A 70217-nucleotide genomic window follows, 5' to 3' on the forward strand; every position below is an offset into this window, starting at 1 on the left:
TGGAACTGCAAACAACAAGGAACCAGCCACACAGAGCTGGTGTGTGATGTGATGTACATTGTCAGATGCTCTATACTGCTGCACTCTACTTTCTGGCAGATTGTCCTCTCTTGCATACTGGATGAATTTTATTAATATATCCTCATTGTTTCTCTGGGTGAAACACCAAATTATTGTAACTGAGGAGTAAGTGCAAATGGTTGGGAGCTGTTCTGCATGTGCATAATTCATGTTGCAGTCCATTATGGGCATCCAGAGGAGGCGAATACATTTCTCGGGCTATACTGTGAACTCATAGACAAGAACACAGTTCTCCATTGGTTTCCCAAAAGACCTTGGATACCAGGACAACCTGGTCTGGATACCAAACCTAAGAGGGACTGGGTCCATAATAGTCTGTTCATTGCTCCCTGGCCTTCAGGATCATGAAGGACTCATAAATAATAATACTTAGTATTTATTGAGTGGTTTTCATCCATAGATCTCAAAGCACTGTACAAAGGTGGGTCACCATCATGATCCCCATTTTATAAATGAATCAGAGAAGTTAAGGGCCTGATGTTTAACTCTATTTAGGCACCTAATGAGGCAGCTAGGCATCTTATGGGATTTTCAAAGGCACCTACATGCCTGACTCCCACTGATATCGAGTTATCTTGAGTTATCAACACTCAAGTTACTTCTGTCGAATTAGCTGAACTTGAGTGAAAGCAGCCATGCTACAACAGGGGATGGATCACTTGATGATTATCTGTTCTGTTCATTCCCTCTGAAGTACCTGGCACTGACCACTGTAGGTAGACAGGATATAGGGCTAGATGGACCTTTGGTCTGACCCAGTAGGGCCATTCTTATGAAGTAACACTTGTTTTTTTGAATTAACACTATGCCCCTGCTGGCACTGCACTCACTCATGAGTCATTAAGACTTCTGGGGTCCTATCCCACAGTTCTTTGGCCTGCAGAAAGCGGAGCCACTCCGTGGTTTCTTTCTCCGTGAACTCTGGGAGAAGTCATCTGTCCTTTCTGCGTACAGGGTGGGGGTGGGAATTGTGGGAAGGCATTGGAGGACTAATGGCACTTTAATGGAGCTAGTCAGCAACCACACTAGCATGGTTGTGTTAGCAGCTGACACGTTGTGCTGGCTCCAGCTTTGGCCTATACCCGCGATGGGGCCAGACAACTTAGCTGAAATGCAGTGGTACCATTGCCTTAAGGACTTCGGTGTGTGAAAGTGATTCAAGTTAGGGGGCAACACTTGAGTTATAACAGGAATTAACTTTGGAGCGAAGAGAAGCTTGTGAGGGCTGTCCTATACCTCCAGTTGTGCTGGCCTAGTGCACTACTGCGCATGGGTGAGGGATTTGTGTGTGGCTGGGAGTTGAGTTACCAGGAACAATCAAGCTACACCATGGGGTGACGCTGTAGTAGCACCAAGGCTTACGGTGCTTTTGAAAATCCTCACCGCAGTTCTCTAAAGCTAGAATCTGCTGCTCCGCCAAGGAAGGAAACAGCAAAGGCAGAAGGGCTCACACAAGAGATCCATTAGAGTTAGCTACTCACAGGAAAAGTAAAGAAATTACATAGACAAGGGCTACTCTGTTCCCTTCAGTCAAAATGTACAGTGTGGGTGAACATAAACTGATAGGTTCCGAATATTCACTCTGAAAGGAAACATCCTATGACATTGCAGCCCCCAGGACAAATGTATCCCTGGTGTTTAGCTCCATTGAGTTAATGCTTGTTCCATCTGAGTCAGACTACACTGGAGTTACACAAAGGATGAAATTGACCTCCGTTGCTTATGGTGGATGATAAAACCACTTAGCCTTCTGCAGAAGGTTTCAGTCACTGGAATGCCACAGATCAAGAACAGGCTATTTTGAAGTGATCTGGCACAGACAGATCCTGATGATGTCAGAGTGACTAAGGAGGAGCAGGGGGAGTCTCCTACAGTCATTCTGACACATTGGCCTAACCTGATCAAGCTGGGTTGAAGGATCAATGGTGTTTTATGCAGCTTGTGCAGGAGTGGGGAAATTGGCTCCGCCCACATATGGGAAGGCAGCCATCTACACTGGGGGGTAGCAGATGGTGGTGGCTGCTCTTTTCGGCCACAACCACCAGCATAAGGGCACAGAGACACTAGCGACTTGGGGAAGGATAGAGGAAAAGGGAAAAATATCCTATTGGGGATAGTGTGGCCTTTTTTTCACCAGGAAAAAAAGTGTGTACTTACCTCGTGCTAGGTCACAAGAGGTAACTAACATGAGGTAAAATCTTAGGAAGACAAGGCATTTGTAGTGTTAACACATTACCAGGTGGTGATAAACCCATGGTCCCCCAAGGTTTACTTTGAGTTCTTAACGTGAAAACTACAGACTACCTTGTCTTCTCTAGGATTTCACCTGATGTTAGTTACCTCATGATAGCTAGCATGGGATTAGGACACACCTTTCCCCCACTCAGATGGAGAGAGGTGGTGGCTAGAGTAGACAATCTGGATTATTGCCAACTCTCATGATTTTTATCATCTCATGATATTTGGAATTTTTCTGAAAGCCCCAGCTCCTGGAATCACATGAATCTCAGCTTTCATTCTTAAAAAATGGACGTTTCTCTCTCTCATGGTTGCAGAGAAAAACTGGAAAATGTGACACCCCCCTTAAAGGTTCAAAGCCCAGAAGGTGAATAAAGAGCCCCCAGTTTTATTATTGTTTTCAGTCTCCTCATTTGGGGAGCTCTGACTCATGCTTTTTGAATGCCTGGTGTTGGCAATACTGGCAGGGACTTTGACTATGTGTGCAGTGGAGAATGATCACCAGTCCCTTATTTAATGCCTAATATCCCAGGAGCGGTATCCAGGGTAAGCTTTGCTGTACTGTGTATTCCAACAGTGATGACCAAAGAATGGCCATACTGGGCCAGACCAATGGTCCATCTAGTCCAATATCCTGTCCTCTGACAGTGGCTGGTGTCAGATGCTTCAGAGGGAATGAACAGAACAGGGCAATTTATCTAGTGATCCATCACCTGTCACCCAGTCCCAGCTTGTTGCAGTCAGAGGTTTAGGGACACCCAGAGCATGGGGTTGTATCACTTTGACTATCAGCCTATGATACACTTAACCTTTATGGACTTATCTAATTCTTTTTTTGAACCCAGATATACTTTTGTCTTCACAACATCCCCTGGCAAGGAGTTCCACAGGTTGACTTCGTGTTGCATGAAGTACTTCCTTTTGTTTGTTTTAAACCTGGTCCCTATTAATTTCACTGAGAGGCCAGTTTTACAGACAGGGGTGTTGGCATGTAGTCCTGTAACAGGGGATCTGGCCCTTCCTGGGAGCAAAGGCTTGGGCCCTAGCCCAGCCTGAACAGAGGACTGCAGAGAGGGGCTCAAACCCCAAAGCCTTGCAGGGTCCCCCAGGATTCAGGCCTGGAGCTGCCTCGGCTCAGGACTCAGACCCAGAGCCAGCAATCGCCTCCCATCCTGGGGATTCAGAACCAGGGTCACCCCCAGGGCCTGAGCCAGGTCACCCCTGTCCTGGGGACTCAGCCCCAGTCACCCCCCAAGTCTGAGCCAGGTCTCCCCTGTCCTGGGAACTCAGCCCAGGCCAATCCCCGGAGTGCGGGCAGGCGGAAGGCCTTAGCCGCGGCCGGGCTCCTCCTCCCCGGCGCAGCGCGCCTGTCCCTCCCCGCGGGCCCGGGGCTGTCCGGCCGCTTCTCGTTCTGGGCAGCCGCTGCCGCCCCCTGCCGGCCTCCCCGCAGCCCGAGCCCGGGAGTAGGTCGCTGGCGGCGGCCATGATCTCCGCCCCCCTCCTCCGCCGCTGCTGCTGCCTCCTGTCCCGCCGGGCCGGAGCGAACCGAGCCGCCTGGACTCGCAGGTACCGGGGCAGAGCCCAGGGAACGGCCCGAACGGAGCCGGGCCAGGGATCGGGCCCGGTCCGGGAACCCGGAGACACGCTGACATGGTCACAGCGCCACAGGATCCCCGAGGGGAGCAGCCCTCCCGGCACTGATCCAAAGGGGGGGGGGTCGGTCAGACCCAGGGGGATCCCCCTAGTCCCCCCACAGGATTGGGGGAGGGAGGCTGTTCTGTCTGACCCAATGGGACCCGCCCCCCTCCGCCCCCCGGTCTGGCGCTGTCCCAAAGGGGCGTGTGGTTCTCTGACCCAGTGAGAGTCCCTGGCTTGTCTTTGAGCCAGCCCCGAAAGGCGGGGGAGAATGTGTGGTTCTGTGTTTTGGTGGGAGCGTCCTGTGTTGTTCCTGCTACTGACACTTGGGTGGTTCTGTCTGACCCACTCTCTGCCTAGGATACGGATCCAAGGGCGATGTTCTCTGCCCCAGTAGGATCCCCTTTTCTGGCATTGGCACTGATCCATTGCGGGGCAGTGTTCTGTCCAGCCCAGCGCGCCCCTCTGTCTGTGCTTTGCTCCCCCTAGTCTGGCCCCGAGAGCATTTCTGCCACACCCAAGAGTGTTGTCCTGCCTGCTGCTCTTATTATGAGGCATGATTTGTGTTCTGAAACTGGCAGCCCCTAGGAGGCCCATTGTGCTAAACACTGTACACGTTACGTGCGTGACAAGAGATAACTGGGGGATTCAACAAACAGAATGGGTGGAGGTTATATAAGGTTACAATAAGGTTCCCTATCTATCCTACTGCCAGTCAAATCACCAACCCCAGTATAGCCCTATTCCCCTTTGCCACCCCTAGGACTGAGGCATTCCCTTCATCGCAGTATGAGAGTAAGTGTTCTCTACAGCTAGATCTGACCCAATATTGCTCCTGGGAGTTATGTGTTTGTTCAGCCTGCCACGGATCCCGTTCAGATTGGTAATGACCAAAGAGAGATCAGCTGCCGCATCTGCCTGTCCCTGAATCTGAGCCCCATTCCTCCCTGTTAGGATGTTCGATGTCGTGCCAATGCCTGTACATTTGCCTGGTGCAGCATGGATTTTTTGTGGGTTGCAGTCTTTGGAGCTGATCCCAGAAGCTGTGTAATGTCAGGATCACTCCATACTAATCCCCCTTATAAGTGTCTACTCTACCTGTCTGTCTTCTCTTGGCCCAAGCTTTGCAGTTAACCTTCCCTTTCATTCTCGTCTCTCGCTCTTGTCTTTGCTCTGTCTCCCACATTTTCCCCCTCCCCCACATCTGGAACCCCCTTCCAGACCTTCTCCACCCTGTCTCCATCCTCTCCTCCTCCTTCATGTCCCATTTCAGGAGTTACTTCATTCACAAGGCCCACCAGGTCCTTGGTCTTCTCCAAAATGATGGCAAGAGAGTGAGAAAAGATGAGCCCCACAAAAAGTGTGGGACCCAAGAGACCCGGCTCACTGAATTACTTGTGTATGTTACTTCCTATCCTTTGTTGGCTTCAAGCCTCTTTAGGCTGGGAACTCTGAGGAAAGACCTTGTCTCTGGATCAGTGTGAGGAGCATCTGGCTTGTTTTGGCGCTGTGTAAATGTAAAGTCCCTGTTGCTGGTTTCCTTGTGGAGTGAGTCAAGGCTGTGGCTGTGAGGCCTTTTAAGGTCTGTGGGTACAGTTAGGAGGTAAAAGGAGAGATGTTTGGGGGGGGGGAGTGGTTCAGCGGTTCAGCACAGAGGATCCTGGGGGCTGAGTTTCCTTGGGGTGCTAGGGGGTTGTGTGTGGTCCAGGTTGGGACACTGGCTGGAGACTTTGGAGACCTGGGTTCAGTTGCCTACCCCACCATGTGTAATTTGGGGTGAGTCACTTTGCCTTTCTGTGCCTCGGTTCCCCAGCTGGAAGCGTGGGGAAGATAACTGTCCCCTACCTTGCAGGGGTGTTGTGAGGCACTCACATACTGTGGGAATGAGTACAGGTATCTGCGGCAGAATGAGGTGGCAATTCTGAGCTTTAGATAGGTGGATGGTCTGTGTTGGACAGAAAGGGAAGGGTTTTGGAGTGTGCTCAAAGGAGCCACATACCTATCGGGCTGGGGGCTGTAGGGAGAAGAGCCATGTGTATGCTGAGCAGGTAGTCTTCTGGGATATGGCTAAGAAGATGGTATTTGGCTGGAGGGAGAGGACACAGCCCTCCCTTGCTGCAGCTGTGCACCTGGGCTGTGGGAGCCGCTCTCAGCTGGGCTATGACACAGCTCCCGCATCACAATGGCAGCATTAACACTCCTTCCCCTGTCCACTGAGGGCGTGCTTGAGCTAGCTGTGTGCTGGCGGGGCCTAAGTCACCTCCACTCAGACCCCTGCAGTAACCCAAGAGGTTAGTGTCACAGCTCATGACTCCAGCCTTGGGTTTGCAGTGAGGAACCGGCAGCATTCACAGATACAGACTGACCACGCTGCCGCAACCAGCCCACCGGGGATCACTCCGGGCGTGTACAGGGACCTCAAGAAGCCTGGGCCATATGCTGATCCAGTCCTTAGCAGTTCTTGGGACTTTGGTGTCTTACTCGACTTCGGGGATGAGTGATGCTAACAAACCTCTGTGTTCCTTGTCACAGGACTGTGTTTCTGAGAGGGGGCCCAGCCATGGCCACAGGAGGGAAAAGCAGCCGATCTAGCATCCATCGCTACACCAACCGTCTGATTAACGAGAAGTCTCCCTACCTCCTCCAGCATGCCCACAATCCGGTGGACTGGTGAGAGAGAGCCTTCCCCTCTCCCCTTTCATTGTACCAACAGTGAAGCTGGGTAGGGTCCGTGGGATCTGGGATGGATGGCAGCACAGCTTAAATCAGTGGTGGGCACCCTATGGCCAGCGCCTGTGTATAGCCTGAGTTTTCTATTCAGGACATTTATGTGTGTGTGTGGGGGGTGGGGGGGTGGGCATCACCCTGATGCTATGGAGTTGTGTGTGTGTCACCCTGAGGCTATGGAGTTCTTCCCTTCATGTCGTGTATGCTCAGATTTGTGATAACCTTGCGGGGCAGGAGGTGACCATGTGCTACAGGCCAGAGCCCGGAATAGGACTTGATTATCCACAACGAGCACACTGATTGCCTCCCATCTTATAACAGGTCTTCAGCCAGTGTAAAATATATCATTATAAAACCCAGCAGCCCTTTTCTTTCTTTTCTCCCAGGTACCCGTGGGGCCAGGAAGCCTTTGATAAAGCAAAGAAAGAAAACAAGCTGATATTTCTGTCAGGTAACCCAAGAGCAAATGCATTGAGCTTCCCCATGCATGGTTATGTAAATTACACCATAGGCCAAGCGTCTTTGTCTCAGGCTGGTATGTGAATGGCACTGGAGATCCTTTGAGAAGGTTGCCTGATAACCTTGTACTATGTGTCAGCATGAGAGGATCAGATAGTTTTAGGGTTTGTCTACACAGAGGTTATTCCAGAATAAGATAGGATATGAATTTAAATAACTATAGCTATTCCTGAATACCTTTTTGTGTGGATACACTTAATCCCGAATAAGAGTGCTGTTTTCAGGTTTTGCTCAATCCACTTCCAAAATGGATTAAGCATGATCAATTCTGGTTAATTCCGACATATAGACTAGTTCTTAAATGGACACTAGTTTAAGTTGGGCAAAACCATGCTCTGAAGTGTCCCTAGCCACTGTTTGCCAGAAGCTGGGAATGGGCGACAGGGGACAGATCTCTTGATGATTACCTGTTCTGTTCATTCCCTCTGAAGCACTAGGCATTGGCCACTGTCGGAAGACCGGATACTGGGCAAAATGGACCTCTGATGTGATCCAGTATGACCGTTCTTATGTTATTATCCAATGGGCTCCTTCTTGTTTACAAGAGTCTATGGGGCAAAATCATAGGGGTTAGAGATGGAAATGACGGAGTGACCTAACCTGCATTCCCCAATGCAGACTCATTCCCTGCAGTTTACTCTCCAATCCGATTTGTAACTGTCCTATTCAATGGGGATCCCCTTGGGAGAGTATTCCACAGTGAATAGATTTCATTAGTAGGACATTTGTCCCAGTATTCAGCTTGGAACCTTTCTTTAATTGACAGTGTTTGTTTTCAGTCGGCTATTCCACCTGCCACTGGTGCCACGTGATGGAGCAGGAATCCTTCAAGAACAAAGAGATCGGCAAGATTCTGAATGACAACTTCGTGTGCATAAAAGTGGATCGTGAGGAGAGGCCAGATGTGGATAAAGTTTACATGACCTTTGTGCAGGTGAGGAGGTGGGTCTGATGTGGGACAATGACAAGAAAGGGGAAATGCATGTGACAAGAGGTGTGGGGAGAACCTCTCCATCATCCCTGGGTTAGATACACACATTATGATACCAAGGGATGGCCGAGAGATGATCACTTACCCATGTTTTTTCTTGCAGGCTACCAGCAGTGGAGGGGGCTGGCCAATGAGTGTGTGGCTGACTCCTGACCTCAAACCCTTCATAGGTGGGACGTATTTCCCTCCCGAAGATGGAATTTACCAAGTCGGCTTTCGAACGGTGCTTCTCCGAATTGCCGATCAGGTATACGTTTTTGCTGCATGAGATTTTGTGGTAGGTTTTTGGGTCCTTGTCAGAAAAATACAGCACAGAAACCTGGGACAGGGAAGTGGACTAGCCTTTGCTATTAGCACTGATTGTTTGATTTGGAGGGTTGATGGGGAAAATTGGATTTGGGGTTGGGATAGTGGGGACATGTGTGTTTGGGGGAGAAGCGAAGTGGATGTGGGGAAAAGAGGGGGGCCAGTTAGTGAGAAAAAACACTGTCTGATGGACTCTGCATAGGGAAGAGGTACAGAGCTCTGGATGGGTTAGCGATTGATTAGAATTTATCGGGGGAGGGGAATCATTGGGTGCTGGACCAAAGAACTGGACTGGGGTCTGAAGACAGAATCTGGATTTGAATAACACAGGGAACCTCATCAAGAGGGGACAAAGGCCATGAGCAGCTGATGGGGCAAGACTGACCTTCCGGCTCTTTCATGGTCTCCTTCCTAGTGGAAGCGGAACAAAAATGCCCTTGTGGAGAATAGCGAGAGGATTATGTCAGCGCTGCTGGCCAGGGCTGAGATCAGCATCAAAGGGGAAGATTCGCCCCCACCTTTTCCAGAGGTGATGGCCAGGTGTTTCCAGCAGCTATCTGAATCATATGATGAGGAATATGGCGGCTTTTCAGAGTTTCCAAAGTTCCCCACGCCAGGTCAGTCCATTGTCTCCTAGCTGAGCCATCGCAGCAGAAGGGAGCAGCGCAGGGCATGGAACTGACCTCAGGTGCGCGGCTTTGTTATTGTATTGCAGTCAATTTAAATTTCCTGTTCACATACTGGGCCCTACACCGGGCATCCCCTGATGGTGCACGGGCCCTGCAGATGGCGCTGCACACTCTCAAGATGATGGCCTATGGTGGGATTCATGATCACATTGCTCAGGTAAGCGGGGCTGGGTGTTAGATGGCCCGGAGCAATGGCTCTTGGAGGCATCTTGCTTGGGTAGCATGAAAGAAAACCCTGGAGGTCTAATCGCATGGCTGACCAGGGATGTGCTGTGCCCTGGTCCACGTGTACTGTTTCTGTCTCTGCAGGGATTCCACCGCTACTCCACCGACCAGAGATGGCATGTTCCTCACTTTGAGAAGATGCTGTATGATCAGGGGCAGCTAGCAGTGGCCTATGCCAGGGCGTTTCAGGTAGGCCCACTGTAACTCTTAGCTCTAGTGATAACTTAAGGTTCTGAATCAAAACTCAGAAGAATTGGCCCCTGAGCAGAGGTCTGATCTCAGCAAGAAGCAGCTCATTTCGGACAGTCTAGACTGGAGAGTGTGCTTGGTGTGGGGAGGACTGGGAAACTTGCCAGCTGTCCTCTGGTGCCGAGAGAGAGACAGATACCCTGCTCAGCCCGGTTCCAGGTCCTATCCCAAGACTCCTGCTCAGGTGAGGGGAGGCTGGGATGGAAAGGGGCTGTTGACAGGCTTGTCCCTGACAAAATGTCGGTGGTGATGGGGAGCAGCAGCAGTGCAGCCGGGACTCCCTGGTGAGAGGCTCTCCTGGCATTAGCCGGCTGTTTGGTTCCACAGGAGCGTGATGAGAGCGGATAGGAGCGCCTAGGGCGGCAATGAGAGAACATTGCTGAGCAGTTGGATTTACATGGCATTATCCAGGGCTGGGGATTTCCGCAGGGGAAGGAGAACAAGAGCTGGCTTGCCAGAGCAAAGCCTGGTGACACGGGCTTCCTGAGGCAGAGGGAATTCCAAACGAGCCAGCAGGCAGCTTCTTCCCGGCATCTTGGGACACGCCCACCACCTTCCCCCTCCTGGCAGGCTCTGCCAACATCCTCTTCCCTGGCCCCATTCACTGCCTCCCCCCTGAGATCTCAGGCTTAGTCCCTTAGAGTAACGCTGTGACTTTGTGAATGCAGCACCCAGGGGCCTCTGAGAGCTTTACAAAGCAGGGGGCGGGAGGGGGTGAGGAAGTAGCACTGCCCCCGTTTTACAGCTGGTGTAGCTAAGGCACAACAAGATGAAGTGACTTGGCCAAGGTCACACGTCAAGTCAGTGACAGAACCGGGACTAGCCTCTACTTTCCTGGCTCCAGTCAAAAACTCCATCCGACCCTCTGGCGGGCCCTGTCCGTAGCACTGAGGGGAAGTTTGTCCGAGCTTTGTGCCGGCCAGGTGCAGAAGCTGCTGCACAAGCACTGGCAGGACGAGAGGCGAGAGGGAGCTCTGGGCCAGGCCGTCGACAGGCGCCGAAGGCAGTTAGGTGCCAGATCGTTTCAATGACATTTGGGATCCCCGCTCCTTGTGGCTCTGGAGAATCCCAGCATGTTGCAGAGCAAGTGCGGCACTTGTGTCAAATTGGCAGGTAGTCGGCGTCCCGTCCCCAGCACTGGTACAGCACCAGCAATGGCAGCGCACCCCTCCCCCGTGCAGCCCTGCCAATGTGCCCCAGCCCTCACCGGACACTGTCAGCGATGGGCATTGTTGTGATGGCAACATTGATCCACTAGCGTCTCACCCAGGAACCGCGGACTCGTTCCCCACAGACCGCTGAGCAGAGAGCAGATGGGAAGAACTGAGCCCTCCCAGTGAAGACAGGCTGAGGGAATCTGGCAGCAGCTTCAGATACAGAAGCTGCTCACTCTGAGACCTGACAGGGGGTTTCTTAGGGTGCCTCCCTACTCCACCCCTGTATGTCAGGGTCCCTCCATCCTCCCCATATGTCTCGACAGTGTTTGAGAGTCAATCGGTCCCCTCTGAACTCCCGTTAGCGAACGCCTTTGGAAACGCTCACTTAGACGCTCCACCAGTGTGTTTCCCAGGGCACAAGCACTGGTTGTTGACCCGTGGCTGAGCGCTGGGATGCATGCTGGGGGAGTGTGTAGATCAGGATGGACACAGGTGTTAGCCACCTTGGGTTAACCGACGATCAGTGAACTGGAGTTGCAGCAGGGCCACAATGTCTAGTCTAGACATACCTGGGTGTCTCAGCATATCAGCTCCCGTGTGTCAAGGTCCCTGCGCCAGCCCCCCAGTGGCTCCCTGTCCCATCTCCACACTCTTTCCTTGGTCTTAACCCTTTCTCTGCCAGGCTTAGTAACACCACCCTCTTTCTTCTCTCTGCTGACAGGTTGGGGAGGGGAGCGTGTGTGAGAGGTGTGAACCCCTGGTCTCAGAGAGCCGGAGAACTGTACATGGGGCAGAGAGCTGCAGATGGGATGGGGAACTTCATGTTTGGGATGTGTCCTAGGAAGGACCCGCTTGTGCTCCAACTCCTCTGCCAGGAGCACGGGGCAGGAATGTCTCAGGAGCATCGGAGTCATGCATTTGGGCGGCGGGCATGAAGGATGCCCCTGCATTCCTCATGCCCCCAACCTGCCTGGAGTGAAGAGCCCAGAGGAAGTTGCTGGCAAGGCTGGCGTTAGCTTGGCTTCACGAGCTGCCTGCAGGTTGAGGCTCCTCTCCCCGTTACGCAGAGGGGGGAGAGGAAAGCTATCGAACCTGCGAGCCATCAGCCAGAAGCACGGCACAAGTGGGAAGATCCCTCAGCTGAGCACCCGTGGAGACGCCTTCCCGGGGCAGAGCGTGGACACGGACCCCACTGGGAGCTCGGCACCCCCGGCACGGGGAGCAGCGGGTATAAATCAGCAGGAGAGAGGCTGTGCGTGGCCACACCAGAGCAAGACAAGGTCTAAGTGTAGGGCCCAAGTATGCTGGATCTGAGGATCCTGGTTACCTGTCACCTGCAATGGAGGCAGATGAAATTACTGGCCCATCTATTGTCTTGAGATCATCCCAGGAAACTTGGCTTGTCTGAAGCTGGGGACTCTGGCCACGCTCTGTCAGTCTCTGGCAGACGGGGATTCCTGCCTCACCCTGCTAGCCTCCAAAGGGTTTTGCTGCCGAGGTTTCAAACACAAGCAAGAGTGGAGCTTTGGGTGGGACATTCTGCGCTTGACTTTGTGTAAGCATCCAAAGGACGTCTGCTCTCAGCAACCCTGGGGTAGATCTGCGGTAACTCACAGACACCAGCAGATTTCCCTGGTGTGACGGCGACCCTCCAGTCCAGTCCTGGGTGTGCAATCCTTGAACCAGTAGATTTGCTGTTTCCCTGCGTGAGCTCTTTAAATCAGGAGCCCCTGCTCGATCTTGTTAGCGTCGCTTTTCCTTCCTTTGTTAGCACTGGAATGGAATCCTCATTGTGTCTTTAACAGATTTCTGGCGATGAATTCTTTGCAGATGTTGCTGCGGACATTCTGCTCTATGTCTCCCGAGATCTGAGCGACAGGGTAAGTCAGCAGCTTCGCATGGGTGCGGGAATCACTTGCCTCGTTGCTGCCGTCACGTCCGGCGGCTCCCGTGCTTCGCCAGCGATCAAAGTCACTGGCACGAGGGCAACCCAGTCTTCCGCTCCCCGTGCCCAGGCTCCTTTGTGCCTGTGTATCCCCACCTCTGCTGGCCGCAACAGACTGGTCTATGCCAGTTCTGTCTCCTTCGGTCTTGTCCCCTGCAGCACTTCCTGCTGGCTGGGACAGAGACGGGTCTATGCCTGACCTATGTAGGTATTTCCATAGTCCTCACGACGGTTCTGTCTGAGCGCTCACAATCAGTAATGGATTTTAGCCTCACAACACCCTGGGGGGAGGGAAGTGCCATCTCCATTTTATGGAGGGGGAACAGAGGCACGGGGAGATTTAGGGATTTGTCCAAGGTCAGACAAGAAACTGAGCCACTAACTGAACCCAGATCTCTTGCATCCCCAGACCAGTGCCCTATTAACTATACTGATATATCAGTACACTATACCTGGAGTATCCCCCTCTGCCCTGTTCCCTGCAGCGCCTCCTGCTGGCTGGGGTGGAGATTTCTCTATGTCCGTAGTATCCCCCTCTGCCCTGTTCCCTGCAGCGCCTCCTGCTGGCTGGGGTGGAGATTTCTCTATGTCCGGAGTATCCTCCTCTGCCCTGTTCCCTGCAGCGCCTCCTGCTGGCTGGGATGGAGATTTCTCTATGTCCGGAGTATCCCCCTTTGCCCTGTTCCCTGCAGCGCCGCCCGTTGGCCGGGGTGATCAGTTACAGAGGCTTGAACATACATGGCTAACGCATGTGTGGTGAGGGGGTGGCAGCTCTGACCGGCCAGCGTGTCTGTATTAATGGTGCTGCTGCGTGTTTCAGGCTGGAGGATTCTACAGTGCAGAGGACGCAGACTCCTACCCAACAGCCAAGTCCAAAGAGAAGCGGGAGGGGGCGTTCTGCGTGTGGACGGCAGAGGAAATACGGCGCCTCCTTCCAGAGCCTGTGGAGGGGGCCTCGGAGAGGAAGACTCTGGCAGATGTGTTCATGCATCACTATGGGGTGAAGGAAGGTGGGAACGTGAGCCCAGCAAAGGTGAGCTGGGAGAGGGGGCCTCAGGCTATGGGGAGGGAAATGGAGGATGGGAGGGAGGGACACTGGAGACACTGGCCTCTGAACTGTGCGGACAGGTGTAGTGAAGGGAGAAGGATTCCAAAGTAGCTATATGGGCAAGGCGATTCTGGGAAGGCGTATGGAGATATCGACAGTTAGCCGGACTGGGAGGGGATGATACGTGGCAACTGGAGGTACTGGGAGGAAGTGACTCTAGCAGCTGGGGATACTGGGAAGACACCATGTGGAAATACTGGCTGTTAGTCACACTGGTAGCTGTGGTTATTGGGAGGAAGCCGCACTGGCGGCTGGGGATACTGGGGGGGAGTGGTGCTGGCTGCTGGGGAGGGAGGTACTGCTAGCTAGGGGTCCCTGGAGAGAGCCACCCTGGGGGTACGATGCAGTCACCCACTTGAGTTTGTGATGGGAGGCTGTCCTGGCTGTTCCTGTGTGAGAGAGAGGTTCCTGGAGGGCACGAGTGTAGGCCCCGCCGGGGGTGCAGCCTCATCTGGTCCCTGAGGTGGGAGCTGTGATGCTGCTGGCACCTCGTTTCAGGACCCGCACAAGGAGCTGAGGGGGCAGAACGTGCTGATTGTGCAGTATTCCCTGGAGCTGACGGCAGCCAGGTTCGGGCTGGGCCTGGAACAGCTCAAGACGATGCTGGCGAAGAGCAGAGAGCGGCTCTGCAAAGCCCGGGGTCACCGACCGCGCCCGCATCTGGACATCAAGATGCTGGCGTCCTGGAATGGTGAGAAGGGTCCCTCGGGCTTAGGGGAGTCGCTGGGTGTGAAAGGTGCACACGACTCGCTGGGAGTCACGTTCAGCTACTAAAGCAGCCAAGAGGCCTTGTCTAAACCATAGTCCAGAATCTGGGGTCCTAGGCCCACCCCAGGACATGGGACCTCCCTTGCCCCCCACTGCACTGGGGCACTGCCCCCACGACATGGCTCCACGCTTCATTTGGAGAGCTTGGGCCAGCTCACACCTCTCCGAGCTGTTGTTTCAGGTTGTGTGCAGACTCAGGCAAGCGTCAGCCATGCTTGTGTCACATGATCAAGCTTTTCTCCACAACCCCGAGGGCTAGAAGCTTACTTTTTTTTTTTTTTTTTTTTTTAATGAAAGCTGAGATTTGGCTGTTATCACATGACTCCAGGAACAGGGGCCTTGTGCCCGGACCTGTGGGACCAAGCTCTAACCCAGTGCTGCCATAGTCTCATCTGCCCAGGAGTGGGCAGCCCATCCAGACACTGAGATCAGCTGAGAGAGTGATTTGAGGGAGGGCTCTTTAAATTAATTGTCCCAGACACCAGGAGGTGCTACAAGAAATGAGATGGGGAGATACCCAGGGCGTAGAGCAGTCTCGGGCCCAGCCAGCGGGAGGCAGTGCAGAGCCTAGAGTCCCTTTTGGACCCCTGAGTTCAGTGCCTTTAGCCCACGGTCATGGCTGAATTCCCTCCCTTGCTCCCTGTTTGGACTTGTCCTTTGGCTCTGCCTCCTGGCCTGCCAGTCCCTGGAGAGAATGGTCTGGGGGCCTGCAGAGTCTCCCAGTGTGAGGGTAGGGGGTGGGAGGTATGTCAGGCTTCTGGGGCATCCTGGGCACACAGAGGTGAGGGGCGATTGCTCGAGGGGTCCCTGCATTTGTTACTTCACAGCTGAGAGCCGGCCCTGCCAAGAGGTCTTGGGCTGGGAGCTCAGCAGCAGGGTGGCTCCATTCCAGGCAGGGCTAAGTCCGGCCAGCCCTATGCCCTTTGTTCCCTTTCCTTCCCTCTAACCCCCAGTCTGCCTTCCCTTTCCCCAGCCCCATCACAGACTTTCCTTGCATCCCCTCCCTGACTGTCCATGGCTTCCCCTCCAGCCACCCCTCCGACTCCTTCTCCTGCTGATGGTCCCTGCTGGGCTCTGCTGTCCGTCTGTTGGACTGTGACCTTTCTTCACCTCTGGGGCATCTGCAGCGCCCTGGGTCAAGCTGAGAGGCCCCCTGGGAGCATGGGCAAGGTGCATCCTCCCTCCTGGGAAGGCATCTGGCAGGACAGTGCCCCTGCCTCTCCTGCAGGCCTGGCGCAGGCATCACCTTTGTTCCCAGGTGCTGCTGAGCTACATCCTCTCTGAGGCTTTCCGCCTCCCGGCCCTGGCTGTTTCTCTGCGAGTGGCAGGGTTATAAGGGAGCAAACCCAGGGAGGGGGCACTCAGGACTGCTTGCCGAGACGGTACTCCCATGTGCCAGCAGGGGGCAGCAGAACCTTTCTCTGGTTTTCAGGGCAGCCTTTATAGAGGCTCCTTAACGCATGTAAACTGTCAAAAGTGTCCGTGTGGCGCAGTGGGGCTGAGATGTCATGGGTTCAAGTCCCAGGCTAGGATCAGAGCCCATGGCCAGCACTGACACTGCTGGCTGGCCTGGGTGTGAAGGGGCCAGGTGTCTTTTTATCGCTGATACAAGCCCAGGCGTCCCATGGTAGGTAGTAACCTCTGTCCTGACCGGCGTGCCCTCCCAATGAATCAGGCTGCGTGCGAGCTCTCCCGGAGTCGAGTGGCTGCTGCGCTTGTCTGTCGTGACCGCACGGCGTGGCTGGGGTACTGCAGATGAGAGGGACTCCGTATTCCACCAAAGGGGCATTTCGGAGCTTTTTTCCTGGCAGCTGCCACTCTGATGAGACGTGACGTTCTCAGGGGCTTACGCTGGTTATTGGGCTGCTTTCAGCCCGGCTTCGACCTCAGCAAAGCGAAGCTCCAGGCGGACTGTTTAAACAAAGGACTGGAGATGGCTGGTCAGTGAGCGAGGCTCTGTTCTCTCTCTGACCCGTGCAGGCCTGATGATCTCGGGCTTCGCTCAGAGCGGGGCGATCCTCGGCAAGGAGGAGTACGTCAGCCGGGCCGGGCGGGCTGCTGACTTCCTGCGAAGCCACCTGTTCGATGCCAGCAGCGGCAGGCTGTTGCGGAGCTGCTACCGGGGCAAAGGCAGCTCGGTGGAGCAGAGGTGAGTGCGGGAGGAGTCGCTCAGCGCGGCGTGGGGGGGGGGCATCAGCATAGAACTAAGAAGGCCGATTGTCTGTCAGATCAGTCGGTCTGTCTCTTTAATCTGCCTCATCTGTTCTGCTGCATTTCAAAGGTGTGGTGTGGTGTCTGGGCTCCGGTTTCCGTGAGGAGCGGGTTTTCTGCGTCCCTTTGAGTGTCCTCCACCCCATTCACAGCCTCCCACTTCGCAGGCCCCAGCCTTCCCCTTGGGAGCCCTCACGCTGCCCAGCCTGCAGGCAGCCAAAGGACTGCACTCACTGCCCTTCTGGCGCTCCGCCCCCACTGCCAGGCTGGGGAGGGAGAAGCTGACGTTGGCTCGTGCTGCAGGACGTTGCCACTGGTCTAGCAGACTGGCCGGTTGGCTGCAGCCTTGGAACGAGAGAGCAGGGGAGAGACTGAGAAGCAGGATCCCAGCCAGGCCACGCTGGCGTGGCAAGTCCAGAGAACTCTGTGTACAGCTGGAGGGACCCTCTATCCAGGGGGCCTGTCTAGACCATTGTCTGTATGGCCGTGCAAGCCTCTCTTCTCACAGATCTGTCTCCATGCAGCCCTCTGCCCGTGGGTCCGTTCAGCTCTGTCTGCCTGCCCCCTCGGGGCTGGGGTTCTGCCCAGAGGGGCGGATGCTGCTACAGCCTGGGGCAGGTCTGTTTCCCGTGTCTGTGTGTTTGAGATTAGCTTAATTCAGCTCAGGGTGGATGGGCTCCCAAGAGAGCTCAGAGGAATTAAGGTCAAATCCTCTCCCAGCTCTTTCTTATCTTTACCATTTGAAGACACCTTCTTCCCCTGCTGCCTGCAGAATGACAGCTCCGCCAGGGGGCTGAGTACGGTCAACGCCAGTCTACGCACAGATCAAGATTGGACAGGATCGGTAACAAAGCTCCATTTATCAAGGGCCAGCACTAGTCGCTGCCCAGAGGGAAACACTCAAAGGGCCCGCTCCAAACAGCTTCTGCTAACCGCCCACTATCCCCGCTAGCCTCCCACGCCTGTGTGCCGTGCCTTTGACTACCTCTCCCTCTAGTGGCTGGCCCCTCTCAGCCTCCCACTGGTGGCGAAAGGTTCCAGTTTAGCTTATGCCGGAGGGGCTTTAGTGACAGATCATCCCGTTGGCGACCCCTGCTGGCGTCTGGGAGGCCTTGGTGTGTTTGTTACACGCACCTCCAGAGTGACGCACACCCCGATGCATGGTGTAGACATACAGAGAGTGTAGGGCAGGGGCAGACTTGAACACACACACGTGTGCCCGTGCCTATGAGCACACCCGCACACGTCAGTGCATACGGTGCACATGAGCGCAAGGAGCATGCGCACCAGCAGGTGAGTGCAGATACAGGTGCGGCAGTGGTACCTGCACAGACCCTCACGACGCACACGCAGGCCCCCTTGGAGTCCAGGCGCGAGGGAGCCGGCTGCACGCTCGGAGCTGCACAGCACCCCAGCGATGGGCACTTTCTTAATATTTGCCAGCAGCACCGATGAAACAATGGGACGACTGTGACAACAGACGCCAGTAGCTCCACAATCCGGATGAACCCCCTCACCCTCCACTTCACTTCTTCCTTCCTTGCCACTGCGCTCTCCTGGGCAAACACAAATTAGGCGTGTGTCAACCGGGATGAAGACAATTTGAATGGAAGGTTATTTGCCTGGCTAACGACTGACTGCAACGTGGGACGGGCTGCACACGTGTTTGTGGACCCTGTTATTTGCCTGGCAGGGCTCCGGGCTTGGGGGCGAATGTGAGGCCAGGGAGATGGGTCCCTAACCATATTCCATTCACCCTTCCCAGCACTGGGGCATCTGTTTTGGGAGACAGGGCCTGATCCTCAGCGGTGCTGAGCCCCTTCCTTTCTCACTGATTTCAGTGGGAGTTGAGGGGCTCTGACCTTGTGAAGTCAGAGGATCCGGCCCTTGGTATCTAGTTCAGTATCTGGGTTGGTACTTTACTAGTCATGTGGGAGATGGCTGGGGACCATGTGCCGGCAAGAGGGTGTCAGGTTACAAATAACGGGCCAGATCTCAGCTGGTGTAACCTGGCTTAGCTCCAGTAAAGTCAGTCTGCACTAGCTGAGGGTCTGGCCCAATATCCTTCAGGTCATAAGCTGACCACAAGCTGGGCTCAGGAAGACCTCCACTGCATGGGGCAGTGTTCCCCAGCGAAGTGCCCTGCGGGATGGGGGGTCATCTGCCTTCCAGTGTTAACAGGAACCGCAGATCCATTCCGGTGTGGTGGATCTCACGGTCTTCTGTCCCTCCCTTCCCTGACTGTCTTTGCAGCGCTGTTCCCATTCAGGGCTTCCTGGAGGATTATGTCTTTGTGATCCAGGCGCTCTTCGACCTTTACGAGGCCTCGCTGAACCAGAGCTGGCTGGAGTGGGCCCTGCAGCTCCAGCGCAAACAAGACGAGCTCTTCTGGGACTCCAAAGGCTTTGCGTATTTCTCCAGCGAGGCCGGGGACTCCTCTCTGCTCCTCCGCTTGAAGGATGGTAAGTGCCCCGTGGAGCCGGGCTGGGCCCCCAGACTCAAGTGGAGAACGAGGAAGTCTTGAGAACTCATCGTAATGTCATGCTGGGCACAGTGGGGTTTATGTGTAGGACCTACAAGAAGCTGGGCTGTCGTTTTCGTTAGTTGTAGTCGTAGTTTCATCAAGAAGCAGAGAGTGGGATACCCCCAAAGCAGCAGAGTCCTCAGCAGTGCTTTGTGTGGTGGTGCCAGGCATTGGCTAACAAGGGGGCGCTGATATGCAGGGCGTTGCCCATCCATGCTAGTCCTTGCTTGGTTGCAGAGGTCCTTGCAGGCTAGCATGGGAATTCTCTGTAGCTTTCCCAGCCTAGACAGTGAGCATCCCAGTCAGGCTTGGAGCCTGGGTCTCCAGCATGGCCGTGCAGGCCACTACCCTGCTGCCGTGAGTTGCTGGGGGCCTTGGTAATGGCTTTTAACAAGCAGCCTGGGTTTGACCTCCCCACGATGAAGCTGAAACAGGCCCCAGGGAAAGATTTCCCAGCCCCTGGATCTTTTCATGCTTTGTCCGTGGCCCAAGTCTCAAGGCCGCAGCCTTCGCAGACATCTGCCCTGAGTGCGTCTCGGAGCAGCAGCCCTGGAGAGGCTGAGCGGTGCCCAGCCCTGACACCCTGACACGCTCCTTCGGCGCCGTCCTGCTGGCATGCCAGGCAGCCATGTCCCCATGGCGAGTGCTGTGCCTGGGGGGCACTGGGCTGACAGGCTCTTGTCTCCCTGTAGATCAAGATGGCGTGGAGCCCAGCGCCAACTCCGTGGCCGTCGCTAACCTGCTCAGGGCAGCCTGTTACTCCGGCAACATGGAGTGGGTGGAGAAAGCCGGGCAGATCCTGGCTGCCTTCTCAGAGAGGCTGTTGAAGATCCCCGTGGCCCTGCCAGAGATGGCCCGAGCCACCGTGGCCTTTCACCGCACTCTCAAACAGGTAGGGAGTTTGGCCAGCGGATCTGTGTGGTCAAAGACTCACCTGTTGCTCCCCCGGCACGTCCTGCTCCGCCCTAGTGTAGAGGCCCCTCCCTCGTATGTTGGGGGCACCTCTGAGGGGGATCTGAGAGAGAGGATGGCGGTGTCTGTGTGAGTTTGCTCTTGCCCATAGGCACATGTCCTTGTGTCTGGGTGTGCATCTGGATTTGTGTGTGTGTGTGTACACGGTTGTGTGTATTTGTGCATATGTGTGTATCTATGGGCATGTGTGTTTGGGCACGAACGCATGCACCTGTGTGCCTCTGTATCTTGTGGTTTTGCTGTGTGCATTTGTGCATGTGCATGCCCGAGTGTTGCTGTGCATGTGTGTGTATTTGGGAGGGGAGACGCCAGAACGGAGATAGCCCTCTTTGGAGCACTGTCCCAGCCCTGGTGAATGGCAGAATCAGACAGAAGCGCTCCGGGTGGGTGGTAAGAACATGCCTGTCATCCTTGTCCTTAACCGGCTTTAGGATCGAATGCAGGTCATGGGCAGAGCAGGGGCAGAGTCCCTCCCTCCCGCTTTCCCTTGCTTTAATTGTGCAGCTCTTCGCGCTGCTGAGTTGCTTCGTTCCAAGCCAGCTCTTACAAGGGAGAATCCCACAGTGCTGGGAGGTGACAGCACAAGGCAGAGGGGCTGAGGTCTGCCTGGACTTGGCTTCTGAAGGGCTGGCTGGCTGGCTGTGTGTCTGGGCTCATTGTTCCTGCCCCCTTCCAGGTGATTTCTGGGCACCACTGTCCCGTGGAGTGGTTAGGATTTGGGAGGATGGCTGGGTTTGAAGTCCCACTAGGGAGTATTACCCATGCACTGTGCCGTCTGTCTGTGATTCCAGAGCACCGTACAAGCACTCGTGAAATCCCACAGCTCCCACGCAAGGGACCACCATCCCCAGTCCACAGCAGGGGGACACTGAGTCCCAGAGTGGGGAAGACATGACAAACCAGGAATTCTACCCTCTAAACACGAGCCAGGCATCCTCTCAGCCTAAACCCCGAGCCCCTCTGTGCAGACAGGGGTCCTCAGGCATCTCTCTCCACTGTTAGATCACCAGAGGTGAGGGAGGGCAGAGTCTGAATTGCTGGGGGCTTGTGCGGGAAGCTGTGCAGGCTTAGTCCCAATTGCTGGTGCCCTTGTTGCCCTGGACCAGCTGGGTGGCGAGGCTGCCGCTCCCCGGCGGAGGCACATTGGTTTGTGGCTGGTGGCATGTGCCCTGGGGAAGGGATGGGGTTCTCTGCCTGGCAGCTCCTGTGGGGATATTAGGGTGTATAGGGCTGTAGGACATACCCTTCCATCCCGCAGAGAGCCCCCGGGGGGGGAGGGGAGAGAGCTGTGCCCTTCGGAGCCCCCAGCTGGCTGGAGTGTGTGTGCAGCCACTGGCCACGGCTTCCCCATTCGGGAACAGCTGGTGGCAATTCTGCTGGGTGTATCCCCAGGGGTCGGATTAGGCTGGTACCGTAAGCGACTGACTAGGAGTGACTCTGAAATCGCCCCGTGACCATTCCATGAACTCCTTTGCTTCTCCATCTGTTTCTGGTTGGTTTGGTCCTTTGCAGGCTTTCTACTCTCTGCCTTCAGGCAGACTAGATGGGTGAGAGGGGAGGGGCGAGGCGGAGATGAATGAATCACAAGGATGAGCGAGCCCATAGCACGGGGGATCCCAAAATGCTGCTTACCGCAGGGGAAGGAAAAGATCATTTCCCCATCACTGACATGCAGCCACCTCTGGGGTGCCACATGAAAGCAGGGAGAAAGCACTCAGCAGCACTACAAAGCGGTTTGGGACAGGAAGTGAACAATTGAAACAGCATGAATCCAGTCAGCTGGGTTAGATGCCTTCCTCTCTCCGCAGTTCCTTGTGTCCCTCTGCTTTCTGATACATAGGCGCTACCTAGACCTGCCCCTTGCCATGGTCCGTCTGATACCCCCTGGTCTCTGATACCCCCTGGCCTCTGATACCCCCTTCCTGCCCCTCCCCTCCCCTGGTCTGCCTCTCCCCCGGTTTCTGTCATACCCCCTGCCCACCACTCCCCTCCCCTGGTCTCTCGGATACCCTGCCCGCCCCTCATCCGTTCTCTCCCGGAGATCTCTGACAAGGGGCAGGGCAGACAGGTGAGCTAGCTAGGCTGGGTGAGGGCTGAGTATTGCTATCCACGACGTTCCTTCCGAAGGGCAGAACAGGCTGCTGAGCCCTGATGTGGTCGTGTCATGCCCCAGGTTAGTGTGCAGGAGACGCCTCCTTGCTGAGCAGGCTGAGAGCAGAGGGCGCATGCGTGTGTACACGGGCATCAAGTCAGTCTTGGCTGACCCCACCCCCAGTCTGTCTTGCCACCCCCGCTTGGCTCGCTTGTAATGCTTAGAAGAAGAACCTGGGGCTGCTAATTCACTGTAGGTCAAGAGAGCCTTCTCCCGCAGGGAGCAGGGGGAGCCGTCGCTCGTGGGGTCACACTGACCCGGCAGCAAGCACACAGGAGAGGCGAGCAAAAGGCAGTGCCCCTCGCTCCAGGGTATCCTGCCTTTCTTAATGACAGTGGCTTGGATCCCCGCCTCCTGCCTGCTCTGTGTTGATGCAGTTCAACACCCAGCCTTGGCGCACAGGCCCCCCACCCCCCACTCAGGGGTTTTGGTCGCTCTAGGTCGCACCCCAGAGCCCACATCCCTACTGCAGTCAGTCATGGGGAGTGAGCCCCCTTCTCCCCCAGCGTTATCCCCTCCCTCTCTCTGCCTGTCTCCACTCCCGCTGGAATTCAATGCAGCCTTCGAATGGGCTAGCAAATCCCGCCCAGACCCACTGCTCCCAAGCTGGGGACACTGCTGCAGGGACCAGCGCAGCGGGCGGCTCTTAGGGCAACTCCTGCTACGGTGCCATGACCCTAATGGGGATTTACACAGGGCTCTGCCTCTGGTCCCCAAGCATTTCATCCCTGCCAGTCACACACCTAGCACCTAGAGGCTGCAGTGATGGGCACGCTTGAAAATCAGCGACAGAGAAAGATTCCTATAGAGCAGATGCTCTCACAAAACTGGGTGACTAGGCAACAAAATGGCAGATGATATTCAATGTTGATAAATGCAGAGTAATGCACATTGGAAAACATAATCCCAACTATACATAGAAAATGATGGGATCTAAATTAACTGTTACCACTCACAAAAGAGATTGTGGAGTCATTGTGGATAGTTCTCCGAAAACATCCACTCAGTGGGCAACGGCAGTCAGAAAATCCAACAGAACGTTGGGAATCATTAGGACAGGGATAAATAATAAGACAGAAAATATCATGTTGCCTCTATATAAATCCATGGTATGCCCCACATCTTGAATACTGTGTGCAGATGTGGTGGCCCCATCTCAAAAAAGATATATTGGAATTAGAAAAGGTTCAGAAAAGGGCAACAAAAATGATTACGGGTATGGAACAGCTTCCGTGTGAGGAGAGATTAATAAGTGGGATTTTTCAGCTTGGAATAAGAGACGACTAAAAGGGGATATGATAAAGGTCTTTAAAATCATGACTGGTGTGGAGAAAGTAAATAAGGAAGTGTTATTTACTCCTTCTCATAACACAAGAACTAGGGGCCATCAAATGAAGTTAATAGGCAGCAGGTTTAAAACAAACGAAAGGAAGTATTTCTTCACACAACGCACAGTCAACCTGTGGAACTCCTTGCCAGAGGATGTTGTGAAGGCCAAGACACTAACAGGGCTCAAAAAAGAACTAGATAAATTCATGGAAGATGGGTCCATCACTGGCTATTAGCCAGGATGGGCAGGGATGGTGTCCCTAGCCTCTATTTGCCAGAAGCTGGGAATGGGCGACAGGATGGATCACTTGATGATTACCTGTTCTGTTCATTCCCTCTGGGGCATGTGGCATTGGCCACTGTCAGAAGACAGGACACTGGGCTCGATGGACCTTTGGTCTGACCCTGTATGGCCATTCTTATGTTATTTTCTCCCATCTCCATCTGGCCTGCACACCCTACCCCACCTTACGGTGTGATCCTGCCCGGCTAAGCCAAGCCAACGCTAGCATGTGGGAACCCAAGGTTCAGTGCAGTCATGTTGATGATTCAGTAGGGGACGCCCTCCCCTTGAGTCAGCACTGAACCAGTGTCCCCGCAGCCCCATGCTAAGAGACCCTTTGCCACTGACGGTGCTGTCTGTCGGGTGAGACATACAATTGGAGCCCTGTTCTCTTGTGCTCAGTGATGCCCCCGGGCTCTTTGTGCGTGGTGACCCCAGTTTCCTGGCCAGATTCTATCTTGGAATTATATTCTGTGACTCAGAGTCCTCCTGCAGGTTCAGTTGAATGAGACGTTTCTCGTGGCTGGCCCAAAATGTTTGCGGTAGTGTTGCTGAGCGCTGTTAAACAGCTGCTTCGTTCCGCCCCAAAAGTGGCTGCATTTCAATGGTGGGGGAAGCGATCCCTGAATAGTTTGTCGGTTGGTTCCTAGGCAAAGCGCTTTGGGATCCTGTGAGTGAGAGGGAAGAGCCAGTGGAGCAGATCTGCAGCTGGTGTAAACAGACTTGGGGAGCCGGCCTGACGTGGGTGGGCTTTACAGCCTGTTTCCATTCACCTTTGCATTCCTTTCTCTGCGGACAGGTCGTTATCTGCGGCGCCCCAGAAGGAGAAGATACTAAAGATCTGCTCCGCTGTGTCCACTCCGTCTTCGCTCCAAACAAGGTACCCTCTCCACAACCTGCCAGAGGGGCACACAGGCTGGTTCTGCTTCCCTGCCTCTCTTCACACCTGGCGGTGGCTCTCTGCAGCCTGCTGGATTCCTGATGCTCTTTCCCCCCCACCCACTCTTCCCCCTTTCCATCCCCACCTCTCTTTTAAAGGGGTGCCCTACTTTCCCCACACGCCCTCCAGATGCTGTGCCTTGTTTATCAGCTTGGGAGGCAGGGACCATGAATGCCACTCCCCGGGCACCTCTCCTGACACAGAGAAATGGCCGCAGAGGCTCTTTCTGTCAGCCCGTTCCCGGGAAATGAATTGTTACAACGCAGCGTGTGTGTTTACACGGGGCTCCCAGAGAGAGACACTTGTTCCAGGGCGGACGTAGCCGGCTTGGCTGTCAGCACTGAATTGCACATGTATCTAGGTTACTGAACTCAGCAACACAACTTCTGCCTGGAAATGCAACATCTTCTTCGCTCCCCGCCCCACGGCCTCAACTGGAACCCTGCAAACTCCCCCAGAAGCTCCTCTGATCCCTTAGTTCCTGTGCCAGGAAACCAACCCCCCCCCCCCCCCCGAGCCTAATGTCCTCTTCCAGCCATTCGAATCCCCAAACCTCCCTTAGATCCTCCATCAGCCCCAGCCTCCGAGACCAAGATCCAGGCATCCACTCTCAGGTCCAGGAGTTCCCATGAGCTCAGTGCCGCCCCCATTTTCCTCGCCCCCAAGTGCCTTGTGCTGTCCGTGCTATGGGCTGAGGGCAGTCAGCTCTGCGCGGCGCAGTTGCCTTGGGCATGGGGGTTTGTCATTCACCCGCATGTTGTATGCAATCCCTTTAGATGTTAAACAAGCCCCTGGCGCGCGGCTGTTCCTTGCAGTTAGTGGTGACTGTATTTTAAGGCATTCCCCTATGGAGGATGAGCAGAGGTATAACATCTTCCCATCGCTCACCTCGTGTTCTGCTCTCCCAGTGGAACGGAATTGATTCGTCACTCCTGATTAGGTCTGTGCGGCTCTGCCGGCCCCGGCGTGGCTGGGAAGGAGCACAGAGCACCCCGGCTGGGGGCCGGAGGAGCTGCAGCGTTGCTGTCTAGGGATGGGAGTGGAGCTGTCGGATTGCCGTGGAAGAGGCAGAAATCCCTCCGAACAGCGTGACAGCTGGACCCCATGGCAGCTGTCACATTCAGCCGGCAATGTCTCTGCCCCTTTGATTGACAGCTTGCTTACTTGGTAACATGTCGAGCTGAACGAAACAGGGCAGAAGAGAAGGGATGGGGTCAGTGCCAAAGGAGAAGAAAGTTCGTAGCTGTGAACAGCTGGACCGGGTTCATCTCTGACAGCAGCAGTTCAGAACCTTAATGCCAGGAGTCACGCCCAGCCGCACGCTGGAGCGCTAGTGCCAGGAGTTGCATGCCCAGCCACACGCAGGAGCATTAGTGCCAGGAGTCACACGCCCAGCCGCACGCTGGAGCGCTAGTGCCAGGAGTTGCATGCCCAGCCACACGCCGGAGCACTAGTGCCAGGAGTCACACGCCCCGACAGATGCCGGAGCGCTAATGCCAGGAGTTGCATGCTCAGCTTCACACCGAAGCGCTAGTGCCAGTAGTTGCATGCCCAGCCACACGCCAGAGCACTAGTGCCAGGAGTTGCATGCTCAGCTACACACTGGAGCACTAGTGCCAGGAGTCACACGCCCAGCCACACACCAGTGCACTAGTGCCAGGTGTCGCACGCCCAGTTGCACACCTGAGCACTAGTGCCAGGAGTCACACGCCCAGTTGCACGCTAGAGCACTAGTGCCAGGAGTCACACGCCCAGCCGCACACCAGAGCACTAGTGCCAGGAGACGCATGCCCAGCCGCACACCGGAGCGCTAGTGCCAGGAGTTGCATGCCCAGCTGCACACTGGCACACTAGTGCTAGGAGTCGCACGCCCAGCCGGATGCCGGAATGGTAGTGCCAGGAGTCGCACACCAGAGCGCTTGTGCCAGGTGTCGCATGCCCAGCCACACGCCTGAGCACTAGTGCCAGGAGTCACACATCCAGCCGCACACCGGAGCGCTAGTGCCAGGAGTCACACGCCCAGCTGAATGCCAGAGCGCTAGTGCCAGGTGTCGCATGCCCAGCCGCACGCCTGCGCACTAGTGCCAGGAGTCACACTCCCAGCCGCAAGCCGGAGCGCTAGTGCCAGGAGTCACACGCCTGTCCTAGGAGCTCTCCGTGCACCTCTGCTACAACACACTTGCTCTCTGCATTGTTCCTCGTAAGAGCCCTAATGTGTTAACAGGCTGGTTCGACTCAGTAAGATCAGTCACTGAGCACATCATAGCCCTGCAATGATCCCAGTGAAGTGAATAGACCCTCAGCAGTGCCCGCAGGATCTCAGTCCGGCCTGGTGTATGTGTCTGGCAGGACCCCGCAGCTGTGATGCTCTCTGCAATGGCTTTGGTGCAGCCCATCACTGCCCCGCAATCTCTCCCTGGCTCCCTGGACCCCAGCCAGTCACTGGCTCCTGTAAGTGACTCTGGTCTGTGTCTGTAGCAGCCCCGTCATCTCCTGGCCTTTCTTCCCTGCGCGGGATGGTCGCCGTCCATTCTACACAACAGCCCTGTGCCCCTCCCTGGGATCTGCCTCAAGAGCTAATGTAGGCAGCACGGATACGTGCCAGGGAAGAGTCAGCCTGGATTTACTCAGGGCTGCAGCGGCTTGAGGGCCTCCGGGGTGGGAGGTTGCAGCAGTGGAAAGTGGGGTTCTTGCGGGGAGCCAGTGGGTGGTGCTGGCTGAGCGTCGGGTGTGACGCAAGGTGGCTGGGCATGCACAGGTTCCGCTGCAGGCTGGGCTGCCTCACAGGGGTGGGTGGAGGCAACCCCAGAGTGTGCCCTCCCTTGGGATGAATCCCCTGTGGGCAAAGGAGGTGGGGAGGTGTAATGAAGGGAACGTGGCTCCTGGTTGCCCAGAGCCTGTTCTTCTCCTGCTGGCTCCAGCATCTCTCTGGTGCTGGCTTCATGACAGGCTGGCCTGTCCCATGGCTCCAGTGTGCCCTGGGCCAGTCCTTGTTCTGCTCGCGGGGTCTCTTTCCTCCCTCTCTCCCTTGGAAGGATTAAAGCCAGTGACCCACTTTGCCGGAATTGAACGTACTGTGTTGGCAGCGGGAGGCTGAGTCCTCTGGTGCCACTGTTAATAAATTACTCCCTGTTCAACAGCTGTGCCAGCCTTTGTTCTCTGCAACCTGAGCAGGTTCTGCGAGCGGGACTCGGACGACAAACCGACCGGGGAGCGCGAGCAAATCAAATGGCAAGGAAATTCACTTCCTTTCTAGCTGTTTAATTCAATTGCCTCCAACTGCAGCACGGAGCTTTGGAAGCCAAAGCCCAGCTGTTCGAGACATTCACTCCAGCACTGCAGAGATAGGTGAGGGAATATCTCTTGCTCCTCTTGGTACGGGCAATGGAAACGCCCTAAAAGTGGGAGGGCCACCTGTGCCCAAACCGTGGCCCCACCTGCACCGCCCCCTTTCATCTATGGCCCCACCCCTTACCCGAGGCCCCGCCCCATGCCACCCCTTCCCTCTGAGGCCCCACACCCATGCTGCCCCTTATCCCCAAGGTTCTGCTCCCGTGCCGCTTCTTCCCCCCAAGACCCTGGCCTCCGCTCGCTCCTCCTCTTCTCCCCCTCCCCCCATTCCAGTGCCCCTGCCTCTTGGGTTTGCCTTCCCTGCAGTACCAGGCAGGAAAGAGCAGGAGGAAGATTGGTCCCTTGAATGGGTTTCACGTCAGAGCCTGGACTTGTGGAGATAGTTAAAATACCAAAGTGTGGGTTCCTTGGCAACCGCCCGAGCATTCCATGTTTGGCCTAGTCTCTGGGGTTGTCAAAGGATTGTGGGCTGTGACCTCAAAGGATTGTGGGACTGGGAGCAGGGTAAGAAACCACAGCTGGTTTTTGGCTGATGAGCAGAGGAAGGTTGAGAATTTTTTGCCCAATTGTTTGTCGGCCACAACTACCGTAGTAGTGCATGAAGAACCCAGCAGCCATCTCTGTTTTTAGCAGATCGTTTAGCAGAACCCAGAGCAGGTGCCCTCCCCCGCTCCTTTAACAACAGCTGTTGCTCTTGTGTTCCTGTTGATCTCCTATAAGCCTTCCCTTTTCCTGCCTTATAGAAAGGAGCCTGGGCAGGGTTGCACCTGGTGATGGATTTGGGTTATCCTCTTTGTGGTTCCTCTGACTCCGGTCCTGCCAATGGATATTGAATTAAATGACATGCTAGTGTTCTGTTGCATGGTTCCCATTTGGTTCCTAGTGAAAATTGTGGCACTAAAAGGCTCCTTCCCTATCCCTCTAAATAAACGTTGCCTCTGACATGACGTGTTATTTCCCCGTTGTTGCATCACACCCCAGTCTCTAGAATCACTTTGCAGAATGCAGGAAGAAATAACTTACTTTGGAGTCTTTCCATGTGTCTATAAAAGATTCCAGTAGAAAGAGCAGAGAAGCCCTGGAGACTGACTGACTGATAAACCAGAGACAAGGACAGCCTCAGCAGAGAGACGGCTGTGCTTTGAAATGAACTTTCAGTGCTTTTTAGAACAGCCAGGTATGAGTTGCTAGTTCCTGAGCACAGCCAGTGAAGAGAACAACGGCATTGTTGAGATGCAAGCAGAGGAATGGGCAGCCGCCTTGTGTCACTCAGGATATAAACAATGACATGTAGGAGAACACACAGGAAATGACGACAGCCTGTTGAACAGGAAGTGAAATGTGACATCATCAGGATGGGGAGCTGACTTGTCGATCGTGTCATTTGTAGCACTATGGAGAGGACAGAAACTCTGTTTCAGGAGGATTACGAGATTTTGAAATTTGGTTTAAGTTCTACTCTGAACAAAATGCAAAAATTTCAGAGTTCTCCATGAAGAAAAGCTTCATTTCAGATCAGTTGAAACGTTTTGTTTCTATTTCTATTTGAATTTCATAATCTCTAATAAAATTCAAAATTTAAAGATGTTGAAGCAAAAAGTTGTTCCCGGGTAAATAATCAAAACTTTTTGTTTTGAGAACGTCGAAACGGGATTCTTTGATGTTGGCGGAACTTTTTCCCAGATTTTTCTCCACAATGAAATTTCTATGAAATCAACGTGATTTTGTGAAGCGTTTTGATTTTGATGGAACTTCATTTCCCAGTGGAAAATGGTTCCGTCCAAAGTCTTCTGACTGCCAAGACTGTAACAGAGTTCAAAAAAGAACTAGATAAGTTCATGGAGAATAAGTCCATCAATGGCTATTAGTCAGGATGGGCAGGGATGGTGTCCCTAGCCTCTGTTTGCCAGAAGCTGGGAATGGGCGACAGGGGATGGATCACTTGATGATTACCTGTTCTGTTCATTCCTCCTGAAGCACCTGGCATTGGCCACAGTGGGAAGACAGGATACTGGGCTAGACGGACCTTGGGTCTGACCCAGTCTGGACATTCTTATTAGTTGGGGATGTGAGACGAGCTCTTGTCAGTTTTCCAACTGGATTCCAACCCGCCTGAAGCTTGGGAAAATTTGGATCAGAACATCTCAAGTTACACAGACCAGGGTCCATGAAGGACTCTCCCGGTGCTGGTGTCTTCAGCGAGCGAGGTACCGTGCCCTGCTCAGCCTATCTATAATGGACAGGATGTCAGAGGCCTGCACCCGTCCTGGTGATAGCTGCCTCTCTCTCTCTGTTGTCTCCGGGGCCTGGGGTGAGAGATCCTGTCTCTTCCACGTGTAATTGAGTCTGACAAGGAGACAGAGCTGCTGAACACAAGCACCTCCTGGATTGTCGTACTAGGGCTTTACCTGCCCCCTTGCATTTTGGTTAACCGGGGCTGAAAGCGGAAGAATCGGAGCTGAAGTGTCCTGAGTCTCCTGTGAGTCGCTACCTCGGGGCTGCGGCCAGAGCAGCAGCCAGGCGCAGCGTCTCTGCTGCCACTGGAGGGAGGGGGCAGCTCTGTCCTTGCTGCATCTGAGAGGTTAAGTGCGCAGGGAACTCCAGGCAGGAGCCCGAAGAAAGATGCCTCCATGCTGCTGGGTCCCATGGATGTGACAGGGTTTGCAGCTGCTGGGGCTTTTGACACACTGTGCTGCTGAGAGGTGCCAGACTGTCAGCCCTAGGGCTGGCGTCCTCTCTGTGCCCAGAATCGGCAATGCAGGCAGCAGCAGTCCAAGCCCCCCCACGCCATCCTGCCCGTGTGCCTCTGGTGTGACCTGCAGAAACCCACCTCTGAGGACGAGAGAAGTGCTGCTAACTCAGTCTCCACGGCTCCCAGGTCACCACAGGAACTGGACTGAGACCATCAATTCATTTCCCAGCCACTTCCAGTCATGACCGGCCGGGGCTGGGTTCAGCAGAATGACCTGGCAGTGAAAGGCTCTGAGAGATTTAATGATGGGATGTTATGCTGGCCGCAGGTTGCAGACTCAAGGGGCCTGTCTCTCCCCTGCCCACTAGAGGGGGACAGAGCGCTAGGTTACACTTGCACCTCAGGCCGTCTCTGGCCCCCATGCAAACGCTACCAAGGGGTGCAGTCCGTGCCCACTTGCACCAGTCTCCGTGCCTGTCCCAAGAACAGGGCAAGGAGAACCAGCCCCAGGAGAGTTCCCGCAGGGAGGATGAAGCTAGGCCAGGGTACAGGCTTGCCTTGAAGTGGGAGCAGAGTCCCAGGGTCATACAGGGAGTGGGCTGGAGGGCTCCATTCTCCCCAGGGCAAGCAGGGAGCGTGAGCTCCGTGGAACCCACCGGGGAGCATGGTCGAGTGTGGGGCGGGCGAATCCAGAAGGGCTGGAGCTGGGGCACCGCTGGCTGGGGGATTTCAGCACGGCTTCCCCCGGGGATCCCTGGATGTGCCTGGCAGCGCTGCCGCCTCTTCGGCCTGCTTCCCGTCCTCTTTGTGTGGAGCCCGTTACGCGCCTTGGCAGTTAACTGGCTCTTTTTCCCCGGCTGCCCACCTCAGCTAAAGGAGAGGAGGGGCAAAGCCTTCAGCCACACTGCTCAGTATTTGGACAGGCTCAGACCCCGGGACCCCAGAGCAACTTCCCTGTCCAGCGAGACGCGTGGCAGCCTGGGCCCAAACTGCCTTTTCCCCCCACCAGAGGCCGCTCGCCCGAAGCTCATCACAGGCGTCTCCACCCATTCCGGGTCCCTGCCCACCACACTCCATTTCTCCACCCCTCTCTCGCTCTGGAGACGGCAGGGCTCTGGGGAGCAGCCGTGTCTGGAGTTTAAGAGACGTCAACGCGACGCCCCCGCCCGCCCACCCATTGCTGGCAGGCTGCTGGGGGCTAGCCTCGGCTGCATTGATGTAATTAACTAGGTCGTTCCAGTAATTAATTCCTCGCAAACATCACAGCGAAATCCTTGCCGTAGTGAAAAAACAGCATTGAGATTGGAGAGCTGGTGAATTTACATTGGCTACCAGTGTTGGGGGTTGGGGGGACACCCGAGGCAAGAAAGCAGCCATTGGTCTGTGAGGAGGGAGGAATCAGTGAGTGCCGCAGAAGGACGTGTTCATTTAACCCTTTGCTGTGCTGAGCTGGGGTAACAGGGACCCACGCCTGGAATCTCAGGCCTGTCATTTTATATGGTAACATTTCAGGGAAAGGTGCATGATAACCAGGGGTTAATAGCGATAGCATCCTTCGTTTATCTAGCATCTTTCATCCTTTAGACACTTCACCAACTGATGGAAGATGTGGGGCCTGAAGGCCCACTTCTCCTCCCCTCCAAAGTGCAGCCTACTCTGGGGCAGAGCACGGCATCTCTTTAGCAGCCATCAGCAATGCTACCCGGCAGCTTGGGAACAAGAAGTGAAGCAGAAAACTATACAACTTAGGCTATGGTTACACTAGAGTTTACAGCTTACAACCCTTGGTTGTAGTGAGCCGGGAGTCATGCACCCTGTTCCTGACCTGCCGCTGATTTGCATTGTGACCCTGGGCAGGTCATTTCCCTGCTTTGTGGCTCAGTTTCCCCCACCCCAGAGAATGTGGGTCCTTTACCCGCTGTGACGCTTGCTCTTAGAGTCACCCCCACTCTTGTAACACGCGTTGAGCTCAAAGGAAGCTGCATCTGTGCAGTTCTTGCTGTTACTCTTTCAAGGGTCCCTGCATTCAGTAGGCCAGGGGGTCTCGGGCTGCCCCATGTGGTTGTGTGGCTATTATTGTGCTCTCTGAAAGAGGTGGATGAGCCCTTCATTGACGTCTCCTCTGACTCTGAAGGTGGACTAGGCTTGTGGGGCTCTTGCTGATTGGCTAGAAGGGGGGAGTCCAGATTTTACCTGTGAGCTGCAGCCCTCCTTGCACTGCCCCTCTGAGAACATGCCCTGGATTCCCCACTCTCCGGGCCAGCAGGGGCTGGTGGACTGGGGAGGAAAGAGACATTGGTGTCTTTTCCTCCTAATCTTGCCCAGTGCTAGGAGCCGAGGGCAGTGTCCTGACGGTGGCAGGCAGATTTCAGTCACTGCCAGAGGCCTGGCACGGGCCGGGGCCTAAGCCTGCTCCTGGGTTAATTCCCTGGCCTGCTAATGGCCTGCGGGGTAATTATGAAGGATTTCATTATCTCCTCTTCCACGGAGCGCGAGCGCGCCGGCCCTGCTTTGTCCTGGCCCAGCCAGAGGACCTCAGGGAGGCTGCGAGAAAATGAATAATGAATATCAGATTGGATATGAATTGGTAATTAATCACTCCTGGAATTAATTCCAGACAAAGCCAGTGGGGCACTGGGGGGAGGCGGTAGGGGGGTGGGAGAGAAAGGATGCCCATTCTGAGCTGGAGCCAGGGACAGGGGAGGGGGCCATGCTAGCTGGGGAGTGGGCCCTGCCAGCCAGGGAGGGGGCAGCTAGCTCCAGGCCCCTGTGGAAGAGATGGGAGCAGGCTGAATGGGAAGCGCCCTGGGAGAGAGAGATGGTCCGTAAGAGGGCAGCAGTGGCTGCTGTGTGACGAGGGGGCCTGCCGCCCAGATGGAGGGGACTGGGGCAGGACAGCTGTTGGGGTGAGGGCGGGAGTTTGGGGCATGTCAGAGAGGACAGTGGGGGGGAGACTAGCCGGGTCTGTGCGGAGCAGGCTGAGGCCTGGTTGGGAGGAGTCCGGGGCAAGCCTGGGGCTTTAGCAAAGGAGCTAGGAGAGGTGTGTGGGTCGCAGGGTTTGAAGCAGGCTCAGTTGGATGTGGGTGGGGCTGTGCTGGTGGGGTGCAGTGTGTGTCAGTGGGTGGGATTTTGGGGGAGTTGGTAGGCGGTGGTTGGGGTGGGGAGCTGACGTGTGTTGTGTGGAAGCGCAAGTTGGGGTGATGTGTGCAGTGGTTGCTGCTCTAGGGTGTTGTATGTCAGTGCCGGGGAGCATAGGTATGATCTGTGCTGTGCTTGCTGCATTAGGGTGTGAGGGTTGTGTCAGTGGTTATGTGTGTGTGTGCTTAAGAACAGATGTGATCCGTGAGGGGGTTGGGGTATGCTATTGCTGGGGAGTGTGTGTGTGTTTAGGGGTTAGTGGTGTGATCGGTGTGATGTGTACGGTTGTATTGGTGTGTCTGTGCTGAGGGGTGTGGGCGTGATCTGTGCTGTGCTTGCTGCATTAGGGTGTGAGGGTTGTGTCAGTGGTTGTGTGTGTGTGTGTGTGTGTGTGTGTGTGTGTGTGCTTAAGAACAGATGTGATCCATGAGGGGGTTGGGGTATGCTATTGCTGGGGAGTGTGTGTGTGTTTAGGGGTTAGTGGTGTGATCGGTGTGATGGTTGCTGTGTGATGTGTACGGTTGTATTGGTGTGTCTGTGCTGAGGGGTGTGGGTGTGATCTGTGTGGGGGTTGCTGGGTTAGGGGCGGGAGGTGTGTGTTGGTGTCAGGAGTGTGTCTGTGCTCAGGGGTGTGGGTGTGATCTGTGCGGTGGTTCCTGGGTTAGGGCGATAGGCATGTGTTGGTATCAGAAGTGTGTCTGCACTGAGGGGTGTGGGTGTGATCTGTGCAGTGGTTGCTGGGTTAGGGCGATAGGCATGTGTTGGTGTCAGGAGCGTGTCTGCACTGAGGGGTGTGGGTGTAATCTGCAGTGGTTGCTGGGTTAGGGCGATAGGTGTGTGTTGGTGTCAGGAGTGTGTCTGCACTGAGGGGTGTGGGTGTGATCTGTGCGGTGGTTGGTGGGTTAGGGTGGGAGGCTGGGAACTGTGCGGTACCCCTGCTGCCTAGGGCAATGGGGCCCCTGGAGCCGCTGTGGGCTGTGGGGGTACCCTGCAGCTCCCAGCAGCCACGGGCAGCAAGGCAATGGGAGGACGCCGCTGCTCTGAGCCATAGGTGGCGGGGACCCTGGAGCTCTGGGCCCCCTTGGAGCTCTTGGCCCCCATGGGCGTTGGGGGCCCCCGGACTTCCCCCTGCAACTGCCCAGCCGTGGGGACCCTGCATCTCCCCATTTTGTCACGCATATTTTTACTGAAAGTCAGGTACAGGTCATGGGCCTCCTTGAATTTTTCTTTATTGCCTGTGACTCGTCCATGACTTACTTAAAATATCCGTGACAAAGCCTTAGCTTTAGCCATGAGCCACTAGTGGCAGGGTTGTTGGACAGCCTCCCGGTGTCATTGCATCCTGCACCAGCACTGCTCTGCCCCATGCCCCCTGCCTTTGTCCCCCCTCTGTCTGGCATGCTGGAAGGTTTGTCCCCCTCTCTGGGCTCTGTAGGTGGTGTCGGGGGAAAGGGAGTCAGTGCTGAATATGCAGCCACTGGCCTGAGAGGGGAACTCGGTTATTTAGCGTCTGCCCCAGTTTGGAAATCGTCTCCTTGTCGAATGTCGCAGGGCTCTGAGGGGAGCGTTAACTCTCAGGCCGGCTTGGGTCTGTCTGGGCTGCGGCTCTGACTCCTGCCCGCAGGAAGCTGGCATGGCTTAAAAGAGATTAACGCCGTTTGAGCTCAATTAGAGAAGTGAGTTTGAAGCCTGCTGGGCGGCGGGGGTGTTGCCAGCAGCGCTGTTGATCACAGTTTGTTCGTCGGGTAAACAGGACTTGGGTGGGTTTGCGGCAGAGTTAGTCACTGCCCTAGCACACGGCCCAGCACCATGATGGGCCCCACGCGGCTGCTCCCAACCAGGAGCCGACAGGGAGGGGTTGTGCAGCTACACGTACGAATAAGCATCGAGCACCCGGCCGGGCACCCCCACTGCACATTGTGCCCCCTGGCGGTACCCCTCATTGCATGCCAGTGCACCCTTGCACAACACACCTCCCTGCACACACAGCCCTGGGCACTACTGCCCCCTGCAGGCCAACCCTGCCCAGGCACCCACACACAGAACACACTGAGCCCCCAGGCAGTACCCCTCACTGCACCCTGAGCCCCCAGGCAGTACCCCTCCCTGCACACCGAGCCCCCGGGCAGTACCTCTCCCTGCACCCTGAGCCCTCAGACACTACCCCTCCCTGCACACCGAGCCCCCGGGCAGTACCCCTCCCTGCCTGCCAGCCCTTCCCTGCACAGCTCCCATCACTGCACACTCAACCTCTCGTGATACTCAGCAGTGCATGCCCAGCCCTCCTCAGGCCCCACCGTCACCACACCAAGCCCAGTGTGACACCCTTCACCGAACGCTGAGCCCTTTCAATATACCAGCAGGGTGGCTTGAGTGGGGGTTGGCAGGGATCAGCACCTTCCAGGGTGGAGCCCTAAATTATCACAGATACAGTGAGAGGAGAGTGACATAAGAACATAAGAAAGGCCGTACCGGGTCAGACCAAAGGTCCATCTAGCCCAGCATCCTGTCTACCGACAGTGATCAATGCCAGGTGCCCCAGAGGGAGTGAATCTAACAGGCAATGATCAAGTGATCTCTCTCCTGCCATCCATCTTCATCCTCTGACAGACAGAGGCTAGGGACACCATTCCAATGCAATGACCTGCATTGAGGAGCTCTGGCCATATGCTCCGATGCTCACTCTGGTCAGGAGGGTGCCGTACATTTCTGTTGCTAAGAGGGGAAAACGGGCATTTAGGCCTCAGGGGAGACACGCACAAGGGGTGGAGGGGTAGCAGGCTGAGTCAGGCAGGATACGCCATGTAGGGGGGGTGCAGGAAAGGGGACAGGGCTAGAAATGGGGGCAGTTAGTGGTCCCACATTCTTCTGGCAGCATGGGTTGGTCTGTCGGGCCCAGATCTCTTTGAAATAGAAGCATAGGACTGGAAGGGACCGCAAGAGTCATGTAGTCTAACCCCCTGCCAAGATGCAGGCTTTGTTGTGTCCAAACCACCTGAGACAGGTGGCTCTCCAGCCTCCTTTTGAAAACCTCCAGTGAAGGCGTTTCCGTGACCTCCCTAGGCAGTCTGTGCCCTTGGCCTCCTGTTCTTCCAGTTAGGAAGTTTTTCCTGAGATTTAATCTCAATCTGCTGTGCTGGAATTTGAACCCATCGCCTCTTGTCCTGCCCCCTGTGGCAAGAGAGAACAACTTTTCTCCATCTTTTTGATGGCAGCCTTTCAAGTAGCTGGCATGTTCCTCCCCGCATCTCCTCTCTTCCAAACTAAACATACCCAGTCCCTTCAGCCTTCGAAGAGGTTAGTAAATAGCAGCAGTGAAGTGTGGGGGGATGTGATCGAAGGGGCTGTGCTCAGTGAGACATACCCTAAGATCTGTATCTGGTTCTCTTCGCCTTCCATCCTCTCCTCTCCTAGCATGTCTAGGTGTGATGCAATCAGCACTGGCACTTCCCGCGGGGGGGCCAGGGGAGCTGACTGGGTCTGGACTGTGTTCTCACTCCATCCCTGACCCTCTCCGTCTCTGTGTATCCCAGGTGCTGATGCTGGCGGACGGGGACAGCACTGGATTCCTGTACCACCACTTGCCCTTCCTCTCCTCCCTGGAGAGGAAAGAGGGAAAAGCCACTGCTTATCTCTGTGAAAACTTTGCCTGCTCCCTGCCCGTCACCTCCTCCCAGGAGCTGCGCAAGCTGCTGCTGCTGTGAGCTGTCAGCCCGTGGCCTCGCCGTGCACCCTGCCGTCTCGGTGAAGGTGAAAGAAAATAGACTAACGAGAAAGCCGCGGTGACTGTGCACGGACGCAGCGCAGAACTCTGCAATAAAGTCACCTTTTGCCCAAGCCGCCCGCCGGATTGTTCTTAGTGAAACTGACAAGCAGTCACAGCCCTCCATCCCTGCTGGCTCCCCCCGCCCCCATCCGTGAGCAGCTCTGTCTTCTGAGATGGTTTTAGCCCTTGTGTTTCTGTTGTAACAGTGTCTTTCCTCCTCCTCATCAGGAAGACTCACACTCCACAGTTCTCAAGAGCACTGCCCATTGGGGGCAGATTATGATCCCGGCATTCAAATCCCCAGGGACAGGTGCAGTCAGTTCTAATCTGAACCATGCAGTTGAGTCAAATGTGAAGAGTCCACATGCAGTGGAATCTAATCATAGCAATGTCCAATCAGGTTGCTCCTTTTCTTATGTAGGTTTGCACCACCCCGGGAGGTGGCATTGTCCCTGTTTATGGGAACTGAGGCACTGCGAGATTCATCTGCCCAGGTTAGACAGGAAGAGCCAGGAATAGAACCCAGGAGCCCTGACCTCCCCTTCCCCTACTCCAATGTTTCTCAGCTGGTGGGTTGCGATCCCTGGGAGTGGGGTGGGTGTTGTGTAAGGCAATCCAGGGCGCGGGGCGGAGGCGTGGGCAAGGGGAGGCACTGGAAATTTTATTACAAATGAAAACAAAGAAAGTCTCACTCCCTGCACGGCCTCCCCTTTCAATGTCAAGGATTCTCCGTCGGCCGCTCCAAACACACACGCACAAATCAAACAAACAGGTTTATTAGCACTGTTAGCATGAATACAGTTTTACTCATACTTTGATCGTAAATGCAAGGACGGTCACAATATTTTTTTACCTTAAAGAAGGATCTGCCCTCTGAAAAGGCTGCGAAGCACTGCCCTCGTCTAGCCAGTGTCAAGGGGGATGCAGAGGAGTGTCTAGTTGTGAGCAGTCACGTGCAGCAGTGGCTAATTCCAGGGGGCCACAGGCAGTGTGGTCTAATTCAGGAGTCCCTAAACGTTTTTCCCTGTGGCCCACCTATGCAGCTTCAATAGGCACTGCAGGCCCACTATTAACACCACTATTAACAACTAGGATCATTAGTAATTGTAATTATTACATACAGCTAAACTATAACACTGTAAATAAAGAATTCCCATGTTTCCTTTTCATTTTAATGTAAACAGTTGTAAGGATAGAAATCCCTAGCAATATGCACTCAAAGACAGGCTTTAAGCTCTTCGAAACCAAACAGTTTTAGTAAAGCTACACTTTAAAAAAACACCTTGAGAGCAAAATGTGGTGTTCAAACAGGGCAAACAATGTAGAACTGTACCATGTAAAAACTGAACAATAAGCAACACAACAATGTTAACAAAATTGTTAAAAAACAATTATTTGTTGATTTTAAACTTTGAACCCTCTATTGTGATTTCAATATTTTTTTAGTGTAAAATCTGATTTTAGTGTTGTGTAAGTAAAGACTGAACCGTGCTCTGTACTAATTAGGAAAAACAATCAAATATTGTACATAAAAATATAAAATAACAGTTCTGTTGTAACACACTGAGGCAACAGGTACTCAACCCGTCTGGTAAAAGAGAATCCAAACCTCAAGCATGCCTCATCGTATTTTCTTACCACTTTATTTTTTTGGCTGGCTCATTTTGTGTCACTGTAGATGGTCCAGGACTTTCATCAACTTCTCCACCCGTGCATTCTTCTTCCTTCTGAAAAAGAAATCCAGCCAGGTCAGAGAGAGATACTGCTTGCCATTTTTTTTATAGTTGTAAGTGGCGTCCTGTGTGGACATTGCTAGGTTACCTTGCAGTGAAATGCATCATTGTACTCGCGAGAATTCAACTGGACATATTGCAGCTTGGGTTTTTATAAATAAATAAAGTTGTTTTCTATACTCTGTCCAGCATATATAGCTCAAAACGTTTCATTGCTATAGCTTTTACTCACGAGTCGCATGGGAGTTAAAGATTTACTAAGAGCTTGACTGGAGAACACAGTTACACTGGCGGACCATGCCGCAGCCCTCAGTTTGGGAACCCCGGGTCTAATTCCCTGTGTCATGGGGCGTTTACTCATGTGCAGGGGGGTCTTTAAGAGTCAGTGGTGCAGCCTGCAGCGGCTGCTGGTTTTGGTCCAAGTGGGAGCAAATAGCTCCATTTCCCTCTTGCCACCACTGGGAACCAGCGTACGTGCCTGGTTGGGGCTAATAGCATCCCTCGGTTAAAGCCTGACTCCCCTGGGCTCAGAGAGTTCCGCGTGGGTCACTTTAAACACATGCTCAACCGGATCAGGTAGAAAATAGAAGCGTGGCTAATTGGGTACGTGGTGCCTGGGGCAGGAGCGGGCTGGGACACTGGCTCCCATTAAAAGCAAAGTCATTGTCAGGCCAGAGGATGGGAGATGTTTCCTTCAGTGCGGTGGAGTCTTCCTTGCGCTCACACCCCCTCACTGGTGGTGCAGGCAGGCAGTTCATTCCCACACCAAAGGCAGCTAGCAGAGCATGAAGCCAGGGAGGGTTCTTGGGGCAAGCCCCTCCCCTCTTGGGCACTGCAGCTGTGTCGGGAAAGCAGGGGGTGAATTAGTCAGTACTCAGTCTTCCAGCTGTGGCACTGCTTGATCTCCCCTTTGTTTTTCCCTTCTTTGTAGCTCTCTCATTTGCTTTGCCTCTCCTACTCCTGTGCCGGCTCTCTGCCTAATTAAAGGAGCCAGAAGAGATTTAGGGGCCTGTAACCATCACCATGGAACAGGCTGTGGTGGAGGGATGCTACTCGAATAACTAACCCTATTGGGCCTGACCTGCTACCTTTGTGCTGGCTGGTACCATAGGTACAGACACAGCCCAGTGATAAGGTTACCCATGGGAGCAAGGGACCGGAGTAAGTGTAGCAGAATCGGGTCCACCGTCAGAGAATGAGGACCCGATACATTGGCTTGACCATCATCCTGTCAGCCCTGTTGTCGCCTGGGTGATACCAGTCTCAGCTGCTTGCCCCTTGGACTCCCAGCTCAGCTCCTCAGGAGCGTGTTCACCTAGGACTGATGACTGCACAGGAGGCAGAAAGGGGAGGGGACAGTGTGACACTGGAAAGAAGAGGCAATGACTCTGCTGGGCATGTGATGGATGGAGAGAGATGCGGGGTCTCCGAACCCCGCTGCTGTTCCTAGAAGGGAACTAGCGAATGACATTTCTGGACCCCATGGCAACAGCCTCACTCTCCTCCTAGCAGCTCTATTTGCATTACCTACAGCAAACCTGGAGCTCGACTGCCCCTGGTGACTGAGCAATTTGCTTTGAGAAGTGCCAGTCAAAAGGAGATTAGAGCAGCCTGATGTGCCCCCACAAACTAACAGCCAGCAAGAGAGCCTGCAGCAGCTGGGGGAGCAGTGGGCAGTGCATCCAATGTAGCTACTGACTGGCCATTGCTACTGAAACTTGATTGCAATGAAACCAACATTTAGCACTTACAAATAGCTGAATAACCCTTTATCTTTCCAAGGTGGGGATGGTGTCGGAGAAAAACTCTGTTATTCTCTGACAATGGGGCTGACACAGACAGAGAAGTCAAGGCACAAAGAGGCCCAATGGCTTGTCCCTGATCACACAGCAAAGCAGAATTGCTGACTACCCATCCTGGGGTCAGTCTTAGTCCAAAGGTTTCACTCTGCAGACCTGTGTGTAGGAGACTGTTTTATTGACCTAGCTCCTCGCCACAGATCCCCTATGGGGCAGTTCTTGAAATGTTCCATTCTGTGAACCACCAAGAGGGGCTGCTTGGACTATAATGTCCATCCACTTGACTTGCAGTGCATTAGGCTGCCCCTCAGAGCCTTGAATTGCCTAACTTCTAGGCAGACTCCAACTTCCTAGAGAGACCTGGGAGGATTCATTATATGTGCCTATTTATTCCCCATTCTGATTGGTTGAAGCCGTCCTATAACCACCAGGCTGCAGGTGATAAAAGCAGGCAACAGCTCACTGCTCCCTTTGCTCAGAGGCAGCATTTTTGGAAGACAAGATGGTTGCCAGCCCTCAGAAGAACAATTTACACACTAGGGTGTTGTGCAGTGTAAAGTGGGTCTCTTGTTGCCCCTCTACTGGCTTTGGGAAATAGGAACAGCAATCCTTTGGGATAGAAACATTACCTTGCTCTTGAATCACAGTGAATGCTGGGCTAAGGTTGAAATTCCAATAAGCCAACTTGCTTTCCCTGTCTTTTATTTACTGATTTATCTTTTTAAACAGGTACAGAGAATACACAGAGTTATACAGGTAAATGACATAAACAGGAGGCAACTGATGGATATTAACAGCCCTGTGTTACATGGGCAGTAGAGTAAGAAGCGAAGCTGGGGTTTGGTGTAATAAGTCAGTGTGTATACAAGTAGCAGGCAGACATGCAGGTGAGCCAGTCCATATGCTATAGCAGAGGTAATTGGGTGCTGTAGTCTGCAGAATGCTGTCGTAGAGCAGAATTAATGCAGTTGTGTGTCATTGTTTTAGTTTCCTGCATGTTGTGCTATTGGGGAGGTAATGAGGAGGTCAGAGCTTGGTGTTTTAGTCTGCCAGAAACTATGCTATAGCTCAGTAATGCAGTTGTATTGGAGTATTTGATTCTCCTGGATGCTTTGCTCAGGGAGGGACAGTGGAGCCAGGTCTCAGTGTTAGACTGGTTGGAAAATGTTTTGGGTTTTTTCCCTATGGAAAATTTCAATGAAAATTTTGATTCAGAAATGCCACAGTTGTGTCTTATTGAAGTTGTAGTTCATGTTCCCCCTTCCCTGCTTCTCCTCTATGTACTATGTTCCCCAGTTGGACTACATCTTCCATGATGCAACACTGCCAGAACTCCCATGATGCACTGCAAGAAGGGAGGCCATGGTGCACCATGGGCAGTGTAGTCCAGCTAGGAGAGAGGACTGGAGCCATGAGGCACCCAAACTGCAATTCTCATAAAGCAGCATGGTGGTATTTCTGAATCAAAACTCTTCAACTTTTGACATGGGAATCATTTCATTGGTTTTTTTTATTCAGAAATCTCTTCATAAAATTTACTTTTAAAAAACCCCCAAAAAATAATCAAAACCCAAAAACTTTTGGCTGAAAATGTTTGGTTTTCAGCCAAAAGTTTTGGGTTTTGATTATTTTTTTGTGGGTATGTCAAAAGTTAAAGTTTTGATTCAGAAATGCCACCATGCTGCTTTATGAGAATTGCAGCTTGGTTGCCTCATGGCTCCAGTCCTCTCTCCTAGCTGGACTACACTGCCCATGGTGCACCATGGCCTCCCTTCTTGCTAAGCTGCTGCAGTGCATCATGGGAGTCCTGGTGGTGTTGCATCATGGAAGATGTAGTCCAACTGGGGAGCATAGTACATAGAGGAGAAGCAGGGAAGGGGGAACATGAACTACAACTTCAATAAGACAAAACTGTGGCATTTCTGAATCAAAATTTTTCAGATTTTGGTTTTTGGGTGTTTGTTTTTGTTTTTTTTGATGAAAAGTTGGAAGTTCCATGGAAAACTGACACTTTTAGAGAACATTTTTGTTTAGTCAAAAAACCCAATTTTCCCATCACTAAACGGTTTGACCAGCCCTAAGGGGACTGGTCTTGCTCCTATTGAATGGGAAAACTCCCATAAACTCCAATGCTGCAGGATCAATCCCTAGCAGAGGAAATGCAGTCGTGTCCCAGTGCTTGAGTCTTCCAGATGCTGGAGGTACCATAATGCAGTTCATGTGTCCGAGCAGAAGGTTCCATGACATGGGGGAAGGAAGATACATGTTTCATCATCATGGCAGCCCTGGTTTGTGTTCATTTAAAGGCGTTCATGTTATTTACTGCATGGAGATCAGAGAGAGATTTTTTTAACAATCTCTTTCTTCTAGGCAGAATGGGGCATCTTTAATGACAGTAGATCCCTTTGGTGGAATGTAAACTTTGGTGCTCTCCCCTACCCCATTTCTGTTTGCAAACAGGGAAGCACAGTACTTTCAAAGTCTCTCTGATATTGTCAGGCTCCCTTTGAAACGCAGGCTGCTTCCTGCTTTCCTTTTCACCTCGACAAAAAGATGCTGTAATCTGGAAGCGTGAGTCGCAGGGGAAGCAATAGCTTTGTACTGTACGTTGCCAGCTGGTTGCGTGAAGAGCTTTCCAACGGAGTATGCCAGGAATCAGGAGTAACTGGCCAGGAGAAATGTCTTTGAAGTCAAGAAGGAATTTTGCACCTCATCTCTTGAGCACTTTTTACTGTCCTGGAAAAGGGAAAGAGAATAATAATAAAAAAAAGGCCAAACTGTTTTTGGGAATCTTTCATAAGAATATAAAAACGGCCGTTCTGGGTCAGACCAATGTTCCATCTAGCCCAGTATCCTGTCTTCCGACTGTGGTCAGTGCCAGATGGTTCAGAGGGAGTGAACAGGACAGAGCAATTGTCAAGTGATCCACGCCGTGTCATCCAATCCCTATTTCTGGCAGTTAGAGGTTTAGGGACACCCAGGACGTGGGTTGTGTCCTTGACCATCTTGGCTAATAGCCATTGATGGACCTATTCTCCATGAATTTATCTAATTCGTTTTTGAACCCAGTTATATTTTTAGCTTTCACAACATCCCCTGGCAATGAGTTCCACAGGTTGACTGTGTAGGAGTATACACAGGTTGTGTGAAGTACTTCCTTTTGTTTGGTTTCAACCTGCTGCCTATTAATTTCATTGTGTGACCCGCTGGTTCTTGTGTTATATGAAGGGGCTAAATAACACTTCCTTCTTCACTTTCTCCATACATTCATGACTTTATAAACCTCTATTATATCCTCCCCTTAATTGTCTCTTTTCTAAGCTGAACAGTTCCAGTCTTTTTAATCTCTCCTTGTCTGGAAGCGGTTCCATACCCCTAATCATTTTTGTTGCCCTTCTCTGTACCTTTTCCAATTCTAATGTATCTTTTTGGAGATGAGGTGACCAGAAATGCATGCAGTATTCCAGGTATGTCATTATGCCATTTTCTGTTTTGTTATCTGTCTCTTTCCTAATGGCTCCTAACATTGTTCGCTTTTTTGACTGCTGCTGCACATTGAGCAGATGTTATCAGAGAACTATCCACAATGACTCCAAGATCTTTCTTTCTTGAGTGGTAACAGCTTATTTAGACCCCCTCCTTTTGTATTTATAGCTGGAAGTGTTTCCCAATGTGCATTACTTTGCATTTATCGACATTGAATTTCATCTGCCATTTGGTTGCCCAGTTTTGTGAAATTCCTTTGTAACTCTTTGCACTTGGTTTTCACATGTTGAGGCCAGAGGCTTTATGGTTCACTTGCTCCAGGAGATTAATGGTCGACCCTTTGGATTTGTGTGTGTGTGTGTTTCTCTAACATTTAAATGTTTCCAGTGATTTGCTCTAGCCTGCACTGTCTTCTTGTTTCGATTCATTAGTATGTGGGGCCATGCAAAATGATTGCTCCCAGGAACTTCTGTTCCCATTGGACAGAGGGTCAAACCCTCCAACTTGGGGAAAGACCTGACTTTCACATCTGGCCCGAAGCTCTATCATGGGGCGACCCAGACTTTCGAATCGGAAAGCCCCCAAACTTCACAGCTGGCTCCTATGCGCCAAGATGACCCCCCTGATCTCACCGGAGTCTCCCCAAGCTTGGGCAGAGTTCAGGGCAAACACTGGATGTAAAGTTTGCCACTTGGGCTCCTCTCTAGTTTGCCTGACTTTCAGAAGCTATTATGGGAAAAGTCTTGAATCCCAAGCGTCTCCTTCTAAAGGGAAGTTCATCAGGATGGCAGCATGGCCAACTCTCATGATTATCACACATCTTGAGACATTTGGTATTTTTCTCAAAGATCCTGGAGTCTGGTGATTAGATGAGAATCTCGGCTTTCATTTAAAAAAGAATTTAGCCCTCATTGTTGTGGAAAAAAGGTGACCTGAGTGCCCCCTAGATGCCAAAGCCAGCAGGCCAGGAAAAAAAGCCCCCATTTGATTATATTTTTAAGCCAATCTGATTTTTGAATGCCTGGGATTAGCAACAGTGGGATTCGGTGTACACTTCTGGTTTCTCAGATCACGGAAGTTAGCACTGGAAAAGACCTGTCAGGCAGGGATGCTGGAACAATTTGTATAGTGGGGGTGCTGAGAGCCATTGAACTAAACTGTAAACCCTGTATATAATGGAAACCACTTCAAGCCAAGGGGTGTTGCAGCACCCCCTGCATCCATAGTTGCAGTTCCTATGCTGTCAGGCTTGCTAATCCAGCCACTCTAGCTCCGGGCAAGAGCGTTCCCTTCGGTATATTTACAACCACAAGGAAATGTCAGTGCAGAAACTGAACTGACCTCAACGTGAATTGGAAGGGTTGCAATACAAGGGTCCAGACATTCACATGTTAATGTTTCTGGGGCAATGTTAACTTGGCCCCATTGTGTTCAGACAGATCCCAGAAACATTGGTCGGTACACGCTGCCCTCTCTACGCACAAATTAATGCCCCAATGCCCAGCTCCAGCTCAGCGCCCCCTAGCTGCCAACCCGGTGCAAACCAGAGTTAGTCAGGTGCCCTTCCACAACTGATCTGCCCCAGCACACATCCACTGTAGACAACTCACTTGTGACAATGGGGGCGTGTGCTGGGCATTCAGGATGCCGTTCTGCCAATTGGTTGTTGAGAACTCTCTGATATGACCTACTGGCCAAACCAACTGAGTGTTTGGGGGTAGGGAGCAGAATCCTGGGGCTGGCTTTTCTCTCTGTAGGCTCTCAGCATGGTATAGTCCTTCCAACTCTGAGCAGCATCAGCACCTGACCCTGCCATCCCAAGGGTGTTTTGTGACGATGCCGGCCTGGAGCTGTTAGCTGGGAATGGAATAAATTCTCACCTCCAAGGCGGTGGCACCGCTGGAGCCTGGCTGAGAGGGTGCTCCCTTCTCCATCGCCCCCCCCACCCACCAGTCCCTGCTGCAGTGCAGAGCCTCTTATTTAAATTTTAATTGCTCATGCTGAGTTGAAAAGGAAGGAATGTAGGTTAAGACAGGAGACAATCCTCACTGCACCATGGCGAAACGTCTATTTAAAGGGCCAGGAGCTGAGTTGGGGAGGGTCTGTCATGAAAAAAGAGAATGGCGGGAAGACCAGAGCCTTCCCAGCACAGGCAGTGGATGGGAAAATCACAGAGACACCTGCGCAGCGAAACTGAACATAAGTAAAACACCCTCCCCAAAAAATCACATATATCAATCTGCTTCAGCCCATTCCTTTGGCCTCTGGGGATGCAGCCTCTTGCTTTAACTCAATTGAAACTTTAAAAAGGCTTGGTTTCTTCCTGATAGATGAAGACATCAGTGTCAGCACCCGTAAGATTAATCCTTGAGCCAGACGCAGGCACAGTTGTTAAATTCACAGTGCTGAAATCCAGGGAGATCCCATAGGGAAGGGTCCTCAAACTTCATTGCAGTGCGACCCCCTTCTGACGACAAAGTTACTACACAAACCTTTGGAGAGGGGCTGCAGCCCGAGCCCCGCCACCCCCGGTGTGAAGAAGGGGTCTGCAGCCCGGGCCCTGCCTCCCCCAGTGTGGAGGGGAGGTCTGCAGCCTGGAGTGGGGGTGGAGCTTGGGCTTCAGTTTCCGCCCCAGGTCCCAGCATATCTAATGCCAGCCCTGGAGACCCCATTAAAATGGGGTCCCAACCCTCAGTTTGAGAACAGCGGCCATAGAGCATGGCAGTGAATGAGTGCATGAAGGGGCACCCTTTGCATCACTAGAGAAGTAGGAATTCTCCAGGGCTTTGCAGCAAGAACAAACACACAGTGGGAGAACGGGGTATGCCCTGGTCACAGCTGTGAGGAGAGGTCCCCCAGGGAAGTGATGCAGGCTGCAAGATGAGGTGGTGTTCCCCAGGCACTGCTGGGAGGAAGCTCGCTCCACTGGAAGGGTAGCTGTTTTTCCGTTGGGGCTTGGCAAGAGGTGTCAAACTGTCCTGTCGTCAAATGCTCCTCTCCTGTCAATGGCTGAATTCATGGAGCAACTGAGCCGATGACCCAAGAGACAGAGCAGCATAAGAAGCAAAAAGTTAAACTCTCCCCAAGAAGCTTCCTTCCTCATTACTGTTCCTGCCAGTAACTCACCAATTTCCTTGCAAATTACGTTGATTTGCTGAAACTGTTGTTTTCCACCCCTTGCTTGTCTGCACAATTACATTAAGGTTTTGTTGACAGCCACGGTGCACAGACATGACAAGAAGCAGCGATGTGAAAAGTTTCTGCTCAGTGACTCCCATGCTGATCGTGTTCTGTGTTTAATGGGGCCTGTGGTGTCTCCTTCTGGGATGCTGGGATGCTGTGCCCAGGCTTCCGGCATATGGCGCTTGTGAGCTTCGGTGTTAATGGAGATGTCAGTGGGGTAACTCGTGGTGTGTGGGGTCTGTGTCAGAGGGCAGGGTTGGGGGGACAGAGCGTTGATCTAACTCATCCTTGTTGCAAAGTGCCATTGCAGAATGACTAGCTTCAGAGTTTATCCTGAAGTATTTCCTCCCTCAAAATGCCTGTCGAAACTAAGGGGTGCTTTGCCTCTGTAAAGGATTGGTGGCCAGATTTTCAAAGGTATTTAGGCAGCTAAACAGGGGGGTGACAGACCCAGGGGAGCAGGGGAAAGCTAAAGCCTCTGTCATGGAAAGATTGTTGGGGCTCCACCCCTGCCTAAACTCCCTCATGCCCGGGCATGGGGTTCAAGGTGAGAGCAGGACCCAGAGCGGTTGCCATGGCACCCAGGATCAGGCCAAAGAGCAGGAAGTGGGCTGGAATGGGCCCGGCAGGAGAAAGGATGTTCCTGTCCAGCCTAGAATCTGCTGCCTCCCCCATCGTCCCCCACCCAGTCTCAGTAGCCCCCCCTCTATCCCTCTGCCCCCCCCCCATTCACAGGTAGTTCCCCCCCAACTCACTCAAAGATGCAGATAAGTAACTCCCAGTGGGAGTTAGGCACCGAGGCGCTTTTGAAAATCCCACTAGGCAACTGTCTCCATCTTTGGGCACCTAAATACCTTTACAAATCTTTGCTGTCATCCCTTATAAGTCAAGGTACAGTATTCTGCAGTGACTGCAGGATAATCTAGCAACACCACAGACACTTATAAAGCCAGAGACCTGTACTGCAATGTACTGGGCTATGGTTTAATAAGGGTGATCACTTGTGGGATTCTGATGCCTTTTTCAATACAGGAGGAATTCTGTAGACTATTGTGGTGTTTTTTAATAGTGGCATACTATAATATATTGTATTTTTTTAATATCAGAGAAATATTATAGCATATTTACTAAAGGGGGAATTCTGTAGTCTTTCTCTCTCTCTCTCATAGTAAGGGTGGAATACTGAAACATACTGGCTTCATTTTTGTGTCTCTGTCCTAGCCTTCACCTGTCAATCGCTCTCAGACCAATAGGTGCCCACTGCTGCTCGCTGACTGAAATAAAGAACCAGGTCTGTCTTTTTGTCCATAAGAATGGTTCTCAGGCTGTGGTCAGTGGGGTCCTTCCTTGCTGGTGGTTTGCAAAGAACTGGCAGGTCACATGGTTCCTTTTCTTTGTTTCGAACTGCTCCATAGTGTTAAAAGAAACTAAAACTGCATTAGATAATCTCCCAATGTTACTTTTCCCTGCAAACAATCATTGACATCAATGGTGGAGTGTTATGGACTTGCCAACAGTTGGGGAGGAGACTGTGTTGCCAAGTGTCATGATTTTTTTGTGAGTTTTGTGATATTTTGTGTCTTAAAGCCCCAACTCCCAGAATCATGTGAATCTAAGTTTTCCTACTCAGCTTTTATCTTAAAAACAAAAAAGTTACTAGCTCTCCTGATTTTAGAGAGAAACTTGAAAATGTTACCCCGGTGCACCCTCGTACTCAAAAAACCAGAAGGCAAAGAAAAAGAACCCCAAATGTGTTATTATTTTTAAAATCTCATGATTTTTAAGCCAACGTCATGATTTTTGAATGCTTGAGGTGGGCGATACGGAGGTGATCTGTACAGTTACAAATGGCAGGGCAGATGCTCCATGCATCGTGGCTGGGAGCGGAGGGGAGCCCAAGACCATCTTTCTATTCCGCTGTGAGCCGTGATGAAACATCATGGCGAGGCATGTGGGATAAGAAGCCAAGTAGAACGGGGTTTTCCCGACTTGACCACCTGCCCCACCAACCCCAAGTATTCAGACAAACACAGTTTTACAAAATAATGCTCAGTGGAGCCATCCTGGCCAATTGCGCATTGATTCCAACAGGCCCATCTGTTCTCCCAGCCCAGGGCAGCCAGCCATGGCTGTGGGGAATTCAGAATGAGATTTCATGGGACTCAAGGCCTCACACTGAGGATGGCCACCTAAGTCAGACACATTATAACCAAGTGCAGCCATAGCACTGAGGGGAGTGTGTGAGAGGAGCTGTGAGGCCACAGGCCCTATAAACAAAGGCCTGGCACTGACAGGCAGGTCTCAGAGGGGTTCCAAGGCCAGAGGCCACGTAAGTGAGGGCCTAGCGCTGGGGCGAGGGTTCATGAGAGGCTGGTACTTGAAGAGTCACTGTCAGGCATGGGGCTGAGCTCGCCATGGCTGGCATGAGGAGGCTGCTAGTGCCCGCAGTGTGCGTGTCAGAGAAGCCGAGCTGGCTCCCGGGAGGCAATTATCCTGAAGAAGGGTCTCCACAACCCTTCACAAATGGGGGCCTCCTCACTTAGTCAGCTGTCTGCTAATGAGCCCCCGGGGGAAGGCTGAGAAACGCTGCTGCCATCCTGCCCCCATTAGCATAAATGTCAGAGCACAGCAAGTGCAGAGACAGAGAGATCAGTGCAAACCAGGAGACCTGAATGGTGAAGCTATTGTGTGACCTGCTCACTGCAGCTGCGGGGGAGATGTGGGCGGGAAGGGAGGGCTGGGTTGTCTTCTCCTGCTGCACCTGCTACACAATTCTACCAAGGGAGGCCCAAAGGCCTGTCTGTTATGCAAGGTACCACCTGGCCCACTGCCTGCTAACTTGAGGCCATACCACATGGGCATTGTGACCCACTTTGGGCTGGGGAAGGGGTTTGGTTATGCACAGACTCAACTGCAGAGGCCCAGACTGCAGGGGAGGGAGGGAAAGCTGAGCTGGGGAAGGAGATGTAGGGAAGGCTGAGACATGAGAATGGGGAGGGCAAGGGATGTAGTGGGATCGTTGAGTTGTAGGCAGAGGGGAGTAGTTGTCCTTGTCTGGGGTGGATAAATGCTGTCTGCACAGTAATCCAGCACATAATGATCAGCTGAGCCATGGAGCGCTATGGGGTGGGGGGAGATAGCTTGGCATCCATGTGATGGAGCATGTGGCATGCTGGACACGCTTCCTTCTCTTATGCCTTCCCCCCCCCCCCCTTCCTTCATCTGCCCCGGCCAGGGTGAGCAGCACGATTCGCACAGGCTGAGCTAGATCCCAGCCTTGCTATGCCATCTGGCCTCCGCAATGTCACCTGTCCAGGTCACCTCCACAGCTGAGCCCCCACTGTGCCCCAGGCACCCTTTGCTGGGAGCGACCGCAGAGCGGAATGGACAATGGTGCAGCTGGAACATGAGAATCCACAGAAAGGGTGAGATCCTGCAGAGCTCAGGCTTCCCGTGCTCCCCGAGGCCCAGGTGCCCTGCAGGCTAGGTCCCGCAGCTGCTGTTGACTGGGCCCCCATCAGCCCGGCTGTTGGGAGTAAATGTTGCTGAGAGGTTTTTATAGCCACTCAGGGAGAGGTAACTCATGTTGCGGTGAGAGGAGAACATGTGGCTGTCATCCCCACTCCCCTTAGCTGAGCTCCCATGTAGGAGCCACAGAGGGAGTAGGGATGGCATCTTGGTCTGAATATGGGGGGATTGGTCCCACACACCTGCTCTCCTCCAATGATCCCCCCATTGCCCTATGGACCATGCAGAGGGGTGCAGATTCCCTCAGATGGGCATAGCAGATCCCCCTCCGCTCTCTCCAGCCATGCCAGGCCCATTCCCTGCATCCCCCAGTGGCGGAGCCAGAGCAGCCTTGCTGCTGACCTGGCCTTTCGGGCTGCACTAGCAAGACTTTCCCTTTAATACCCCAATTAATATTCCATGGCAAAGCCGGCGTTGTGTGATCGGCAGCTGTTTCTGGAGCGCTGAGCTTTTATCTCCGTTTGTATTGATGTTACATCAATGTGAGACGGGGGCTTTGAAATCTGTTTGTTATTTGCGATGGCGGAGCCGCAGGGGAGAGCCAACAAAGCACGAGAGCGGGAAGCAGGCTGCTGGTGAGACGCAGCGAGGGGTGGGGGGAAGTAAATGTGGGGTAAGCCCATTGGGTGACTACATAGGTGAATGCATTGGGGATGGCAGCTAGATGCCACTAGCAATCCAGCTATCTCTATGGCCTGCATCGCCAGAACATCTGAGCGCTTCACCAGTCACCAATGGATCTGGCCGCACAGCACCCCAGGGAAGTAGGGGCCCCACTTGACAGGTGCGGCTCAGGGTGGATTAAGTGACTTGCTCAGCATTGCAGAGGATAGGGAAGGAATTGAACCCAGGTCTGTTGTGACCTGGTCCAGTGCTCGGTCCATAGATTTGAAGGCCAGAAGGGATTATTTGATCACGTAGTTGGACCTCCTGTGTAACCCAGGCCTGAGAATTCCACCCACTTGCTGCTGTATCCCATCCACCAGCCCAGCTGTCCTACGCTGCAGCGAGGGGCTGGGGGAATTCATGGGGCTCGTTCCGAGCCCACTCAGCCCTGCAGCGTGTGGGACAGTTTGACTTGAACTCAGTTGTCCCTGGGCTCCTGATTCCTCTGAGGAGAGAGTGTGAGAAGAGGAGCAGAGATGGGGAAAAATCAGATAGTAAAACAAAGCTGGGAGGGAACCCAGCGACGCTGAGAGGGGCAGTCTGAGCCTGTCAGGGCTGGGATCAGGCTGTGTCTTATTTTATTCAGGCCTGGAAAGCCCCAGCACATTTTTGGATGTGCCCGCTCCTCCAGCAGTGGGGGCGGATGGTTCTTCTGTCTCTAATGAAGACCACAGCAGAGCTTTGGCTGAAAGCTCTCTCCCCCACCCCTTCATTTTTTTTTTTTTTTTTTTTTTTCCTATTTTGGGTGTGTGTATATCTGCGTCTGATCCCCCACTCCCCGGCCTTGTCCCTGGTGCAGTCACTCCCATCTGTGCGAAGTGGGTGTGTCCATATCCCTGGCAGTTCACTCCCGCAGTTGCACTTGCTTTGCACAGATGCACAAGGCAAGGCAGAGTCTGCCTCGGGGTCGGCAGGGCAATACACAAGAAACCATCTTCTCCACCAGTCTTACCAACCCACTCCTGCTAGAGTAGCCACAGTGGGGTTCTCCTACATTGACTTGCATTAGCTACCCTTAAAACTTCCCCTCTTATCTGTGACACCGCTGTTCAGGCTAAATGGCCTATTCTCTTCCCCTGCATCCCCACTCCAGTACATGGAGACTACTTAAGCGCTGCAGGGGGCCAGAGGAGATTTTTCCCCCGGGGCTGGAGCCGTGCAAAGCTGCTTATAGTGCAGACTCCATCCCTGCAGGCCGCCTTTTGCTCAGATGCATGTGGCCCTAACGTGCGATGTCAAATCACATCCAGAATCCTGGACTCAACAGGCCCTCTGCTGGGTGGGAGCAGGGGCAAGTGATTTCCTCAGCAACATCTTGCTTTTAATGGGCTCTTCTCTGCTCTCTGCACCGCAGACTTGCATTAGATGTCAGGCAACAGGACTAAACAGCCTGGCGGTGCTGAGCAAGGCTCCCCAGCCGCAGGGCGAGGGTGGAAGTTGGAGTGCAATGGAGCAGATTTCTCTGTTGACTTTTCCTTTGCGTCGGACGCCCGTGTGCTGCTGATCCCAGCCCTGCTGCTTCGACGCCTGCCCCTTTCGTTTTTCATCCAGGCTGTCGGGCTTTCCTATAAGGCTCCCTCGTGTCCCTTGGGAGCTGGAATTTCTCTGCGACGAGGAAGGGACATGCTGTAAAACTGCGCCCGTCCTTGCTCTCGTGCCGTGTTTGCCATCTCGGATGCTGCCTAATGGGTGATACCGGCCATTAACAGGGCTGCTTATTTTGCAAACAATTATTTTATATGGTTTTACAATCATATAGTGCATTAGGCTCCGGAACAGCATGTTAATTTGCATGCTTCCCTGGTGAATTGTGGGAGAGAGCTATAATGCTTCCAAACCAGCTTGTGCTGCTATTCATTGGACCGCTGATCGGCTTTTGATGCTTTAATTAACTCTGTTAATGGACCTTCGTGGCTGTGATTAAAGGGTTACCAGAACTTAGAGCTGTGCTGTTAAACGAGCCCCTCTGTTGAGTCCAACATGCAAGCTAAGTGCTAGGGGGTCCAATTTAGCCCTGGAGTAAGCAGGAGGAACTCCACTGACTTGGCTGGAGTCACCACCACTTACACCAGGGATGGATTTAGTCCTGTTTCTCAATAGCTTTGAAGATCAATGTATTTACCACACCTTCCACGTCAGAGAGGCTTCGCTTTCAAGGCCCTTCACAGCCTGCCTCTGTCTTGCCTGTCATCTCTCCTATGCTATTGAGATGTTGGCCTTCCTCCACTCTACCAGTGATGCTAGCCTTCATCGCCGACTTGCTCAGCTTTCAAATAAACATCTCTGTGCTCTGTCTCGGGCTGGCCTGGGGGGAGTGCCCCGTAAATACCCCAAAGCCACCTCACTGTCACCTTTCAAATCCCTCCTTAAAACTCTCCTTTACTGCAGAAAACCTGACACCAGTTCAGCAGCTGCTGTGCTGAGACCACCACCCATTTGACAACAGATATTGTCTCATTGCTTCCTTGTGCCCTCCCCCTCGGTCTGGCTGGATCTGCCTGTTGTCTCGTCTCTGCTCCCTGTTTGGAGCAGGGACCATCGACGTTCTGTGTTTGTACAGCCCTGAGCACATTGTGATGCTGGCCCATGGCTGGGGCTCCTAGGTGCGACTGTGATACAAATACATAATGCACATTCGTCCTTGGTGTAATTCCACTGGTCAGTGGAGTCAGCCTAGCTTACATTGTGCTCACTGTGCCTGGAGCCCTAGCCCAGAGGTGTGCTGTCAGGCCATGATCTCTCCCATCTAGGACTACAAATCTGACTGGCTATCTGGGGGCACTTTTTGAGCTCAGTTGTTTAATGTTTTGGCTTTATTCCTGCCCTACATTTCATTCACTTTTCACCAACATTTTCACCTGCAAGCTTTACTAGCTCCTCTATTTGTGCAAAGGACATGTTCAGCTCAGGACATCAACCACTTGAAAGCACCTTTTTCATAAGAACATAAAAATGGCCGTACTGGGTCAGACCAAAGGTCCATCTAGCCCAGTATCCTGTGTACCGACCGTGGCCAATGCCAGGTGCCCCAGAGGGAGTGAACCTAACAGGTAATGATCCAGTGATCTCTCTCCTGTGGTCCATCACCACCCTCTGACAAACAGAGGCTAGGGACACCGTTCCTTACCCATCCTGGCTAATAGCCATTTATGGACTTAACCTCCATGAATTTATCCAGTTCTCTTTTAAACCCTCTGATAATCCTAGCCTTCACAACCTCCTCAGGCAAGGAGTTCCACAAGTTGACTATGCGCTGTGTGCAGAAGAACTTCCTTTTATTTGTTTTAAACCCGCTGCCCATTAATTTCATTTGGTGGCCCCTAGTTCTTATATTATGGGAACAAGTAAATAACTTTTCCTTATTCACTTTCTCCACATCACTCATGATTTCAATCCACTCTCCCCAATATTTCTTGCCAGAGCCCTGCCCAGTGAGAAGACCATATGATTCCCATTTTAATGGGCAATGGTCTAGTGGGCTGGGCACTAAACAGGGACTCAGGAGGCCTGGGTTCTATGGCTCTACCACTTGCCTACAGGGTGATCTTGGGCAAATCGCTGCACCTCTCTGTACCTCTGGTTTCCCAACTGTAAAACGACACTTGGCTTGATTGTAAAGAGCTTGAAGACCTGCTGATGAAAAGTGCTATGTAAGAGCTAAGTATTATTATTATTATTATTATTTTATTTATTATATGATTTATTGTATGCCCCCATTCACAGCTACACGGTATGGCTCAGATTGTGGAAGGCGAATAAAGTAGGAGAGAAGCTTTGTGAAAAATATTGCTGAATAATTTCAGATAGCAAATAAATCTGTGAAAATGGTGATCTGCTCGCAGCCAATCAGAGGTGGCGTTCATCAGCTAGAACGTGTCACAAATTATTTGCTGCTGATTTAATATTATTATTTATATTCACGTGGTGCCCACAATGTGCAATGCAAACAGAGAGAAAACATGGTCTGTGCACCAAAGAACTTACCAAAAAAGGGCCAGGTTTACAATTGTCCAGCACCCATAAGCGGGGCCAGATTTTTCAAAAGAGCTCAGCACCCAATGTGCAACCACAGAGCTGAGCAAGTTGAAAACCTGGCCATTTATTTCAGTTCCTGCCTGGGCACTGAGATCTCTTGACAAGTGGGCCCTGTGACCCTGATCCTGCAACTCGATGAAATCTGAGTGGGCACAGAGGTTTGCCCACATGTATTTGATTGCAGGATCAAGGATCAGAAAGACAAACAGATGCGGGCTGGGGATGGGGAGAAAACCCCAAGTAATGTGGCTGCATGTGTTGGTAGTTCAATATATGTATATATAAATGTTATATGAACCATTCATTGATGATCTCCAACTGCTCTTCTCCTGGGCCGTTATTGGCTGGCTGATTTCATGTAGGCATGGCAATAGACCTGGATCTTAACAATATATTTGAATGAGGAGTGGGCTTCCAGACCAAAGTGCCCCTTGCAGGGGATGGTATGGCAGGAGCTCACAGATAACGGTAGGAGAAGTGGACAAATGACTCTGGTGTAAATGGCAGAGCCCCACGGATGAGGGTGGATAAGCAGGGCCAGGCAGAGCAGCCTAGGGCCGTCGCTGTGCTTGGATGGGTTAGCTTCACTTGAGAGATGAAGAGCTGCAGGGTGAAAGGACTTGCTCAGGACACACGATGAGGTTGTTCCTTTCTATAACTCTGCTCATTGCAAATATTATGCCTAGTGAAGTCTCTGGGGTGTCATTAGGATCTTTAAACTGGTGGGTTTTCTAGTGCTTGGAATCATAATTTTCAGTGTGCACGGAATTGGCTCCCACAGGGCGAAGATTGCATTCCATGATTTAGTGAGGATGGTCCCTGCCCCTCGAGCCCTCTGGTTGTCAGCTTCAGGGCATTAGTCTCCCCTGGGAATTGGTTAGAGGAAAGCCATTTCCATGAGACATGGAGGAGTCCCCTTCTGTCTCCTTGCCACGGCTAGACTCTCTGCTTGAGGCCAGCGGTGCTGAGATTGCTGCTTTGTGTTCCAGCCAATGCCAGGATTCACCCCTCTTCCGCCCCCACCCCTCCACCCAGCCCTCCCAATACCATTATTCTGCACAGGAAAGAGCCAGACTGACTCAGTATGCAGTCAGCTTGATTCAGCCTGAAACGCGAGTAGCTGCCTGCCACACACAGAAGGAGTCCAGAATCCACTTAGTAATGGACGCAGGGGTGAGTCCTCCTGACTCCTTTTAAAAGTCCTTGTTCCCTGCCTCGGACAGTGGAAAAGGGGGCAGTGAGCTGGGGAGTGTTTTGGTTGAAATTATTCCTGTGTAATAGCCTTGATACTGTGCAGTCCAAGAGAGGCTGGTCTAGTGGTCTGGGCTCTATTCCTGGGTCGGCCACAGACTCCGCATGTCACGTCACCTCCGTGCGTCTGTTTCACCCTCTCTAACATGGTGATCATCTACATTTGGCTCAGAGAGAGAATTGATTTGTTAGCAAGCCCTGCTATAACTCCAGGGCTGTTTTTTGCCTCACGGTAGAGCACTTTGTACCTACACGGGGCTATATAAGTGCTAGTGTAACCCAGTAGCCAGGGTGTGTTGTGGGTCCCTAACCCACAGAGGGTGTGGGTCTGTCATCGTTCTCGGCTAGAGAGACTGGATCTTTAATTCAAGATGTAGAGAGACTTGTGCTTCTAGCTCTGGAGGGCCCCACTTCAATCCAAGATGGCGGCTGTCATGTGAGCGGAGGCTCATCTGGGATTCGAACTACATTAGGCCCCAGATACTTGGGCTCCCTCTGCCCAGAGGTGTGTAACTCACTGATCAGTGAGTGGTACATGTTCTCCTGTGGTGAGTTATACAAACCCCTCCCTGGCCCACGGGGTTAAAAGATCATACTGGGCCCAGGTAGCCCGCCCCTCCAGGCCTGTCAGATAGGCTACGACTGGAGGAACAGGTTAGAAGGGAGCTCAGGAGCCCAGGTAAAGGGGGGGTGGACACGCTGCAGCAGAGAGGAACCCTTCTATGGGAAGCTGGACAGGAAGTGGAGCCTGAGGAGAGACCACAGAGCAGGTATGGCACCAGGCAGAGCCTTCTCCAATCATCGCCTCCTTTGAGATCAGCAGGTCTTGCAGGGCTCTGCTCCTTTGGACCCCTCGTTTCTTTTTGAGTGAGTGACTGTTTGGGCTATAGGGGTGATGCCCCAAGCTGAAGGGCTCTAGTTCAGGGAAGCGAACTTGGACTTGCTGCAGGGACGACTCTGCCGGTGTCACCTCCCACAGGCCGCTGGGCTGGGACCAGATGCAGAGGGAGGGCCCAGGTCTCCCTACCTCATGCCCATAAGGGTGAGTCCCAGATGTGGGTGGAAAGTTGAAGAGTCCTGGCCTAAGATCAGGAACAGGCACCTCTACTGCCCTGACCGAGGCAAAGGACCAGAAGTTGGGTGTGCTAGGCACTAGGCCGCCCAGGCCTCTGAGCTCTCTATGACATCCCGTCTGTGTCTGAGCCACAGAGGGTGTACAACTCCCAGCTACAGATCCTGGCTTTTCCACCTGACTTGCTCTGGAGGGTATCGGTTAATCCTCAGTGTTGACCAGGATGGCAGCTGTCACACCATTATGATTTCGCCCAAAGATCTCCAAGTGCTTTACACGCAGTCGTTAGTTTATCCTCACTGAATCTGGTCCCCACCCCAGCCCTCCTGAGGTGGATGACAGTCAACATCCCCATTTCAGAGATGAGGAAACTGAGGCACGGAGCTTGTGCCGTGAGTTAGTGACAGAGCCAAGACCAGAACCCAATAATGTCAAGCCTGAGCAATGATTGCAGCGAGCCAAAGTTTAAAAAAACCTCCAACCTCCCAGCCTATTAAAAGCCATGAAAAAGTGAGAGTGGGGTGGATCGTCCTGGCTCCGTCTGAGGTGAACTGTGATGCCGCAGACAACCGAATGCATTAGCAGGAGCCGTTAGGAACAGCAGTGGCACATTTAGTGTAACACATTCTAATACAACTCTCCCTGGTGCGGGGAGCAGGGGAACCATTAAGAGACATGCGAACATGCTCTTCCCTTCTAACCTGGTCTGTGTCAGTTTGCCTATCTGTGCAGAAAGTGGCAAGCACGGGGGACTGTTTGCTGGCGCTGTGTGAGGAAGCGGTAATAATTATCAGCCAAGCAAAGAGAGAGAACACAGTCAGGACTGGAAAGCGGGAAGCCAAGGCCGAGCAGTTTAATGAGCTGGAATTCCTTCTCTCCGCTTCCTTTACCTTCCGCACCACTTAGTAGTATTCTTTATATTCCAGTAGTGCTTGGAGGGCACAACTGAGATCAGGGTCCCATTGCAATAGGCCCTATACAAACCCACCGTATCGGGGCCCTGAAGAGCTTACAATCCAAATAGACAAGGCAGACAATGAGAGGGAAGGGAAACAGAGGCAAAGTGCTTTGCCAGTGGTCATGTAGCACAGCAGTGGTGGAGTTGGGAACTGAACTAAGGTTTTCTGGCTCCCAGGCTGATGCGTTATCCACTAGGACACGTTGCTTCTTGTTCCCTTCCACTTGCATTTGTTCCCCTTTCTCCCTCTTTCATCTCCCCTCCCCTTTCACCTCTCCCTGTCATCCAGTAAGAGTTCAGCCAGTTCATTGACTGTAGCATAAGTTCATTGATCCCTAAGGAACAATGGCTGGCTGGCATTTATCGACAAGCCCAGGCTGGCGAGTTCCTTGTGGCTACAGGGACGACTGGCCGGAGAGCTCCCCTGGGGAAGGCTTGTGTTGTGCCTCGAAAGTGGCAGTGGAACAACCGTGATGCGGGTTGGATGTGAGCCATGATGCCACATGACTGGGACGTCCCCGTGGTGTCGCTGGAGATTTGTGCCGGCGATCAGTGTATTGATAGAGAGGAGAGGCAACGACTAGCTAGTGCCGCTAATGGAGGAGAGCGGAGACGTTCACTGTGTGCGTTTCGCTGTCACAGGATGTTTCAAGGTGTTGCAGTGCTGGTTTGATTGCTTCAGCCCCCGGATTGTACGGCAGGCACAGGAAGTTGTGACCTGGGAGGCTTTAAATATGTACGTTGATGGGGAGAGGGAGCAGTGTCACTTCATGGAGCACCGAATTGTGACATGGGAAACTTGGGGGTTATTCCTGGCTCTGCCACTGGCCTGCTGGGTAACCTTGGGCAAGTGACTTCACCAATCTGTGCCTCAGTTTCCCCAGCTGTAAAATGGGGATCATGACACTGACCTTCTTTGTAAAGTGCTTTGAGAGCCACAGCTGAAGAGTTGTTATTCTGCTTCCCTGTACCCTCAGTATTCTGATACAGTAGAATCTGGGCCCACTGTATTAGGCACTGTACATACACAGCTATAGATAATGGATAGGAGAGGAAACAGAGGCACAAAGAGGGGCAGTGGTGGGGAAACTGAGGTAGACGGGGGCACCTTTGGAATGCATTGATGAAAAGCTCTATCTAAGAGCTACGGCGTATTGTTCAGTAGGGGTGGGCATGGGATAGTCTCCTCATGTGGGACCACGTTCGAAGGGCTGAGGAGGTAGGGTATTATCCGGGATAACTGGATTTAGGTGGCAAGGGATGTCTTTTTCTCTGGGAGGGGGAATGGGGACATCAGCACTCCTGTCTCTGGGGTCAGCTGGCCGGGAGTGCCTGGTCCAGCGCATTACTGATAACAAGCCGCTGGTGGCTAGCAGGGCCACGGGCAGTCCTGCAGATAGCAGAGTGATGGCGGCGCATCCACTAATTTGCCGAGGCGGTGAGAGCCCTGCCTCTCAACCTGATACCTGGTCCACACTAGCCCCCCACTTCGAACTAAGGTACGCAACTTCAGCTACATGAATAACGTAGCTGAAGTCAAAGTACCTTAGTTCGAACTTACCGTGGATCCAGACGCAGCAGGCAGGCTCCCCCGTCGACTCTGCCTACTTCTCCAGGGGAGCAGGTGGTTCCCACGGCTGGTCCCCTGCTGTTTTTCTTTTTTTGCAGGCACAGGTCGATGCTTTTAACCAGTTTTAGTACTTTAAGGTCTCCATCTCCTGAGGGGGAGCTTCCCGGCAATCTCATTAATTTATCACGGGACTGGCAGCTTCGGCTGCCACTCAGTGGAAACAAAAACAACGGCTTAAGGCATCCAGCAAGTTGTTAGTTCCACAAGAGGACAGCAAGAGGTGGGTCAAGTCCTGACAACCAGAGAAGAAGGGAGCAGGGTGGGAGGTGGCCGTGGGCTGAGGGGGAGCTGGGTCCTTGTGGGAGCAACCATGCAGTAGACACTTGGCTATTACATAGCTATTAATTCCCTTTAAACAGGTTTTTGGTGTTTACCAACTACAAGTAACTACCATATTGAATCCAGATTAAACTCACCGTTTAGAGACTTCCTGGCAGTGCTTCTGAGTTATGTTGGGTGGTGGGGGGAACGTTGGTATATGGGGGAGGACAGGGACAGGGGGAAGAGTGAGGTGGAAGGAGCGCAGGGTGCTGAGCGTCTCTGAGAGGGAGCTAAGAGGGGGTGGACGTCCCTCCCGGAGCTAGGCGCCTGCCAGGAGCAGAATGCAAGGGAGGAGTGGAGGGAGGGGGTAAAGAGAAGGGATGGAGAGAGAAGGAAAAGGGATGGAAGGATGTGGGGACGGGAAGGAGGGATGGAATGGACGAGAACTGGGAGGGAAGGTGATAAATAGGAGTGTGGGGGTGGTGACTGGCAGTGCAATGCCTGCAGCTCTGTGCCATCCATGGGAACAGCTCTGGCCTTCATGTCCCACATGCATTATTGCTCTGGGAAGGTTCCTCCTGCTCTCTGAGGGGAATGGCGCTCAATCCGTAGTGCAGGTGACCGGACAGGTGTGCTGAGCTCAATCACGTGCACCAGGAGGCGGGCAGAGGGCGAGGTTGGAGCCAGAGCGGGATCTACACATGGCATTATTTCAGGGGTGTGGGTGACTCAGCACCTTCCCTCTCGCAGTGCCACTCCCAGTTGGCTTTCCAGCACCTGGAGCTGTGGGACACAAGTGCGGGTGGCTGCCGGACTGGACTGCTAGGTGAGAGACCAGCTGCTCCGCCAGGCTCTACGGGGGAAGCCTATTCCAGAGCACCAGCAAATAGCCAAGCCAAGCATGGGGCTAAGCAGCTAGGCAAGGACCAGAGAGCTGCCAGTGGTGGAGAAGAGTCCGGCTGGAGAACAAGGGGCTCTTTGCCGATGGGAGGGAGTGGGGAGAACTGGGCAGAATGACAGATGCTTGAGTCGCTGCAGCTGGAGAAACCCCAGGCTTCAATGCCTGGTGGGGGGAAAGCTTGTCAGGAGGGGGCAGCATGGCAGCAGCCCTGGTTGGGAGCCCAGAGGCAGGCCCAGAAGCCGCCAGGAAGGCAGCGGGATCGTGGTACCCATGTGCTGGGGTGGTCCAAGAAATCTGGGCAGATCTTGCTGGGCCGGCTCCTATGAAGCCCCTGCTGTAAGGGAAAGATGATGTCTGCTGGTGCCAGTGGTGGTGATGGCACTTGGAGCCAATCGCCGCTCTGGCCCATTGAGAGAAGTGTGGAGCCCTGACACATCATGTTTGCTGAGGCCTCATCCCTTCCCATTTCGCTTTATTTACGCAGACGTTACAGAAGTTGGTGGGGGTCCTGAGCTTGGGACCCTGATACAATTGTCCCCCTTTCTCTCCTGTGGTCAGCCCAGCCCCTGCATTCACAGGGAGCCGGGGGAAGGGCGGGCAAGCAATAAAGCCATGCGGGGGTGTAGGAGGGAGAGGGCGGTTGTGTGAATGCCGCTAGTTTGTGTTTTTTGTCCATCTCAATCAACCGCACAATCCATTTCTCGCGGCGGTGGAGATGAAAAGGCCGCAGTTAGCAGAGGGAGTAGCAGGTGCGGCCCTTGTTACTCTAAAGGCCAATTCTCTTCCTACCTGTGACAGCGCTGGCGGAGAATGCGGGTTGCCACAAATGCCTCCGACAGGCCAATCTTCTGAGATGTCACAACCCGAAGGATTCGGGGAAGGCGGCTGGGGGCTTTGTTCCGAGCTCAGGTGTGTGCCAAGGGGGCCGCAGGGAGCCGAGCGGTTTCATTCTCTTAGCCGCTATTATGGGCTGGTAAATTAAACAAGCCAGTGGCAGAGAACAAACAGCAGTGAAGTCTCCCAGGAAGACTCTCTTGTTAATCAGAATGGAAAAGGCTCCTTTTATTTAAGGATCTGAAAGACTCCGAGGTGTGTGGTTGAGGCTGGCAGCTTGGGAGGGGGAAGGCGATGCTACACTCAATACCAAGCCTTCGCTCCTGCTGCGTTCTAGATTTGAAATCGAAAAGGGTTAACTCTATAGGTGCTGGCCTGGCCTATTGTGCGGTGGGACGGTATTTCAAGTGCAGTGCTGCTGGAATGACCGCACTGCAGATGGGGCATAGGACGTGGGGCACCAACGCAGAGGTGAGGATGCCTCCGGTGCCTTATCCATTAGGCAGCGCTGAAATGGTTAAACGTGTCACGGCTGCTTAGTTCCTAGTTCTGCTTTCATTGAAATCCAGGGCAAAACTCCCACTGAGTTCAGAGAAAGCAGCATCAGGGCTCAAATTTGTGAATTTCCTGGGCCGGATCCCCAGCTGCTGTCAACTGGACAAGTTCTGTCCAAGTCAATGGAGCTGCACTGATTTCGTCCAGCTGGGATCCGGGCCCCCGGCTTTAGGAGACACTTAATGGACCAGATTCTTAATTGTATTTCAGCCCTTTGCATGGCCAGAGAGAATCTCAGCCATCATTTCTTTGCGAGGAGATTTCAGTGGTTTGATGTATGGCAGGAGTTTTTAAAAACTCCCTGTGTCGTCCTTCCTCTAACACACTTTGTGCTTCGCTCCTTTCATCTGAGAATCTCAAAGCATTTCACAGATGATTAGCTAAGCTGCACTGCAAGGCAGGCAAGTGCATTTCTGCTGCTTTGGGGTTCTACAGCTCCTGCCAACGGAGGATCTCCCAGCTCTTTATAGACATAAATCCATCTCCCAGCCGCCCTGCATGGCAGGGGTCGGGACTATCTCCATTTTACACATGGCGGAGGAGAGCAATGAAATGATTTGCCACAGCCAGTTGTTCAGCAAGGATTAGGGTGTTTCACCAGATAAGTGATCCGTCCCCTTTATTTTAGGGGGGTTAGTTTGGATTAATGGATTGAGGCTGAGAATCAGGAAAACTTTCCTAACAGGGAGAGGGTTATCGAAGCATTTTGTGCCCTTCTGAGCCCTTCACCGGTTTCAATGTACCCGTGGGAAGCACCATTGTCCCCATTTTACAGATGGGAAATTGAGGGACTAACGGCCAGACGTTCAAAGGTATTTAGGCGCTGAAAGGTGCAGCTTGGTGCCTAACTCCTGTTTAACAATCCCACTAGGCACCTATCTGCATCTTTAGCACCTAAATCCCCTTAACAATCTGGCCCTGAATGACTTGCCCAAGACCACAGAGCAAGGCTCTCCCAAGTCCCAGGATAGCACTAACCCCTGGGCCATCCTTCCCCAGGAGTATTCTTACCATGGCACAGAGAGATGCAGTGACTAGCCCTGGGTCACGGCCCAGCGGAGACGCAGACCCAGATCTAACAGTCCAATATCTTAACCTCAAGGCTGTCCTTCCTCAGCTATTAAAGTGTGAAGTAGTGTCTCCGAGAGAGAGATGGGAACGCCGTTCCAGGGCTAGAGAGCACAACCTAGAGCACAGTCCTACATGGCCACCGAGCCGGGCCTGACGAGGCCTGCTCCATCTCACTCGTCTGTTATTCTATGATTAGTCACCTGTTGTGCAGGGCATTCCCCCATCTGCTGGGTGCATCCCCCCACAATAACAGTCACTTCCACCGATGACAACCCCTCCTTTCCTGCACCATGCTCCAGGAGTGTCTCTCCACCAAGCCACGGGGCTACATTTGCTGACGGTTTGGGCTCATGCCACTGCACCCTTGACAACAGGTGCGAGTGGAATTGATGCCTGCTTGGGCACTTTCAGAGGACGGCGCAAGTGGTGCTAAAATCTGCACCAGGTAGGAAAGAGGAGTGTTGGGGATGTGGCCTGTAACCCATACCCATGTGGTGCTCTCAGAAGCGGACTGGGTCATGAGTGAGGTGCAAATACTTTGAAACTGCTGGTATATGTCTGAGGCTGGAGGAGATTTGCCGGTCCCACGGATTCAGTGGCAGTTCGGCAACGGGTACGCCGAAGCCGCGGGACTGGCGGACCTCCAACTGGCATGCCACCGAATCCGCAGGACCGGGGACCTCCTGCAGGCATGCCGCCAAAGGCAGCCTGCCTTCCATGCAGGGCGGCAAAAATGCCTGCATGGCCCCATTAAACCAGCCAGGGACAATATGAGAGACACGCAGCAGCACCTAGCTCCCATTGTGGCTGATCTCAGAGACAAGGAAGAAGGGTCCAGGACCAGAGGCCCAATGACCCTCATAAAGCCTCAGTTATCGCCACAACAGTATTTATAGGCTGTTCGTTCATGTCTTGCAAAGCCCCAAATGTTGGCTAGCTGCTCAGTCCAAAGGACAAGTGTGCTAATGTGGAAACTGCTACGTGTTGTGCTTGTGTGTGCCTGAAAAAGGGGCCATACCGGGTGAAAAAGAGCTCACTTTTGGTGCTTCCGCTACTCAGCAAAGCCACTGCAAGGAATCAGTCATGCCTACTGCAGTGAGTTGCACTGAGGTTGGGGCAATTCTTATCGCACCTGATTTCCCCTGCATTTAAGGACCGGCACGTGATTTGCTAAGATTTCGAACCTTCACTTTCCTTCTGAAAACTCAACACTGCATTCTGGGCTTCCTCCCCACTGAACCTGCAAGTGCCCCAACAGCCATACGCTTCTGCAAATCTAGGCCTCCCAATAACTGGTTCACAGCAAATTACCGACAGACTAATAGCAGCTAATTTAGTGGGAGTTACAGAGGCTGGTCAAATCAATCGATTAAGGCGAAATGTATGAGGGAAATCAATAGATGTATTGGGTAATTAGCCAATGTGGCGAAGACTGTTTCAAGGTGAGGTGAATGAATCCTCAGCTGTCCCTAAGGTGCAGGCAGGGTCCATGTCAAAGTGGAGCTGGCCAACCATAGCAGCAGACAAGCATGGCTTCTTTGTGCATGGGAAAGGTGGAAGAACCTTGACTCAGTGGTCAGTTCTTGGCTCTCTGGCCTTGAGGGCTGCTGGGCAGAGAGCTTCAGAGTGGGGGAAAGGTGATGAAATGTCCCCTGAGTGTGTCTGCACTTGCCGGGGTGATAGCTAGGAAATCAGAGATGCAATTCATCATAAAGCCTCTTTTAAGTATCAGCTCAGAGAGGCTGCTGGTTGGATTGTATGCTGAGAACCTTGCACTTCCCAGAAGGCTTCTAGGGAAGGAGTCCCCAGTCACATGCATCTCTCTGGAGAGGGAAGGACGTGATCCTGAATAGCAAATCTGCAGAGGAAGGTGGGAGAGGCAAGCACTTGCTAGTTCCAGGTTACCTGCGGATGCACTTACTGGAGGTGTAAGTGTGGCCTGTCAGAGGCAGGCGAGCAGTTTATCTGGCGTCAGGGTAAGTGTGGATGCGTTCAGAGTACTTAGCACAGATTGCTGCCTTTACATTCATTTCCTTGGCTGACAGCTTAAATAGTGGCCCTGCTTATTTTTCTCCTTCGGTTTGACATTATCCCATAGGCATGAGGAGTTAGAAAATAGCAATAAATTAAAGGGCTGGTTAGGATGCCCCTTACCCTTGGAACTGCTCCTGGGTAATCCCATCCTGATTATAACTGCAGAGCAGCTCTTGATGACACGCTATGATTTTACAGCCCGATACAAGGGTCAGAGAGATTGTCCCCATGCCCCAGGTAACTGAAACAAATGGTGGAAATTCAGGAAGTGGTGGCAGCAAAAGCAATTATAAACAGGCCTTTGGTAACCCCCACCCCTTCCTCTGCATGCTCTGTGTTCTGGGGTGCTTGGAGGGCCTGGCTGTGACTTGGGGCTTGATGCACCGGTTACTGGCTGTGGTATCCAGTGATCACTCAGACCCCGGTCCTCAAAGATATTTAGGGGTCCTTAGATGCCTATTTATTTTTGAGGATCTGGGCCTCAGAGTTTAAGGTGCTTGGGAGAGATTGCTCACAGAATCCCACCCAGACTCTCTATCTGGGAAGCTCAGCCCTTAAAGATACAGTCTCCAGTATCCCCAGTACGGGATACTAGACTTGACTGAATATAGAAAATCCTTTTCTCTTGTTCATCATCAAGTGAACACACCGTGGCCAAGAGGACTGTGGATTTGCTGGGAGCGCTGCTCATCCGGGACTTGATCTGAAGCCCTTGGACTCCCATTGTCTTCAATGTGCCGTGGACCAGTCCTAAATGGCCTGACAATCCAGTACTTAAACAGTTTTACTTTCTGTGGGACTGCCCCTGCTCCCATGGAAGCCAATGGGAGTTTGGCTGTTGACGTGAGGCGCTCGGAGACTTCGGCGATGAGTGCTGTATAGGAACCTATCCGGACCAAACTAGCCTTCCAGGGACCATTAGCATTGTGAGGATCCAATGAACATGCAATGCTGGATTTTCCTCCCAGCTGGGGATGGACCAGCACCGCCGAACCATGGCACAGCAGCTGACTCCTCCAACCAGGAAGTCCCTGTGACGGGTTGGATCACAGAAACCCCCTTGGGAGCTGCCACCCGATGTGCAAAGACTACCCCTGCTCCTGTTTTCCCTGCCAGCTCAGGACTCCAGCACCCTGTCTTGCTGAGCCAGACACTTCCATCTGGCTCCAGACACAGCCCCAGGGTCTGAATCACTTGTCCCAAAGCTGCAAGTTTACCTGAAAACAGCTCACAGTAGTGTGCTTGTCTTTAGCACTCAGATGCCCAACTCCCAATGGGGTCTAAACCCAGATAAATCCGTTTTACCCTGCATAAAGCTTATGCAGGGCAAACTCATAAATTGTTCGCCCTCTATAACACTGATAGAGAGATATGCACAGTTGTTTGCTCCCCCAGGTATTAATACATACTCTGAGTAAATTACTAAATAAAAAGTGATTTTATTAAATACAGACAGTAGGATTTAAGTGGTTCAAAGTAGTAACAGACAGAACAAAGTAAGTCACAAGCAAAATAAAATAAAATGCGCAAAACTATGCCTAATCAAACTGAATACAGATAATCTCACCCTCAGAGATGCTTCAGTAAGTTTTTCTCAGACTGGACACCTTCCAGGCCTGGGCACAATTCTTTCCCCTGGTGCAGCTCTTGTTGCAGCTCAGGTGGTAGCTAGGGGATTCTTCATGATGGCTCCTCTCACTCTCTGTTCTCTTCCCCCCTTTATATATCTTTTGCATAAGGCGGGAACTCTTTGTCTCTCTGGGTTTCCACCCCCCCTCACTGGAAAAGCACCAGGTTAAAGATGGATTCCAGTTCAGGTGACATGATCACATGTCACTGCAAGACTTCATTACTCACTTGCCAGCACACACATATACAGGAAGACTCACAGGTAAATACAGCCATCTGCAGACAATGGGAGTCATCAAGATTCCAAACCATCATTAATGGTCCACACTTTACACAATTACAATAGGCCCTCAGAGTTACATTTTATATTTCTAGTTTTAGATACAAGAGTGGTACATTTATACAAATCAGATGATCACACTCAGTAGCTTATAAGCTTTGTAATGATACCTTACAAGAGACCTTTTGCATGAGGCATATCCCAGTTACGTTACATTCACTTATTACCGTATTTTCTCTAAAACCAGCTCAGCTACATTATATTGACTTATTATCAAGTTTTTATAAAACCATATAGACTGCACAACGTCACAGTCCCCCCCTTGCTTCTTCTGCTCCTGGCACACCCCCATGTCAGCATTTCTAGTGGGGATGATAATACCCAGATTTCCCATCATGCTTCCTGTTCGGATCAAAAACCCAGTTCCAAGGAGCAAGTCGTGTGTAAATAGAAAATACGGGGGGAAATCAAGGAGCCGGCCTCATCCCTGGTATATAGTTAAGGGATGGATTCAGCTTGAGACTGGCTTTGCTCTGTAAAGCCCTGTGCGTTGCAGTTCCTATGATCTCCTTCCTGCCGGTCTCCTTGCATTTGAACCCAACCGGTGAGATCAGTTGGGCCACTCGCGCTGTCGGTCCCTAGCTCTGTGTGGCTGGGGCAGGATGTTTTCAGGGTGAAGGGTCTTCCTTCTAGGATTCAGTTTCCCCTCTGCACCCTGCCCCTTCCAGTCCTGACTCAGTCCAAGCGGACTGACCTCAGGCCTACCTGCTTATCCAGGCTTTTGCCTGAGCTGGGCTAGGGAAGGGGCTGCGTTTCTGTTGGTGCTTGGGGAGTGTCTGTGTTGCAGGCAGCGTTGTCCTAAGGCATGGTTACATATAGGAGCTGACGGCAAATTGTACGTGGGCCCAGAAGTACATCTCGTCAATTGGAAAGCTAGTCAGTGAGGTTATTTAAACTTTTCTGAAGGGCGGTAAAGGTTTCCGGTTCCCGTTGGCATCTCAGGGCGGTTGACTTGGGTCAGTTACAGGATCTGGACCAGTCTGACTTTCCTTGACGCTGGAATTTTAGCTGGTGTAAATCAGCAAATCTCCATCAACGTCAGTGATCTCTGCATTCCCTGTGCAGCTAGTGAAGTTTTCCTCTTCTCCTTCCCTTCTGCTCCCGCCTCCCCGCCAATCCCTTCTGGCAGGGGAGAGTGGCTAGAGACAGGGTCCTTTTTCATCGTTGACAGCCCATGAATATTCATGGGGGAATATTAAAAATGTCCGCCACATCTAGAATTAGTCATGGGGCTCTGGATAGATCCAGGATGCTT

The 70217-nt window shown here is 52.8% G+C and overlaps 1 protein-coding gene across 4 annotated transcripts; it reads left to right on the forward strand.

Annotated features, from left to right (window-relative positions):
* Positions 1–3720: 3720 nt before the first annotated feature.
* On the forward strand, positions 3721–39917 carry SPATA20 (spermatogenesis associated 20). 4 transcript variants are annotated; one of them, XR_004648166.1, is made up of 17 exons: positions 3721–3885; positions 6487–6624; positions 7068–7132; positions 7980–8134; positions 8295–8438; positions 8913–9114; positions 9213–9343; positions 9496–9600; positions 12623–12697; positions 13583–13795; positions 14369–14561; positions 16619–16787; positions 19103–19311; positions 20066–20265; positions 24909–24989; positions 25990–28397; positions 37764–37893. XR_004648166.1 is itself a non-coding variant. In XM_034789880.1 (16 exons), the coding sequence occupies exons 1-16, from the start codon at positions 3803–3805 to the stop codon at positions 37932–37934; spliced, it is 2334 nt and encodes a 777-aa protein (XP_034645771.1). In that variant the 5' UTR covers positions 3725–3802; the 3' UTR covers positions 37935–39917. The 4 variants fall into 4 exon arrangements, 1 of the variants encoding a protein (XP_034645771.1); XR_004648167.1 differs by lacking the exon at positions 37764–37893 and adding an exon at positions 29453–30265; XM_034789880.1 differs by lacking the exon at positions 25990–28397 and having other exon boundaries at positions 3725–3885; positions 37764–39917.
* The last annotated feature ends 30300 nt before the right edge of the window (positions 39918–70217 follow it).

This window comes from Trachemys scripta, chromosome 14, assembly GCF_013100865.1.
Source record: "Trachemys scripta elegans isolate TJP31775 chromosome 14, CAS_Tse_1.0, whole genome shotgun sequence".
Taxonomy (NCBI): Eukaryota; Metazoa; Chordata; order Testudines; family Emydidae; genus Trachemys; species Trachemys scripta.

Coding starts and splice junctions, on each gene's coding strand:
- SPATA20 (XM_034789880.1), top strand. CDS start 3,803: ATGATCTCCGCCCCCCTCCTCCGCCGCTGCTGCTGCCTCCTGTCCCGC. Junction 8,135..8,294: donor TTTACATGACCTTTGTGCAG/GTGAGGAGGTGG, acceptor TTTTTCTTGCAG/GCTACCAGCAGTGGAGGGGG. Junction 20,266..24,908: donor TTCACCGCACTCTCAAACAG/GTAGGGAGTTTG, acceptor CTCTGCGGACAG/GTCGTTATCTGCGGCGCCCC.